Consider the following 72,089-nt stretch of genomic DNA (forward strand, 5'->3'; position numbering starts at 1 on the left):
TGTTTACACATGTTTACTTTGATATGTGGCAAGCTCTGAAATAGTTTGTGGCTAGACCATCAGAAATTTGTCTCATCAGAAACAGTTTCACACAGAAACAACAAAAAATTGATGTGTATTTATGCATCTCTGATGTTTCTCAAAAGTAGTTAGCGTTCTGATGTGTATTTATACATCTCTGATGTTTCTCAAAAGTAGTTAGGGTACTGGTGAGAATGATAAGGATGTAGCCCCACATTCTGGACTTAGAAATCCTTAAGCTTTGAGATGTCCCCAAAATCTTAGTAAAGTTTTAATCTTTAATAAGATATTGAGAATTATTAAATAAGCTTATTAAAACTTAAAACTTCACTAAGAATTTAGGGACTCCTTGTATATATAATGTGGCATAGTAAGTAAAGGTGAGGATGAAACAATAAAAACCCATAAGATTCATGAAAGAATCTAGGTGTGAATCTCTGTCACTTACTGGTGACTTAATTCACTTGATCTCTTTGGGTCTCAGTTTCTTCATTTGTAAAATGAGGGAACTAAATCATGTGACCTCTTATCTTATACTTTAAATCTATGATACCATGGAGGGAATTGACAGACCTACCTAGACCACAGAGTATGTCAAATCTGAAACCAAATGATCCAAAAGTCACAAATACCAAACAACTCATGCAGGTTATCACAACTACAATTAACTTTGAAAGTTATCAGAGTACACAGAGGTCATCACAAAAACAATTAACTGAGAAATAAAATACAATAAAAACAAAAATGTAAAGATAGGGCCAACAGTCATAAGCAAAAAGCTTTCTTTATTCCATCAAAAGAGGGAAACTAGCCACACATTCCAGGGCCTCCTTGAGGAGATCCACTTCAGTGTGGACAAATCTCCATACATATAGTAATGGTTAGGCAGTAAATTGTAGCCCTAACAATTTGATTCATAATAGGGCTTCATGACCAGAACATGGATCCTGCAAGTACTTATCTGAGTTCAGGGACCAACTGGTACTAGTGTGAAACAATTCTGGGATTTTGCTGCAATGAATTCATCCAGAGAGTGAGCTCAAAGGATTGTTGTTATGCCAAGCTCAGGGTGCAGCTTGCTTGCTGGACCTTAACTCTGGAAAACAGGGTGTCTTCTAATAATTAAAAAAGAGGTGGTCTTGGCATGGGGAGTCTGATGAGTACTTAAAAAAAAAAAATGAGTACATTTTTATACCTTGCCCCCTCCTTTGGGACTTTTCTGTACTGTCAAAAATTATGCAGTTTCTGAAAAACTTACTCATAATTTTGTCTTGAAATGTGTGATTTTCTGTTTGAGTTTTAAAATGTTTTGTTCTAATAAAAAGACTATGGGCTCTACAAAAGCAGTTTATTCCAAAAAAAACAAAGTTGTCTAATGCAGCAGCATTTGCTAAGGTACATGTTTCATTAATCAAATATGGTATTGGATAAACATTGAAATCATCTGATCTTGAACTTCAAAATAGAGCAAAAAAAAAAAATCAGAGAAAGTGAAGCTTTTAGGGAAGGAAATGATGATTCTTATAGGGTGAAAGACAAGTCAAAGGATCATTATGTTACAAGCATAGGTTGTAAACTTGTGCTCCAGATTGAAGAACAATAAACATTTTCTTGTGTGGGAATCTGAGTGTTCAAAGAGCAGGTCAAAGATGAAGGGGGGAGGGGGAACATTTAAGTGCTTTCCTGAGATGGAGAAGAAATAATAACAGATCAGATTTTCTACCCCAAACTGTAAATGATACAGTAGAAAAAAATATTGATAGAATTGCTGAGAAAAACCCAGAGTTTCAGCTAAATTTTGGGAAAATCTGAATTTCAAAAAGGTTTAAGTAAATTAGGTGATTGTGATATACATAGATTGGAGAATAAAAAAGAATTAGACCAATCTGAGACAAAGAATTGAATCTTACTGAGTAAGATACCTTATTGACCTTGAATATTCATAATTATTTTCAAAAATACAAATAGCATTAGAGCAGAACTTGACAATTTCTTTTTTCCCCCTCAACACTTCACCTTTCCAACTACATGAAAACACATTTTCTAACACCCATTCTTGCAAGATCCTTTGTGCCAAATTTTTCTCCTCTGTGCCTTTTGAGTAAGCTATCACAAACTAGAAAATTACTCCTAAGCAATGGGGAGAAAACTTTTATAAACTTATATCTAAGTGTTAGATACTTTACAAATATCTCATTTATTCTCATAAGAATCCCACAAGATAGTTTGATTTCTATTAGATATGATTAATTCAGTCAAAGTTCAGCAGTTACTTGCATTTAATTATGCTTTTACTATAATTCCAGAAACATAATATAGTACCACCAATAGGACCACTCTGTCTATTTTCACATCCATTTAGGATCCCCAGAGATAGAAAGCAATCTGATATAAATTATACACATACAATTTTTAAAAATTTTGTTTTGAATTATGTTATCATGCTAAGTTAATGTTACATTAATATTCATTCACTTTAGCATACATTTAGTTATTACCTGATAGGAAGTATGGAGGTAGCCTTTAATAAGGTAATAGAGGCATGAAACATGCTCAGATTTGTTTTTCTGGTAGGTTATGTAACTGGATTTTTTATGCCCAGGCCATCTATCATCCACATAGGGCACACTAGGGACTTGCTCTTAGGAGGCAGGAGAACTAACATATGCATGAACAGTGCATACTAGTCTATTACAGAGTTGGAAAGAGTCTTTTTTAACTGGCTGCATCTATAAAAACTACCCTACACTCCTTATTTATTTTCTAATCTAGGAAAGGATTCATTCATTCATGATCAGTGGTGTAATGCCGGAGAAACTGAGGCAGGAGAGAGATTAGAGAGTTTTCAATAGTTTATTAATTGGAGAGTATAATTGACTGGACAGGACTCTCGTCTCAAATTATCCAGTCAGACAGAGATAAAGATATACTGGGACCAAGGAATCCATGTTGGTCCCAGGGCTGTCATCTCAAAGAATGAAGCAGCCCCAAATAAGAGCGGCCTCTTCCTTTAAATAACCCTAGAGACAAAGACCTCCTCCCCCCAAAAGCGGGAAGGCTTCTGTCAGGTTGGGGGGAGACCATAACTCCTAAAAGCCCAGAGACAGGATGTCTGAATAACCAGAGATAAAGATATCAGTGAGGTATCTTGGAATATTTTAGAGGGGTATTGTAAATTCTTGAGGACAGAGGAGGGTCAGGAGTTCTGCTCTCTTGTCTATCTTGCTAGCAATATATAACCTTAGAGTAAACGGTCCCCAGTCTTAATGGACTAGAGTAGGTTTTTACGACTAAGGGGATTTAACAGAACAGCTAAGGAAACTGAGACAAAGGAAACTAGTTCAGGGGAAACCAAGTCAGAACAGTTAAAGAGAACTGTGGCATAACAGTGGCACCATGTAGTTGCTTTAGACCTTGTAGACTTGATAAGTAAATGTAGCATTTTAGTCTTATTTTGTTTATTATTTTCAATTCTAGGTTCAGAGAGGGAGAATTCCCAACTTGGGAACTTAAGTCATAGGGAATCTTAGAGCCTGAGGGGCTAGGCCTCTAGCTCAGCAGGCAAACCCCAGAAAGAGTGTTAGAATATCAGCCCAGAAAGCCTTTGGACTTGAAGTGGGATTAATGTTATATAGAAACTGAGTTAAATTATGATTCTAAATCTTCTTTTCTCTCTAAACAAAATCTGAGGATTTTGAGAATGTTTCAGTGTTTGAGTTTGGTTCTTTTGTTTTGTTTTGTTTTGTTTTTTGCTATACCTTTCAAATAAATATTCTTTTGTAAAATCTAATGTGTTGCTAAATTGTTAAATGGAACTGAAGTGCTAGCCCTAAGAGAGATCCTAAGAGAGAGGAACATAATCGTTGGAATTCAACTGATGGCAAGAGAACAGATTCCCAAACTCCTTAAGGTATTGGAGAACCCTGGGGGGAAGGGATAAAATGCAACATTCATGACCTTCAGAGAGTAAGGCTAGAATTTATATAAGTTATAGTTATGAATAGATATTCCCTCCTTGGGCTGTGTCCATCACATGAAACCATGATTGATTATTTCCAGTCATGTGAGAATGAGGAGTTATTACCATGAGATGGCAAAGAATTCTCTAATTAGCTGCCTAACCAGAAGGATGGATATTACAAGTGTTGAAGAGTCAGGACCTGCTAGAATCAAAGGGTTTATAAAAGGAGTATTGCTTTAGTCTCTTGCCCTTTTCCCTTTGTTGCAATAAGTTAGGACAACTTTGAGCTACCTCCTCAGAGTTGTGTGAGAAGAAGATGTATGTTCTGTCACCCATTCAGCCTTGGTGACTATGAGCACATGGCTATCTTTGTCTCTCTGTTTTTGTTCTTTTTCATATTAGACAACTCAAAAGACATTATCTAGAAAGTGACACTATAAGTTCAAAAGACTGGAGATAGCTGTAGCATTAGTAGCACTATCTATTGGAGCCAAACAAAGTATCCACCAAATTGGTAGTAGCTACCAGCAGTAGAAGCAGTAGAGTAAAGAGATATACCAATAGAATGATCTTTCCTAGGGGAATGATGTGCTAGCTAGGGACCTTAGAAAGGCACATACCCTCAGAACCCAGCAGAAAGCAACAATGAAGGTGAAATTTGTGAGGACTCCATGAAGGGACTTTCAGTATCAAGTTACTCCTTTGACACGCATGTTTTCTATATGCATGTCTCACTATCAGCATATTTAAATTCAATGTCACTTTTCTTATGAGTGGCATATATGTATATGTGTGGGGGAGAGAAGTACATTCCAGAATTTGGGGAGGAATGTTTTATTCCAATTGTTCTCTATCATCTTTTTTTTTTTTTGAACTTAGAACTTTATTTTTTCTTCTAATACAAAAAGGTATTTGTGTGAACCCTACAATTCCAGTTCCTCCTCTCTATATACATATATTTCTACTACTTCAACAGTTATGCCATCAGCAAACACCTTGTTAGTCTGCATTGCTGATTTCTAATTTTAAAAAGATACTCTTTGTTACTAGATTTTATTATTCTCATTAGCCTTAAAAATACATAGAAAACCACACATTTATTAAGTACCTATAATGTGCCAGGGGCTGTACTATGAATTTTGCAAATATTTCATTTGATCTTCACAAAAACTTGGGGAGTTGTAGGTGCTATTGTTGCTCTTTCATTTTTTTTTTTATTGACAGAACATATGTACTGTAATTTTTCAATATTGCCCCTTGCAATCACTTCTTTCTCACCTTTTCCCTTCCTTCCCTTCACCCTCTTCCCTAGATGGCAGGGAGTCTCATACATGGTTTTTTTTTTTTAATAATTATAACTTTTTATTGACAGAACCCATGACTGGGTAATTTTTTACAACATTATCCCTTGCACTCACTTCTGTTCCGACTTTTCCCCTCCCTCCCTCCACCCTCTCCCCCAGATGGCAAGCAGTCCTATACATGTTAAATATGTCGCAGTATATCCTAGATACAATATATGTGTGCAGAACCGAATAGTTCTCTTGTTGCACAGGAAGAATTGGATTCAGAAAGTAAAAATAACTCGGGAAGAAAAACAAAAATGAAAACAGTTTACATTCATTTCCCAGGGTTCTTTCTTTGGGTGTAGCTGCTTCTGTCCATCATTGATCAATTGGAAATGAATTAGATCTTCTCTTTGTTGAAGAAATCCACTTCCATCAGAATACATCCTCATACAGGATCGTTATTGAAGTATATAATGATCTCCTGATTCTGCTCATTTCACTTAGCATCAGTTTATGTAAGTCTCTCCAAGCCTCTCTGTATTCATCTTGCTGGTCATTTCTTACAGAACAATAACATCACATAACATTCATATACCACAATTTACCCAACCATTCTCCAATTGATGGGCATCCATTCATTTTCCAGTTTCTAGCCACTACAAACAGGGCTGCCACAAACATTTTGGCACATACAGGTCCCTTTCCCTTCTTCAGTATCTCTTTGGGGTATAAGCCCAGTAGTAGCACTGCTGGATCGAAGGGTATGCACAGTTTGATAACTTTTTGGGCATAATTCCAGATTGCTCTCCAGAATGGTTGGATTTGTTCACAACTCCACCAACAATGCATCAGTGCCTCAGTTTTCCCGCATCTCCTCCAACGTTCATCATTATTTTTTCCTGTCATCTTAGCCAATCTGACAGACATGTAGTGGTATCTCAGAGTTCTCTTTATTTGCATTTCTCTGATCAATAGTGATTTGGAACACTTTCATATGAGTGGAAATAGTTTCAATTTCTTCATCTGAAAATTGTCTGTTCGTATCCTTTGACCATTTATCAATTGGATAATGGCTTGATTTTTTATAAATTAGAGTCAATTCTCTATAGATTTTGAAAATGAGGCCTTATCAGAACTTTTAACTGTGAAAATGTTTTCCCAGTTTGTTGCTTTCCTTCTAATCTTGTTTGCATTAGTTTTGTTTGTACAAAGGCTTTTTAATTTGATATAATCAAAATTTTCTGTTTTGTGATCAATAATGATCTCTTTCATCTTTGGTCACAAATTCCTTTCTCCTCCACAAGTCTGAGAGATAAACTATCCTATGTTCCTCTAATTTATTTATAATCTCCTTCTTTATGCCTAAATCATGGACCCATTTTGATCTTATCTTGCTATACGGGGTTAAGTGTGGGTCCATGCTTAATTTCTGCCATACTAATTTCCAATTTTCCCAGCAGTTTTTGTCAAATAATGAAATTCTTATCCCAAAAGTTAGGATTTTTGAGTTTGTCAAACACTAGATTGCTATAGTTGACTATTTTGTCTTGTGAACCTAACCTATTCCACTGATCAATTAATCTGTTTCTTAGCCAATACCAAATGGTTTTGGTGACTGCTGCTTTATAATATAGTTTTAGATGAGGTACAGCTAGGCTACCTTCATTTGATTTTTTTTTTCATTAATGCCCTTGAGATTCTCGACCTTTTGTTCTTCCATATGAATTTTGTTGTTATTTTTTCTAGATCATTAAAATATTTTCTTGGGAGTCTGATTGATATAGCACGAAATAAGTAGATTAGTTTAGGGAGTATTGTCATCTTTATTATATTCGCTTGGCTTATACAAGAGCACTTAATATTTTTCCAATTATTTAAATCTGACTTTATTTGTGTGGAAAGTTTTTTGTAATTTTGCTCATGTAATTCCTGACTTTCCTTTGGTGGATAGATTCCCAAATATTTTATGCTATCAACAATTATTTTGAATGGAATTTCTCTTTTGGTGATGTATAAAAATGCTGAGGATTTATGGGGATTTATTTTGTATCCTGCAACTTTGCTAAAGTTATGAATTATTTCTAATAGCTTTTTAGTAGAATCTCTGGGGTTCTCTAAATATATCATCATATCATCTGCAAAGAGTGATAGTTTGGTTTCCTCATTACCTACTCTAATTCCTTTAATCTCTTTCTCAGCTCTTATTGCCAAGGCTAGAGTTTCTAATACAATATTGAATAATAATGGTGATAGTGGGCAACCTTGCTTCACTCCAGATCTTACTGGGAAAGGTTCCAGTTTTTCCCCATTGCATATGATGCTTACTAACTGTTTTAAATATATGCTACTGACTATTTTTAAAGAATGGTCCATTTATTCCTATTCTCTCAAGTGTTTTTATTAGGAATGGATGTTGGATTTTATCGAATGCTTTTTCTGCATCTATTGAGATGATCATATGGTTTTTGTTAATTTGGTTATTGATATAGTCAATTATGCTAATAATTTTCCTAATATTGAACCAGCCCTGCATTCCTGGTATAAATCCTACTTGGTCATAGTGTATTATCCTGGAGATGATTTTCTGTAATCTTTTTGCTAATATTTTATTAAGATTTTAACATCAATATTCATTAGGGAAATTGGTCTATAATTTTCTTTCTCTGTTTTCAACCTACCTTGTAATAGGTTGAAGCTCGAGTTGATGCACTGAGGTCCCAAGCACTTGAGGCTAAACAGTAATTGGACCATATTCTATTAATAAATGCTTGGAGAAAGAATGGCCCCCACCCACTCTTTGTGCAAGTTCTGATGTATTGTATAGGAAATGATGTAGGGACAACTTTGGAGAGGCAGAGAGAGAGGCAGAGAGACTGCTGGTTGGTTCGTGTTGTGGCTGCTCACATCTCTATCGCTATCCCCCTTCACCTCCACAAAGAATAAAGATCAAAGATTTTCCCTTAACCTGAATTCCTGACTCTGGATGATTTTAAAATATGCGGTCATCACGTGGGAACTAAGGACCCTACTTTGACTGAAGAAGTCTCTGGTGACCAGGAAGATCGGATTTAGAAAGGTAAAAAATAACCCGGGAAGAAAAACAAAAATGCAAGCAGTCCACATTCATTTCCCAGTGGTCTTTCGCTCTGTGTAGCTGGTTCTGTTCCTTACTGATCAATTGGAAATGAATTGAATCCTCTCATTGCTGAAGAGAGGCATTTTCATCAGAATTGATCCTCATACAGTATTGTTGCTGAAGCGTACAATGATCTCATGGTTCTGCTCATTTCACTCAGCATCAGTTCATGTAAGTCTCTCCAAGCCTCTCTGTATTCATCCTGCTGGTCATTTCTTATAGAACAATAACATTCCATAACATTCATATACCACAATTTACCCAGCCGTTCTCCAATTGATGGGCATCCATTCAACTTCCATTTTCTAGCCACTACGAAAAGGGCTGCCACAAACATTTTTGCACATGTGGATCTCTTTCCCTCCTTTAATATCTCTTTGGGATACAGGCCCAGTAGAAACACTGCTGGATCAGAGGGTATGCACAGTTTGATAACTTTTTGAACATAGTTCCAAATTGCTCTCCAAATTGGATCTTAGTCAATCTGACAGGTATGTAGTGGTATCTCAGAGTTGTCTTAATTTGCATTTCTCTGATTGACAGCTCTCTATCATCTTACTAAATGCCTTTGCTAAAAAAAAAAAAAAAAAAAACTGAGTATATTGGATGATTATGAATGGGGAACCCACTGATGGGGGGCTCAGTCACTACATTGATAGATGTATCATTCCTCAGGTTTATTTCTAAAACCCTGAAGGTAGTAGTTAATCTCTTTCTGGGGACCCTAAACTGGAAGTAAGAATAGACAGACTAGTCCTATGAGTGATGTTATATTATGTTTCTAGAATTATAATAAAAGCACAATTGAATGCAGGAAACTGCTGAATTTTGACTTAGCTTGTCATATCTAATAAAAGTGAAATTATCTTGTGAGTCCTTGTGAGGATAAACGAGATATTTATAAAGTATCTGATACATAGGCATTTTATAAATTTTTTTTCCCTATAGTTTAGAATAATTTTCTAGCTTGTGGTAGTTTACTCAAATGACAAGGAATATCTAAGTGGAAATCAATTGCCATATAGTGATATAGAAATTGCCATAATGGCCTCTCTAGTGTTCTATTGTTAATACAGGAACCAAGAATCATGCTTATTATGAAAGAACAGGTTATTCTGTGTTTACCCCTAACTCAAAGACGTAGTGTAGTGAGTGGTAAAAACTCAAGACTTGAAAGTAGGAGATCCAAGTTAAAATCCTGGTTCAAACATTTATCAGTTTTGTTCTTTCTTTTCTGTAAAATGGGCAAAATAATATATTCATTACACAATTCACAGGACTATTTTAAGGGAATCTCTTGGTGAAAAGATCAACTATTATTATCTCAATTTCTTGTGGCATGCCCTCAGTTTCTTGAACTGTAAAATAGGAATACTTGTATTCTCTATAGCCTACAGTCGTTATAAGGGTAAAATGACACAATGTATCTGAAAGTGCTTTGTGACTATAAACTCTCCTCTCTCTTCTCTGTGTGTGTTTCTCTGTCATTATGTATATATGTATACATTTATATGTATATATAATAAACCACTGACTTTATTTTTATTAATATGAATAAAACTATTGATTGTTTTGCAAGAGCCCTTCTTATTAACCTTAACCATTGCCTCAGTACAGTCTGCAATTTTTTTTTTGCTAAAGATGTGATTTCTTTTAAATTGTTCTGGTTTTTGATTCCAAGAAATTTCCAGACCCATATGCTGCTCTTTAGTAGTTTATACATATATAATTGTTTCAACTACAAGTTGTATCATCAGAAGATGCATCAGAGGAAAAGCTGTTATGAGAACCATATGTACTATTTCTTGTCTGGCTCCTGAGAAAGGGAAAAGAATCAGAAAAAAAAGCAAAAAGCACAGTGGAAGTTTGATCATTTCCTTGAGAAACCAGGGTTTCATTGACTTACCACCCCATTCATTCTAGAAGTAATTATAGCAAGCCACTCGATTAAAACCTTTTATGAGCATTAATAAAAATAATTCAGATAAAGAATGCCTTTATAGTTAGACTATTTTATAGTAATCAACAGACATTTATTAAGTACTCATGATTTAGAAACTGGGTTGTGTTGGTAATACAAATAAAAAGTAAAATCAGTCCATGTCTTGTAGGAGGATACATTCTAATGGGTGAGATGATAGATACACATATACACACATGTGTATATATACACACGCATCTGCACACACATATATAATGTCATGCTATGCTATGTGGACAAGTGATATTATATATGTGGCTCAGAGGGAAAGAATAGATATCCCTAGCATCTTCTCCCCTCTCCCTCTTCTCCAAGGGAGATGAGCATTCTTGTCAGGAGGGAAAGCAAAAGGCTGCACTCAGAAGCTAGCTATTTTGCTCTCCTCAGAGACAGGAGATTCTGGGCTATAATTATATTTATTCTTTCCTTTAAATATTATTAATCTTGAGAACATAATTTTGGGATTAAAGTTAAACTCCTGGTGACTATTAGCATAAAAAGGGGGTCTCCAAACTTTGTATCTAAGGCTTGGTTTTGTCAATTGGACCAGAATTGACTTCTTTTTTTTTTTTTTAACTTTTTATTTACAAGTTATATGCATAGGTAATTTTACAGCATTGACAATTGCCAAACCTTTTGTTCCAATTTTTCCCTTCCTTCCTCCCACCCCCTTCCCCAGATGGCAGATTGACCAATACATGTTAAATATATTAAAATATAAATTAAATACAATATAAGTATACGTGTCCAAACAGTTATTTTGCTGCAAAAAGAATCGGACTTTGAAATAGTGTACAATTAACCTGTGAAGGAAATAAAAAATGCAGGCAGACAAAAATGTAGGGATTGGGAATTCTGATTATTGGGAAAGCATATTATTTTCACTTTTTAAATATTTTTCTTTTTTCTTTTTCATGGTCTTTCCTTTTTATTCTTATTTGTCTTTCCCAACATGACTAATATGCAAATATGTTTAACATGATTGTACAAGTATAGTCTATATCAGATTGCTTGCTGTCTTGAGGAGGGTAGAGAGGTAAAGAAGGGATAGAGAAAAAATTTGGAACTCAAAATATTAAAAAAGAAATACTGAAAATTATATATGTTCATAGTCATCTCCCAGAGTTTTCCCTGGGTGTAGCTGGTTCAATTCATTACTGCTCTATTGGAACTGATTTGGTTCATCTCATTGCTGAAGATGGCCACGTCCATCAGAACTGATCATCATATAGTATTGTTGTTGAAATATATAATGATCTCCTGGTCCTGCTCATTTCGTTCAGCATCAGTTCATGTAAGTCTCTCCAGGCCTTTCTGAAATCATCCTGTTGGTCATTTCTTACCGAACAATAATATTCCACAATATTCATATACCACAATTTATTCAGCCATTCTCCAATTGATGGGCATCCACTCAGTTTCCAGTTTCTAGCCACTACAAAGAGGGCTGCCACAAACATTCTTGCACATGTGGGTCCCTTTCCCTTCTTTTTTTTTTCTCTTTCCTTTCTTTAAAATATCTTTGGGATATAAGCCCAGTAGTAACACTGCTGAATCAAAGGGTATGCACAGTTTGATAACTTTTTGAGCATAGTTCCAAATTGCTCTCCAGAATGGCTGGATGTATTCACAACAATGTATTAGTGTCCCTGTTTTCCCATATCCCCTCCAACATTCCACATTATCTTTCCCTGTCATTCTAGCCAATCTGATAGGTATGTAGTGATATCTCAGAGTTGTCTTTATTTGCATTTCTCTGATTAATAATGACTTGGAGCATCTTTTCATATGGCTAGAAATAGTTTCAATTTCTTCGTCTGAGAATTGTCTGTTCATATCCTTTGACCATTTTTCAATTGGAGAATGGCTTGATTTTTTATAAATTAGAGTTAATTCTCTATATATTTTGGAAATGAGGCCTTTATCAGAACCTTTGACTGTAAAAATCTTTTCCCAGTTTATTGTTTCCCTTTTAATCTTGTCTGCATTAGTTTTGTTTGTACAAAAGCTTTTCTTTTTTTTTTCTTTTTTTTTTTAATAGTTTCTTTCTTTTTTTTTTTTATTTAATAGCCTTTTATTTACAGGTTATATGCATGGGTAACTTTACAGCATTAACAATTGCCAAACCTCCTGTTCCAATTTTTCACCTCTTACCCCCCACCTCCTCCCCCAGATGGCAGGATGACCAGTAGATGTTAAATATATTAAAATATAAATTAGATACACAATAAGTATACATGACCAAACCGTTATTTTGCTTGTACAAAAGCTTTTCAATTTGATATAATCAAAATTTTCTATTTTGTGATCAATAATGATCTCTAGTTCTTCTTTGGTCACAAAATTCCTTCCTCCTTCACATGTCTGAGAGGTAAACTATTTTATATTCTTCTAATTTATTTATAATCTCATTTTTTATGTCTAGACATGAACCCATTTTGACTTTATCTTCGTGTACAGTGTTAAGTATAGGTCAATGCCTAGTTTCTGGCATACTAATTTCCAATTTTCCCAGCAGTTTTTGTCAAATGGTGAATTCTTATCCCCAAAGCTGGGGTCTTTGGGTTTGTCAAACACTAGATTGCTATAATTATTGACTATTTTGTCCTTTGAACCTAACCTATTCCACTGATTAACTAGTGTATTTCTTAGCCAGTACCAAATGGTTTTAGTAACCACTGCTTTATAAGTATAGTTTTAGACCTGGTACAGCTAGGCCACCTTCATTTGATTTTTTTTTAAATTAGTTCCCTTGAAAGTCTTGACCTTTCGTTCTTTCAGATGAACTTTGTTGTTATTTTTTCTAGGTCATTAAAATAGTTTTTTGGGAGTCTGATTGGTATAGCACTAAATAAATAGATTAGTTTAGGTAGTATTGTCATCTTTATTATATTTGCTCAATCTATCAAAGAGCACTTAATATTTTTCCAATTGTTTAGATCTGACTTTATTTGTGTGAAAAAAATCCTTTTGAAATTGGAGCAGTCATCTTCTAAATGATGGTTGTATAATTTTATCACATAGGTTTTCTCTTCCTTGTTTCTTAAATTTTTAGGTAAAGGCATGGTCTTGTTCTCTGTCCTTAATGCAACTTCCCTTTTCTCTATCCTGCTGTTAGCCTCTCCTAGACACCTCTCAAAAGATTTACCTTCTTATTCAGCAGAGGGCAGAAGAGTACACTTGTTTGCTGGGAAACCCTTGGCTGGAATATTTCTAACAGAGGTGATTGCAGAATAATTTAAAATAGTACTGAAGATTAGGTTCATCCTTTTTCTCCCCACCTCCAAATAAATAAAAGTAATCTCATTTTGAGAATGCTCATCTCCTGAAAACTAAGGCCACAATCCAGCTCCTCATAGGTCTCACTAAGTGGTTTTCTGATGTGCACTCATTCCTAATGCTCTCTGTAGCTTGATGTTCTTGAAGTTTTACTGCTTCTGTCCTGGCCTTGGTACCACCTGGAGGAAACTAGGTCTGGGGCCAGAGGTTAGACAGGAAGGAATGTTTTTCTATTCATCTTACCTTTTTTCCCTCTGGGTATTTTAAGAATTAACTTTTGTGAATCGTTGGAATATTAAAGAAGATAGTATGTTTTTCCCCAGTAGGATCCTTGGAATTTGATGCTGACACCTAATGCTGACATTTAACATATAACATCTATCAACTGGGACTCAATATCTTTACAACATTGAAAAACCTCAATATAGCATTGCTAATGATTAATTTAGACTTAAAATATTAAAGTGAAATCATATTCTTCAGAACATTCCATGAAATTACAAGAAGGAATTAGTACTATTTCGGATAATTGAAAAGTGTTCATAGGCAAATAATATCTCAGAGCCTTAGTTTCTTCATATGTAAAATGGGAATGATAATATTGATATTACCTTTCTCATAGGGTCATTGTAAGGAATGCTCTTTGCAAACTTTGCTATTTAATGTGTTATTAATAGTCTACAAATAGCATCTAGCCCTATTTTCCAATATCAATATTTAAAAAACGTTTTACTGGTTTTTACATGACAACTTATTTACTTAGATGTCTATTTAACCTTTCTCTTATTACATATCCCTTATTATATAACCCATATTCAAATTTGGGATGATTTCTCTCCTCCTCTGTTTAATAATGACCAGCTCATAACATGTATAGCTCCACCTTTCCTCTGAGTATAACTCTCCCTTCCCCTCCAATGATATCCTAACACACCTCTCATCTAGGGCCCTCCCTTTCTTTCTGTACTCCCAAACCTAAGAGGGTTTCCTCAAATTCATTTCTGGAAAACCAAGAAACACAAAGAACTTCTCAGACCCATGACCAGATGGATCTAGCATCAGCAAGAACTACAGCAAATAAAATAGGTGAGAAATAATCCTGACTTAGGAGGGTATGACAGGACTCAGAGAAAGGAGGAATGGAGTGGAAGAAGGGAGGAGGGTGGCATTGTAAAATGAGAAGGTTGTATATTATATACAGGGAAGTAATTAATGATCAAAACACATGGGAAGGGAAATAATACCTGAAAGAGGTTTTTGTGGCTCAGAGAAGAAGCAATCAATTGAAAGTTTGGAGAACTAGGTAACAATCCTGATTCTGGTATTAACTTGCTGTGTGATTCGAAGCAAAATTTGCTTAGAATCACACAGCAAGTTAATACCAGAATCCCCCCTCTCTTCTTTTATCTGCAAATATGAGGGAGTGGTAACTTTTTTTTTCTAGCTTTAAGCATTCCATGGAAAAAATGTTAAATAAGTATCCACACTCTGCCCAGAAAAATGCCAGACACTGTAAGAAAGTATGAAATTTATTCTTAAAGTCAGTCAGGGACATTTCAGTCTAACAAGATTGACATACAGGAGAGAATTATTCTTGTTGTTTGTTGTTCAGTAATTTTTGGCATGTCTAACTCTTTGTGTGGCCACTTGGGGGGTTTCTTGGCAAAAATACTATAAGTTATAGGTGGTTATAAGAGACTTGCCTCCCAAGGTCACACAGCTGCTAAGTATCCAAGGCTGGATTTGAACTCAGATCTTCTTGATTCCAGGGCCGGTTCCAATGAGTCTAAGCAAAGAAGGATTGTAAAAAAGAAAAAAGACTAATGTGGTCAGGAAAGATTCATGGATGAGGTGAGACATGACCTAGATCCTGAAGGATGGAAAGAATTCAAAATAACATTCAGGAGGGAGGGAAGACACTTTAGGTTTTAGAAAATCACAAGAAAAAGATAGAGTTAGAAAGTCTCTAGTTTTCCTCTGAGTTCTTCTTCCACTTGTTCTTCTCCCACAGGAGAGAAAGCAAAACGTGTGAATGGGATTTTCCCCCTGCTGCTGTTATTGGTGCTTGCTTTCCTTCTGATGCTGGGCCTGAGTAGAGATCTGAATGATGATCACTGGTTAATTGAAAAGACATTCGAGGAGGAACATATAGATTATCCTAAGTCTCAACATTTGTTCAGGTACTGTAATGCCATGATGCTGTTGAGAAAAATCCGGAATCCCATAAACACCTGCAAGCAGAAGCACACATTCATTCATGAGAAGATAGAAACCCTCGTTAGTATCTGCAAAAACTTCACTACCCTTACTACATGCAAGTATCCCTCAAGAATGGACTGCCACCAGAGCCAGGTGAAGTTCCAGCTGACAGTTTGTAAACTCATTGAAGGAACAAAGTTTCCAGGATGCAAGTACAACTCTCAGACCAAATTTAAGTCTATCCTCTTCAACTGTGATGAATTAGGGCCTGTATATTTACATGGGATTGTGGAGGATTTTTAGATCAGCTCCTTTGCTTGGGACTTCCTGTTTTCCATCTCCAGCTGTGAATCATCTTCACTGATTTCTAGAATGACCATGGTGAAAATGAGGGGAGGGATCTCTTGAGTATAGAAGCCGGGGACCAGTAATGTTCCTTGAAGCGTAAAAGGCTCGGCCTGCCTCTATTTGCTTTTTCTCCCTCAATAAAATAATTTACTTCCCTAATGATGAACTGTGATTGTTTTTGGAAATGCTGAAGACAAGCAGTTTTTATCTATAGATATACCAAATAGATACTTATATCTTATGAGTTGAGTGAGTATAATAGATAGTTACCTCTGTGCTATCATGTTATCAGGGATACCTGGGAAGGACTCCAATGCTCTTCAAGATGTTGTTTAAAATTCTATTATAACTTTATCCTTTTGGTTCATCTTTGCTTCTGTTAAATGAAAAAACCATTAGATAAAATAATTAATTTAATTTAATAATTATATTAATTAATAATGATAAATTAATTAAATCTCACTAATCATCTATCAGGAGTGAACTCATCAGATCTATGCTTAGATTGAGATTGGGTTGTCACAAAGAAGTGAGAGGGGAGTAGAGACATCATGAGGATGTTGGCACCTAAGCAGAAAACTGGAGATGGGGAATACACTTAGGGGGAAGAAAGAATGAAAAAAGACTTTTTCTCCCTTTCCAACCTTGTTCCTCACTTTCTCTGGACTTCAAATACTTGTCTTCTCTATTGCTGGCTCATCCTGGAACTTCCCTTAACATCTAGAACAAGTGGTCATTGTCCACCTCACCCCCCACTCACCATGAAACATCTCTTAGCAAGAAAAACACACATCCTTTCTCCCACTGGTGACTTATTCCAGAAATCTCTATTTTATAGAGGCCTGCTTTCCTTCTTCTCTTGACTTTCTTTATACTTTAAAACCATGCCCTATCTCACTTGCCTCCATTTCTGCTATCTTTATTCCTCTACATATACACCTTTTCTAGCTCCTTTTTTAGTTTGTCTCCCCCATTAGAAAATAGTTCTTTGAGCTCTTTTTTCTTGTAATATGTGTAACTAGTGCTTAGCATGATATTTGGCATATGGTAAGTACTTGATAAATGCTTATTTCCTTTCTTTTATATTAGTTTCCTTTGTTTACTTTCTTACAGTTTAACTACTTTTTGACTAACTGATCCTTATATGTGACATTACAACTCTGCTTCCACAACTTTATACAAGTAGGTTCCAATATCTAAAATGAACCCTCTCTTAACATCTGCCTGATAGACACTCTAGCTTCCTTCAAAATACAATTCATTTGCCATTTTCTATATAATGCCCTTCTCCCACACTCTCAATTATTAGTACTCTCTTCCTCTTGAAATCATGTTGCATGCATTTTGTATTTACTTGTGCACATATTTCCGTCCCCCTCCCCCATCCTTCCACCTCAAGCTTCCTGAGGCAGCTAGATGGTACAACTAACTTTTGTCCTGTGTAGTTTTATTTACAATTTCTAGAAATAGAGCTCTAGAAAAACAGGCTTTTGATAAAGCTTACTGGGATGCTTTAAATCTAAATCACTCTGGCTCTCACTGGTTGGCTAATAATAGATCTCAGTCCAAGCCTCATTTAGTCTGGGTTTGGCTTAAAGTGAGTATAAATAGCAACTGTTGTAGCCAGAAACCTTTAGAGTCTTCCCCTCTCAGTTTGATTTTTTTTTTTTTTGAGTAGGCAAACCAGGTCATTTTTTGCCTCATTTCTTAGATAATCTGAAATCACTGGATTGGTATTGCCTCTTAAAAACAGACCTGGGAATGACTTTAGCAAAAAGCATAAAAAGGCCAGGGTCTTCCACTGCATTTGGGGTCATTTTCTGTTGCCCTGATCTATATTTTGCCACTGGACTCAGATAATCTTGGAGAAGAGAGTGAGATTGTTGACCTTGAACAGTTCTACGCCATTTAAATTCAGAGTTAAGAAAACAGTTCCTGTCTCGGAAACTTTCTAACTATGTAACCCTAGGTAAGTCATTTGACTTTTCTTAGCCTCATTTTCTTCATAGGTAAAGGTCAAATCATTAAGCATTTATTAAGTATTTACTATGTGATGATAAATGCCACGGATACTAAGAAGGGCAAAAACATCCTGTTCTCAAGGAGATCACAATCTAATGGGTAAGAATATTTCAGAAGCAAAATTTAAAAAAAGGCAAAAACAGATTCTGCCCTCAAGGAGATCATAATCTTTTTTTATTATTATAGCTTTTTATTGGCAGAACATATGCATGGGTAATTTGTTACAACATTGTCCCTTGCACTCACTTCTGTTCTGACTTTTCCCTTCCCTCCCTACACCCCCTCCTCTAGATGGCAGGAAGTCTTATACATGTTAAATATATTAGAATATATCCTTGATAAAATATATGTGTGTAGAACCGTACAGTTCTCTTGTTGTACAAGAAGAATTGGATTTAGAAGGCAAAAATAACCTGGGAAGAAAAACAAAAACGCAAGTAGTCCACATTCATTTCCCAGGGTTCCTTCTCTCGGTGTAGCTGCTTCTGTCCATCATTGATCAATTGGAACTAAGTTAGATCTACTCTTTGTCAAAGAAATCCACTTCCATCAGAATACATCCTTATACAGTATTGTCGTTGAAGTGTATAATGATCAAGGAGATCATAACCTAATGATTACATTACCAAAACAAAATTTTAAAAAAGACACAACAACAGATTCTGCTCTCAAGGAGCTCACAATCTAATGGGGGAGGTAACATGCAACAGAATAAACAAGAGATAATCATAAAGGAAAAGTAGTACCATTAACTGGGATCAAGAAAGGTTTCTTGCAGAAGATGAGATTTCAGTTGAGATTTGAAAGAAGCCAAGAAAGCCAGGAGGAGGAAAAAAAGAATATCGAGCATGGGGGACAGCCAATGAAAATGAACTGAGTCAGGAGATTATATGAGCAACAGCAAGGATACCAGAGTCAGTAGATCCCGGAATATGTGGATTATTACCATAAAGTGTAAGAAATGTGATGATTAATTGGACTCATATTTTAATCCAATCAACATTAATCAGTCTGGTATGATTCCATAAGGAGAAGTGACTATACATTCTGTGTATTACGCCCTAGAACTGTGAACTGCAAATTGTATGTTCATTTGCTTCATCATAGGAAACTAACTTATTTTTCCTTATTAGGGTGACCCAGCCCAGCAAAATAGAGGCAACTCAATGACAGGGAAAGTCCCCCAGCTATTTTTGTTACCCCTCCATGTCTTGCCATTCCTCTATTGCCTAACATAGAGAGATGGTCATGAGCATTTAGCCAATGAGTGACGCTGGTTGCTGATCTATGAGCTGTCTTTTTATTTGTCTATTGGCTCATGTAGATATTTTGCCATACATAAGTTTGCTCATCAGGTCGGTACGACTTTCTGAAAGGTCAAGATAGGTCAGTCAAGGTCTGTTCATCAATTTATTTGTCAACCAATGGGAATCTTTATTTTGTGTAGACTTTTCTGGAAGGCCAAGGGCAAAGTCTGTCAATCAGTAAGATTTTGCTTCATCTGTATCAAGCACTATAAAACAAAGGCCCTGGAGGAAGGGAGTGTCTCAAATTGTGAGGAAGATTTTAGGTCCACTTCATTAGAAGGGGCCATATACCCTTTAATAAAGTGACATTAGCTCAGAGCTCTGCCTCAGTTTCTCTTACTGTAAATTGGAGATTTTGGACCCCATGGAAGACTAGAAAAATAGAAAGAGGCCAGATTATGAAGGGCTTTAAAAGTCAAATAGGATTTGATTTTTTATCCTGAAGTCATGGGGAGACACTGGAGTTTTTTTGAGAGATGCTATGAAGATAGAATTGACAAGACTTGGCAACAAATCGAATATAGGGAGTGAGAGAATAAGGAATAGAGAATGGCAAGTAGGTTTTCAAACCTGAGTAATTGGAGGATATTGGAACCTTCAATAGTAAAAGGGGAAATAGGAAGAGGGGAGCAATTGGGGGTCAGATACTGTTTCAGATATATTGAGATTAAAATGTCTACAAGAAATTTAGATTAAGATGTTCAATAGGCAGTTGGACATGCAAGACGAAATCTAGAGAGAAGTTGACTGTTTAAATAGATCAGAGAATCATCTGCCTAGAAATGATCATTGAGTCCACAAGAGCGGATATCATCAAATGAATAGTATATTATGTTCCACGTCAAAATCTTGGGGGACCTTCAGGATTAGCAGCATATCCAGATAAAAATTAAACAAATGAGACTGAGAGGGGTGATCAGAAAGGTAAGAAAAGGGTAATAGACAGTATCAAAGACTAAAGAGAGATTAAGGAGGAAAATAAAATGAAGATAATAACAGCACTTAATTCACAAAGTTCTTATAAGGATAAAAGAGAATAAAGATGTAAAGTAACCCATAAATCCTAGGCTGCTATATAAAATTTAGTTACTTTGTGACAGAAAGAGGGAGAAGGAAGGAGAAAGGAGAGGAAGATAGCCAAATCAGAAAAAATAATAATAAAAGTGGTGATGATGATCTCATCAGCTCCCATGGATTTAATTACCATCTTTATGCTGATGATTCTCAAATGTACCTTTCTTTCCTCAACCTCTTGGCTGACCTCAGATCTTGTATCTACAACTACCTTTCAACTATCTCAAACTGGATATCCAATAGATATCTTAATCTACAACTACCTTTCAACTATCTCAAACTGGATATCCAATAGATATCTTAAAATAAACATATCCAAAATAGAATTCATTGTTTTTTCTTCTAATTGCCACCTTTCTATTTTCTCTATTACTTTTGTCAAGTCTTGAAATAAATCAAAGTCATGAATTTAGGAATAAAGTGTTTTTAATTGAGAGAACAGGGTAGCAAATCTGCCACCTTGGGAAATGTCCCCTGAGTGCAGAACACAGTGGATTTCCCAACTAAGACACCCATGAAAAGGAGCTGTGGGGGAGAAGATATTATGAAGTAGTAAGGTTGTGAGGTTCTAGCCTCTCTTGACTATCTAAGCAAGGAAAACCACTTCATTCTGACTCTTTTGCCCTTCAAGCCATGAATCCTAACTGAAGAGGATATAGGTTAGATCAGGTTGGGTTTGTTAGGAGAGGTTCTAGGGTGGGGAACTTAAGGTGTGGCTCAGCTCAACCTAATTGATCCTGTCTTTAAGGGTAGGAATACTTGGACAATCCTGGAATTCTGACACTGCTAAATTAAGAGATAGTGGTGGTTAACATTACATTTAGTATTAACAATTTTCTGTGATTGTAGAGGACCTCATTATCCTCTCAGTCACTCAATATCCTCCATGTTTCATTTTCTCTCACCCCCTATATTTGAGCTATTGTCAAAGTCTATCAATTTCATTTCTTCAAACATCCCTCATATACACCTCCTTTTCTCCTCTGATTTTAGCACCAATCTAGTGCAGGCCCTCCTTACTCCATGACTGGACTATTGGGATAACCTCCTGATGGATATGCTTGCCTCAATTCTTTTCCTGCTCCAAAACATGTTCCTATCTAGCCACCAATGTGATTTTCCTAAAGCACAGACACAATTATATCAGTCTCCTATTCACTAAACTCCAGAGGCTCCCTATCATTTTTAGGATCAAATACAAAATGCTTTTGGGCATTCAAAGTCTTTCATAACCTAACCCTCTACTACCTTCTGAATCCTCTTCTACCTTGATCCCTTCCAGATACTGTTCCATTCTTTCTCATTGGCTTCCTGGCTGTTCTATTACTGAGACATACCCTCTCTCAGCTCTAGGCCATCTCTGGCTGTCCCTCCTGCTTGGAATTTCTCTCTTCTCAATTTTGCTTACCAATTTCCCTGGTTTCCTTTAAGTCCCAAGTAAAATTACAACTTTTATAAGAAGCCTTTCCCAACTCCTCTTAATTCTAGTGCCTTTCTTCTGTTAATAATTTTTTATTTATCATGTATATAACTTGCTTTGTATATATTTGTTTGCATGTTGTTTTTCCCATTAGAGTGTTATCTCCTTGAGGTCAAGGTAATTAAATTCGAACTATTAAAGGCAGTTTTTCTTTTTTCATATCTTCTAGGATGCCTAGCACAATGCCTTGCTCATAATAGATGCTCAATCTATTCAACATTATTGATTTCTTTTCCTTTGTTACTATTTTGTCACTGTTTTAAGTTAAGACAAACTAATATCTTATTAATGTACCAAGGTAATTTAAGATGACACTCAAATGAAGATGTAGTTCTTTGTCAGACTAACAAGACCATCTGAAATTTTCTCTTCCCCAAAATGATTGAGTTAGAATACTAATTTTTGGGACAAAAACTAATGTTCATACTGGGAATCTCATTCAAGGATCTCCCTTCTTAGTAGGCTTTAAATAAAAAGCCCAGGACTTCAGATTTTATCATAAAAGCAAAGGGAAATATTAAAACTTCTTAGACAGGAGAATGTCATGGTCAGACCTATGCTTGATGATTATCAATTTGGCAGCTCTGTAGAAGATTGAATGGAGAGAGGAGAGACTGAAAGTCGAGTCCAATAAGGAAGTTCTAGATGATGGAAGAACAGGTCTTGAAAAAGAGTAGCAAACATGTTAGGAATTATAAAATTCCAATAAAACAAATGTCAGCTATTATAATATGTGGAAATTGGCTCTTTCCTCTAGTTTCCCACTTAAAAATGATTCCTAGTTATTCTATCCCACCAGCACCTCATCAGATGCAAAAGACATGATAAATATTAAGTAAAGGGAAAATTGTATATACATACATATAAGAGGGTATGTGCTCATGTATATATATATGTATATGTATGAATATGTGCATACTTATGCATATGTATATCCAAACTGTTTATTGTAGCTGGATATTATTTGTCAAAGTGAGAAAAAAAAATTAATCCTTGGTAGCTGTTGAATAAGAACTACTTTTAGCAGTGTAGAAATAAAACTATTAATTAGAAAGTTGAGACCTCCAGAGGGAGGATATTTTGATATGTTGATGCATCTGTGATTTCATCCCTGTGTGTATTCCTTTCTCTTATACAAATTCAGCCCCTTCCAAATCTTCTAATTTTTTTTGTTTGGTTGTTTTTCTTGTCCATGCCTTTGCATAAATCCTCCAGAGATACATTTCCTAAGCCCTGGAATATCATAGGATCCTAGAAGGACAGATGAAACATCCGAGATCATCTGGTTCAATTTCCTTATTTTATATTAGAGAAAACTGAGATCCTTGGAGTATGGTAAGTAATTTATGTAAGGTCACACAGATAAGTGGTAGAATCTGAACCCAGATCCAGAGTCCATTTTCCTTCTCTGCTTTCCTTTGTTGTTGTTCATTTGTTTTAAAGTATTGCAGCAAGATTTAAATGAATCACTAACTGTTTATCTATTGTCTCCTTCTTGCCACATGAATGGACTGTTTTTTTCTAGCAATTATTATAATAGTCATATGTAATGGTGAAGGACCTTTATATTTTATACTTTGCTTAATCCCCCTCCACATTACTCATTTCTTACATTTTTTTCAACTCTTTTGCTGTAAATCAAAGAAGATTGAACATATATAGAGACAGAATCACCTCAAACTATCTCTGGCTGAAGATGAAATTTAATAGAGATGGGTATAAGACTGCACTTAAACTAGAGAAAAAAAAAACTGAATACTTATAAGATGAAAGAGACCTACACAGAGATTTAGAAGTTTTCAGAAATTTTGCTGTTGTTCAGTCTTGTCCAATTCTTTGTAATCCCATTTTCTTGGTAAAGATACTAGAAATAGTTTGCCATTTCTTTCTTTTAAATAATTTTATAGATGAGGAAACCAAGGCAAACAGAGTTAGGTGACTTGTCCAGGGTCACACAGCTAGGAAGTGTCTAAGGCCAGATTTGAACTCAAGTATTGAAAGGTTACTGTTCTGATCATTACTGCCTTATTATATAGCTTAAGATCTGGTACTGCTAAGCCTCCTTCCTTTACATTTTTTTTCCTATGATTTCTTTTGATATTCTTGACTTTTTGTTCTTCCAAATGATTTTTGTTAATATCTTTTCTTTACCTCCTTTCATATGTTATCTATAACAACCAAGTTCCAAAAATCATAAAGAAAAATAATTAGCGGAAGTCTATTCAAGGGGAAACAACAGTTAGTAGTAAAAAGAGTTTTGGATTAGAATTTTGAAAGCCTATCTAATTCTCAGCATGGTATTAAGTGGCAATATGACTTTAAACAATTTGCATAAATCTTTGGGCCCCTGATTTTTCTGCTCTCATGTAGAGAGGTACCTACCTTTCAGAGCTATCTTAAAGATCAGTAAGATCATATGTATAAATTTTTGAAAAGTACAATTTGTTATATTAATGAAAAGGATTAAGGAATATAAACTCAGACCTCTTGGTTAAATCATCAGGACTCAGATTTTTAAGATGGAGCTCTTTGAGATTAATGAAGTTGATTTGATAAGTTTTGTATGTACGTAATGTTCTCCTGCCTTCCCAAATATTATCATAGAAATGGCCCTTTTGCTGTTGGTCCACTATGAACCCTAGGCATATCTTGTAAGCAGATCTGAGAAGAGGTCAAAAGGAAGAATTGTAAGGTTAGGAGAATGTGGGGACACTAAGGACATTTTGAGATTTTATCTATTAGTTCCTTTCCCAGAGAGCTCAAGCTGTACTAACAGGTCATTAATTTGGAACATGTACTAATCTCTTTCACCCACTCATCCAAGACATTTGAGCATTACTCATTTCAAAATATTTAGTTAGAATTATGGGATTTGTTAAGTTAAATTCTTTTTCTGAGAATAGAGGATAAAATATACTTAACTATCTTAATTCCTCTTAGCCTCTCTAACATACTTTTTCCTACTAATTCCTCTTTGTTCCTTCTGTCTCTGAATTTTCCTTCCCATGTCCTTTCCCTGCATTGTTGTTTCCTTATATCATCCTTTTCCAGACTCCCCTAAAATCTGTGGTAGGTATGGGTGATTTTTACTTCTCAGAATCCTCTTTATAAGTGTTATGAACCCATGATTAGATGTGGAATCAGATAAATCAAACAGGATCCTAATAGTTTCTAAAATTCAATCCCCTACCCAGTTTCAGAATCTTTTCAAAGACATTCCTGAGAAGTCATTTTTTTTTTCTGGTCTTGAAGATGTTCCTTTATTCACTATACAGTATCTGAACAAGACAATTGAGAACCAAAGAAGTTAATGAGATCATTTTTTCTAGAAAGAAGGGATAGTTCTTTTTTTTTTTTTATAATAATTTTTTATTGACAGAACCCATGCCAGGATAATTTTTTACCACATTATCCCTTGCACTCACTTCTGTTCCAATTTTTCCCCTCTCTCCCTCCACCCCCTCCCCTAGATGGTAAGCAGTCCTATATATGTTAAATATGTCGCAGTATATCCTAGATACAATAAATGTGTGCAGAACTGAACAGTTCTCTTGTTGCACAGGGAGAATTGGATTCAGAAGGTAGAAATAACCCAGGAAGAAAAACAAAAATGCAAACTGTTTACATTCATTTCCCAGTGTTCTTTCTTTGGGTGTAGCTGCTTCTGTCCATCATTGATCAATTGAAACTGAGTTAGATCTTCTCTTTGTCAAAGAAATCCACTTCCATCAGAATACATCCTCATACAGTATCATTGTTGAAGTATAGAATGATCTCCTGGTTCTGCTCATTTCACTTAGCCTGATAAGTCATTTGTCATCCACTCCCTATTTGAATACTTTCAGTAAAAAGACATTCATTATTTCACAAAAACTGTTTTGAATTCTTTGTTAGGAAGGTTATTTCTTAAATTCAATCTCAAGTTGCTATCATGGTTTTACAGAGCAATCTCAGAGGTCACCAGAATCACTCATCCCAAAGCAAAAATCTTGAACACTATATATCTTACAAATGGTCATCCAACCTTCATCTGAGGATCTCCAATAACAAGGAACTCTGTAGAGGGCTGAAACTCTTAGAGTCATTGCACTGAGGTCAGTTCAAGCACTTAGGGCTAATTACTAATTGGACAATACTCTATGGCCATATGCTTGGAAAATGGTCCTTCCCACTATCCTGTGCTGGCTCAATGATTGGTGTATACAGAGGCTTGTAGGAGGGACTAGAGGGGTGGAGTAAAATGAGCCAGAGACATATTTTGGCGGTAGATGAGGGAGAAGGCAGTCACAGACATTCTGTTTCCATCCTGTTCAATCCTGCCTCTAAAGACCAAAAATAAAGACTAAAGACTTTTGCTTATCCTGACTCCGGCTGATTCTGGGGTATCCTGGGTGCTAATTCCATTTTTGGACAGTTCAAATCAGGTACTGAAGGGTACAAGTACAAAAAAAGAAACTTTTACTACTCTTGATGAGATTACATTCTAAATGGGAGGAGACAAAAATATGTACACACATACATATATAAATGCACATTATTGATATAAATTTAATTATATATATATATATATATATATATATACACACACACACATATAGATCGATATATACAAAGTCATTATTATAAATACCTTTCAGATATCTTAAATTAGATACTCAATGCATCCAAAACTGAATCCATTATCTTTTCTCCTATAACTTTCCTTCTTCCAAACCTGGAAGGAAAGAAGGAAAGAAACAAGCATTTATTAAGCATCTACTATGTGTCAGGCCCTGTGCTAAGAGCTTTAGAAATATTATTTCATTTGATCCTCACAACAATCTGGAAGGTAGATGATATTATTCCCAGTTTACAGTTAAAAAAACTGAGGCAAACCTAGAACTATATAGTTAGTAAATACCTTAAGCTGGATTTGAGTTCAGGCTTTCCTGACATCAGGACTAATGCTCTATGTATTGTGCCACCTAGATCAGCTCAACTTCTCTATTATTGTCAATTTTTCTATATCCTTCAGATTCTCAACTCCATATCCAGTCTGCTGCCAAAGCTTGTCAACTTCAGCTTTGCAACATCTCTCAGAAATGCCTTTTTATCTCCAGGGATATTGTGGCAGCCACCCTTGTGAAGACTCTCATCTCATTTCTAGACTACTGCCTGTTGGTCTGCCTGCCAAAAGTCTCTCCTCACTCCGGTCCATTCGCCATTCATCTACCAAGCTGATTTTTCTTTTCTTTTTTATTTATAAAACATATGCATGGGTAATTTTTCAACACTGACTCTTGCAAAATTTTCTGTTCCAAATTTACCCCTTCTTCCCCCCACTCCCTCTCCTAGATGGTAGGCAGTCCAATACATGTTAAATATGTTAAAATACATGTTAGATCCAATATATATATACATATCTATACAGTTATCTGCACAAGAAAAATCAAATCTAGAAAGAAAAAAAAAACCTTGAGAAGAAAAACAAAATGCAAGCAAACATCAACAGAAAGCGTGAAAATACTATGTTATGGTCCACACAGTTCCCATGGTCCTTTCTGGGTGTAGACAGCTCTCTTCATCACTGAACAATTGGAACTAGTTTGAATCATCTCATTGTTGAAGAGAGCCACGTCCATCAGAATTGATCATTGTATGATCTTACTGTTGCTGGTGTACAATGATCTCCAGGTCTCTCTGAAATCACAAACTGATTTTTCTTAAACACAGATCTGACCATGTCACCTCCCCCTGCAACACACACACTCAATAAACCTCATTGAATCTGTTGTTTTTGGGATCAAAACTTGATTACTATGTTGACATCCAAAGCCCTCCCTAACCTAACAATTCCCCATTCTTCCAGGATTCTTCTGCCCTTTGTTCCTATATTCTTTGATTTAGTAATACTCTTTTTTTTTTGATGTTCCCCAAACAATATGCTCCATTTCTCTTCTCTAGGCTGTCCTTCAAGCCTGGAATGTTCTCCTTCCTCATCTTCATCTTCTGGCTTCCACAGATTTCTTCAAATCCCAGCTAAAACCCCATCTTTTACAGGAGACCTTTTCTAATTCCTCTTAATTTTAGTGTCTTCCCTCTATGAATTATTTCCTATTTCTCCCATATATGCCTTGTTTGTACATAATCATTTGCATGTTGTCTTATCCATTATATTATAAGTTCCTTGAGAGCAGAGATTGTCTTTTGTCCTTTTTTGTATCCCTATTTCCTAACTCAGTGGCTGGCATATAGTTGGTATCTAATAAGTGACTAAGTGACTGCTTCACAATTGGCTCCTACTCTATAAAACTTATTTCCAACCATTGTGTTCCCTCATATGGAACCTCTGCTCTACTCAAATGAGTCTATTCAATTCCTTGAACATTCCATATTATTTCATAGACTGATATAATAAAAAAACAGACCTGAAAGCAGAAGAAAGGGGAAGGGAAAAAGTACTTATGAAATGTCTATTATATGTTAAATACTATACTAAGTAATACAAATATTGTCTCATAGAAACTAAACTAAAATGGGTCATATGAGGTTTTGTTCCAGGACACCAATATTCAGGATGGGGTTCTTCCTCCCCATAGTAAACTATGTCCCTATGCACTTCCAACCCTTCTTCATCCCCAATCCAGGACCCATTGTCATGTGACCCTCCATTTTCCTCCACTTTTCTCTTACCCTCTTCATCAACCTTGAGTAAAGATTCCTCTCACTACATGACTGAACCACTTTACTCTTTTTCTCCCAGCTAAGAAAAAAAAACATACTGTAGTTATAGCTCTAACTAAAAAAGTCACTTAGAGGTCATTTAGCCTAGAAATTTGATTTTATAGATGACAAAGTCATCTCTTCATCTTTCCTCTTGCTGATTCCTAATCTAGAATGCCCTCCTCTCTGCCTAGCCAAATACTACTTATCCTTTCCCACGTCAATACTCGGCAATTCCATGGAGTTTCCCCTGAAGGTCCTATCCCACAAGAATTTTTCTCTCTTCTGTAGACCTAGAATCTTACTGTCTACACAAAAAGGCAGCTAAATAGGACAATGAATTAAAGTTTGAACCTTTGCTTGGACTCTTACTGTCTGTGTGTCTTTGGGCAAATTTCTTAATCTCTCTCAGTATCAATTTCTTCAAGTGTAGAATAAAGCATGATAATAACTAAATTTTAAAGAGTATCTTACAGGATTGTTATAAGGATTAAATGCAATAACATGTAAAATGCTTCATATACCATAAAACACTATATAAATGCTTGCTAATATTTTTATAATTATTATTAAATTCATTTGACATTTTCTGTGTGGCATATTTTGTACTTATAATTTGTATTATTTTGTTCTTGCCTTGTTAACTAACTTTTTATGTGTTTGTAACAGAGACTCATGGAAGCTGGAAAGGACTTTAGACATAATCTAGTTCAATGACCTTTTTTACAAAAGAAGAAATTCAGAACTAGAGAAGTAGAACCAAAGTCTCGTTTCCCTAAGTATATTGTAAAGTCAGTCAATCAATCTATTATGTAAGAGAAAAAACTGCTTTAAGTGTCTGCTGAGTTTTGAGTCCAAAAATAAAATAATCTCTGATCTCCAGAATCTTATATTCTATGGAAGTAGAGCATGTACATGCATGATCTATATTTATATAATTACATGTGAAATAAATAGAATGTAATGGGGGTGGAGAGAATTAGAAAAGGCCACCTGTAAAAAGTGGAAATGTGTTGAGCTTTAAATGAAACTACAGATTCTAAGAAGTGATTGTGAAGAAGGACTGTGTTTTAAGTATGGAAATTAATTTATGCAAGGATAAGAAGAAAGGAAGAGATGGGATGCTCAAGAAGAAGAGCAAGAAGTCTAATTTGACTGGAAAATAGAAGAGATGAAGTATAGTGATATATAGTGCTGGGAATGTAGATCTAAGCTATATTGTGAAGGGCTTTAAATGTTGAACATTTAATATTTCTTGTTTTTTTTTTCCATAGGGGCAATCTAGAACCACTGAAGTTTATTGAGCAGAAGAGTGACAAGAGAGACCTATGCTTAAAGAATAACATTTTTGGCAGAGATTTGGATAATGCATTAAAAAAGGAAAAAGCTTGAGGCTGAAAGACAAATTAGGAAATTAATATAAGAGATCAGGAGAGAGATAATAAAGGCCTAAAATAGAATAGTGGACATGTGAATAGAAAGAAGGAATATGTGAGAGATATTGTAGGTGGGATAATAGCAATGATTGTTAACTAATTGTATATACAGGGAAAGGAAGAGCAGGGAGTTGAGCTTGATACTAAAATTGTAAACCTACTTAGCTAGAAGAACAATGGTTCTCTTGAAAGTTCAGAAGAAGCTTGGGTTTTGATAGAATAACTACTTCATTTTTTGGACAAAATGAATTTAAGAAGCTTACAGAATATCCTGTTAAAAATATCCAATAGGCTATTGAAATGGGGACTGAAGTATAGGAGACTCAAGTTGGATATACATAGAATTGAGAGTCATCAGCATAGTGATTATAATAAAACTCATTGGGAGCTAAAGAAGTTCCTGAGAGAGGAGAAAAGGTGTAGAGTGTAGAAAAAGAGCAGAACAGGACTCAGGACAGGATCTTGGGAAGCATTTACAGATGTATCAAATGTTGTAGAAATGTTGAAAAGTAGCAAGATTAAGAAAAGTCAAACAGATCATTTACCTAATATAACACAGACCCATGGAAATTTATGAATAATACTTTTGATAGATGCCTGTATATAAAATATTCACAATCTCTAAGCTATGTGAAATAAAAATAATAAAAAATATAAAGAACTATCAGAAAAAACAAAAATCCTATGTGAATCCTATGGAAATAGGATGAGATACATATTATCTCCATCATCCTGTCTGTTACTAGAATTGTTCTGAAGATGTTTTCAGGGAGCCTATAGAAGATGAGTTTACATCCTAATATTTTTCTTCAACTACAAAATGCAGGATTTAAAAAAAAATCCATTTCTATCATCGTGCATAGAACATTAAATATAGAAGAAAATAGCAGGATATTGACTTATCTTAGGACTATTTCTATCTGAATAATTGATTCATGTTATTGAACAACATGAGAACGAGATAGCATTAGTTAGTATAGTATTATAGTAATCCTAAAATGAACTAGAATACAGAGTAACTGTGATATCAGAAAAGAGATGAGAAAGTACTTCAACTCTTCAGTAGAGAAATGGTCTATATGTATGGAATGTTGTAGATACCATCAGACAAATTTGCTGTATTAATTTTGCTTATTATTTTTTTCCTTAGGTACAAGGAAAAATACAATGGAGAGTGGAGAGCATACATCTAGAAGTAAGAGATATAAAAATAGAAGGCATCAATAAAGAGTTCCAAGGCAAAAAAAAAAAAAGAGAGATAACTTATAGTGATCATAATAAACTTTTGCATAGCAAAAAATCCCAATGTATTCCAGAAAAAGAAGGAAACAGAAAAATCTTCCCATCAATATTCCTAATAGAATAGTGTGTGCATGTGTGTGTGTGTGTGTGTGTGTGTGTGTGTGTATGAGTGCGCGTGCGTGCTTTTCCCTTTCATGGCAAATCCTTCCATCCTAAAAGAGTCTCTAGGGGAAAATATAAACTCACTAAGAAGTGAGAATGTTTTCTTGACTATGGTCTTAGTGCTTAGGCCTTGGTGTTTTGAATTTGTAGTCAGGATAAATAAAACCAATCCACTCTTCAAAACGTTATCCTGAGTACTTGCTTGGGAATTGAGAACCACTGAAACCTGCTTTGTAGAGAGATAATAGATTATCTATATTATGATGTTATATGTGGGGCGAAAATTATATAAATTCAGATATTCCTAGAGGAAAGCTTAGGTTTGGGTACAAGACAAAGAAAATTATTTTTGTAATGTTCCCAAAATTGAATTTGGTCTGTGGAAACCCAGAGCTAGTTTTAAGTTATAGTTCTGGGATATGTATTATTTGAAAATTGTATGTACTTTATTTTTTTAAATTGGTAAATAATAAAAATTGTTAGTTTTGTATATAATAATTTCTTTTCCTTGGATTTGTTGAATCTATGCTTAGAATATAATATTTTTTAGGGAGAAAAAAGTTGTTTTCCTTTAGCCTCCCTCAGTTTGAGCTCATTTCTTTCATCTTGCTTCTCAATGCTCAGCTCCTCCCCCTCCCACTGGATTAATGTTAATAGATCCCATTGCTTCTCTCTGACACAGGACAGGATACTGTCATTTTTCTGCAGACACCACAGCACTCAGACTGTAAGGTAAGATGTCACTGGGGCAGAGGCAAAGATAGAATTTATTCTTCTGTAACTGGGTATCCATTTAACTCTTCCTAGAAGGAAAATCTCAGAAAATTAAAGAGAGAAACTAAGATTAAAGATATGGTAGTAGTAAAAAGGCAAAATGGGAAAAAAATAGCAGGGAAGGGAAATAAAAGTACAAAATCTACAAAGTAATTGAGCTTATCTGATTTCAGGCCATCAAACACAGATTCTAGGGTAGTAGATAAATAGTGGCCAGTTTCATACAGCAAAACCATACATCAAACAATGTTGCTCTTAAAACTATAGGATATTGTGCCCTACAGAGAGTTCTTGCATTGCCTACATTGTGTGACTCATTATTTGAGCAAATCTGTATGATTCAGACAAACCTTTTGGAGTTTTGCCTTCTAAAAGCATCCCTGGGTTTATATCAATGTCACCATGTAGCCATGTTACAGAGACTAATGAGTTAATGACAGTAGAATTGGACAAATTTCAATTGAGACAGCTCTGTGTGTGTGTGTGTGTGTGTGTGTAAGCTTTTAGCTTATTAGCTATATATTCTAACCATGTGAGATTTTAATGTATCCTTCAACTTGATTCTAAGCTTTTGTAAGAAAGCACATTAAAATGTCCTCACCTGTGTACATGTGTACATAAATTCTTTCAGATACGAATAAATGTTAATTCTGGGCTTGAATTGACTATACAGTCAGGTCCATAAGGTAGAGGATAGGACAAGGTTTACAGGAGAAAAAGATGAAAGTGCTAAAGATCACAAATTGAAGAAGTTATTCTTTGGAAGGGAAATCTCTCTCATTTAGGTTATTCGTTCTATTTTAGTCTGTTTTAAGAAGTTCAAGTATTAAATATTAGTTGCATACTTAAGCTGGCGTGGACCCTAAGTGATCGTGAAGTAGCTAGGTTGGAACATTGGCTTGAGAGTCAGGAAGGCCTGAATTTGAATCCTGGGTCAGATACTTACCCCATAACTGCCTCTGCGCAAATCACTTAAGCTTTCTCATTCACAATTTCTTCCTCTGTAAAATGGGGATAATAACAGCACCTACTTTCTAGAGTTATTGTGAGTAAGGATTAAATGAGGTAATGTATTGTAATCATATGTAAAGCATTAAATAATCATATAAATATTAGCTGCTGTTACTAGTGGGTTAGCTAGCTTCAGGAATGCACTCCTATCATGAGATCACCAATGAGCAGACATGTCCCTCTATGTCTTTTCTCTCTTCTAACAGGAGACATGATCCTGATTCTTCTGGGAATCCACTCCCTGTTGCTGCTATTGTTCCACCAGGGACTAGCAGGAGATCCCCCCTTTGTGGCTAAGCGGCAACTAGCTGAGCAGCCTGGACAGCCTGTCAACAATAGAATGTCAATGTCTGACAATTGGTCCTACAAAAAAAGGAGATTCTTAGAAAAGTATGTTGATGAAGTAGAGATCCCTCTGCCTCCAGATGTGTACTGTAATATCTTGGTTAGGAACAGAAACATCATGGTTTCTTCGAGCCCATGCAAGAAAGAACACTATTTCATTCATGACTCCTGGAATAATATACTAAAGTTGTGTGAAAATAACAACATCCCATGCAAGAATTCCACAAATAGTTGTCATCAGAGCACAAAAACTATGGCTATGACAACTTGTCGGCTACTCAATGGTGATCAGTTCCCTTATTGTGAATACATATCCATTAAAAAAAAGAAAAAGGTAGTCCTTTCCTGCAAACAGCTGAAAGGTTATCCTTCTCTTTTCCCTGATTCTGTGGAAAAAATTGTTGAGTAAGCCAAAGGGATGAACTGTCCAGTTCAGTAGGCTGAAAGCACTGGGTTCTACTTTTGCCTCATCCAACTTCATAGGCTATCTTCAGAAGTAAGAAGGATGGATAGAGTATCAAAGGCATGAATTCTATCCATGGTGTTGTTTTGTGAAGAAAACTGAAATTACAAGTTCCACTGCATCTATTTCCATCATTCTGTAAGTAGCAGGAGCTAGTCTTAGGTTGGAAAAAACTCTCTAACCTGGTTGCTGATTGGAGAGAGTATTTGATTGTGGGTGGACATAGTAGGTGACAGTGAGAGGAAGGAGGGACTTTCTTAATTTGCATGTCAGTGCTTTGCTGATCTGAGTCATTTATATAAAAACAATAAAGTGCATTGTTCTAGATAAATTTTTTTGTGTATCTTTTTTTAAAATAAAAATTCTCATTTCCAAAACCCCTACCATATGGGTCAGACACTTTACAAATACCATTTCATTAGATCCTTGCTATCACATGAAAGGTAGGTGCCATTTTTCTAGATGAGGAAACTGAGGCAAAAGGAAGTTCAATGAGTTGTCCAAGTTCGCACAGCTAGAAAATGTCAGGAGTTAGATTTGAACTCAGATCTTCCTGCCTTCAGGTCTAGTTTACTATTTACTGTATTACCTATCTGCCTTTCTTTGGGGCCCAAGATTTGGGGTATGAAAGTTGAATCTCAATTTTTTGGTTCTCTTTCTATATGCTTGACAAAATAATCCCTAAGAAATAAATTTCCCTGCAGCCATTTGCTTGGTTTAATTTTCTAATATCACTACTTGAACACTGCAAAAGGGAGAGATTTTTCATCAAAAGTCTATTCCTCTGGATTCATGGTCTTTATATTTTCTCTTTTTTTCTTAAATATAAAGATTTCTCACTTCTTTCCTTATAGGCCAGCATGTATAGTCAATTCCAGTCCACCATTAATATTTATTAATTTACAGGTATATGTACATAGCAAAAATAAGTCATAAAAAATGCCTTTCATTATTCAACTTGGCATGAATTATTAAAAAGTTTCTTTCCAGTCAGTCCCATTACCATTTTCCTAGTTTCACTAAAAATGTACAACTCTCTTTAGAATTGCTCCTGTCACTAGCCCACTTAATACAAGCCCTCCTTCTAGAATCCAAAGCTCAGACGGTCATAACTATTGGATTCACACACAGCAGCTACTACTGAGTAAAGAGCCAAAAAGGGAAATAGAGAAGATTGCTGAAATTACTTCAACCTAAAAAGGCTTCTCTCAGCCTTACCAGAGTTAGTTGAAGTATGTTTTGGCACTGTAACCCAGGATCTTTCTCCTCCAGTTTCCCTGATTTAGTGCTCTTTTCATTTCATCATACTGTGATAGATAGCACTGATATTAACATTCTGGTGAGGATTGAACTCACTGTTGATGATTAGTCTCTGCAATCATTCTGAGGAGGGAGACACAGCAAGCCACTAAAGACTGGAATAATGTAATTTCCAAATTCTCTGTGGTATTGGGAATATTAAGTGATAGACCCAGCACACTCTGACCATTCATTGGGACTACCAATAAATTGTCTTTCAATCAGACTATTTTCAATAGAATTTCTAGTTGGAGGTGGTTGACTAAGAAGAGATGAGTAATTATGTAGACATGACCCGGAATTCCTCTACTTATTGAGATGGTACAATGAATCCACTACCAAAACATGTTTAGTGCTGTGAAAGTAACAATGACAGAGGGTATGGGTGATGAGTGCATATCAAATGTTGTCAAAGATATGTTCACCACCTCACCTCATTCTCATGCTTTTAATGATCTGTAGAGAACAGCACCTGACTCAATATTAATGAATTAATTAAGTAATCAGTCACTAAGGGGAATAACATAATTTTGGCCACAAGATGGTGCTATCTTTCTGGTCACCCACCCTGCCTTGGGCTAGGTCATTTAATGACAGATGCATAGTTTGCATAACTTTCTCAATAACTTAGTCTCTTTCACTCTGACTCTACTGTGATCTATTTTCCACTCCTTAAAACTTGCCTTCTCCAAAGCCATTCATTATCTAAGGGTATGGTTTGGAATTTGTTCACAATTAACAATAATGGATATCCCTGTCATCTCTACTTTAAGCCCCCATTTCCCAAGTTGGGGAAACTTACTTTGATCATTCCCTCATTTGTATAATCCATCAATTTACACCATTACCCCCTTAATAGTAATATAATTTGTTGAATCAGTAAGGTAACTTTAAAAAATATATAGCAAGGTAAAGGTGTAAAGATGTAAAGAGCTTTTGAATAGCAAGTGGAGGGTATGTTGCATCAGTATTGAGTCCCTTTCTCATTCCTCTGCTAGAAGGTAGAATCCAGAAACTAATAAAGAGAAGTAAGTTTGGCAAATTTTGGTACCTGCCAAAACTTTATTATCAAGTACTCTAAGGACCCAAGAGAAGGGGGACAAATTGTAGATGGTCTTTTTGAATATCACCAAAATTGATTCACAAAGTGCTCCTTTAACCAGTCTTGAATCTAGTCTGAAAGGGGAAAAGGGAAAAGGGAAAGAAGTGAGAAATGCATTCAGGTTAAATCAAAGGCTATCAATCTCTGTCCTCTTGGAAAGAAAGAAATCTGTAGAGGAGTGATTGAGGAGGTAGAGGAAATGATTGAAAAGGACAAAAAAGGAAAGAGGTTTTATTTTAGAGGTGGGGAAAGGGGTTTCACTGATAATGCTCCTATGAATAAAGGGATATGAAGACCTTTCACTGAATGAGGTCTGGTGCCTAAAAAATCTACTTGTCCAGGAATTGGGGGGAATTGGAACTTTTGGGGGCTACTGGAAATTGGGGGAGTGGACAGAACATGGAAAGAGGGAGGACATTTCTGGACAAATACATATAGAGAAAAAAAATAGAGAGAGAGAATAATATAGATGTAGAGGGAGGAGAGAAAAAAGAGAGAAAGATGGAGAAAGGAAGAGAGAGAAAGAAAGTTTAAGAGAGATTATAAGAGGGAGGAGATTTCTAGGCAAATACATATATATATATATATATATATATATATATATATATAGAGAGAGAGAGAGAGAGAGAGAGGGGGGGGGGGGGGAATAGAATGGGTATAAATTAGTGTTTAATGGGGAAGGATGTGCCATACCATGATGTATATGAAGAATATAGAGAAAAGAGACTAATTTTCTATACTTATCTATACTTATACCAGATAAGTATAGGAGTCATGAATGTGAGACTAAACAGAAAAAGATGGATACTGAAGAGAGTAAAAGAAATCCTTTTTTGAGAAGGGATGCAATAAAACAAAATTTAAAAAAAACTAATGCCAAAGAGCAATCAAACTGTATATATCCTTTGATTCAGCATTACCATATTTGTACTAGGTTTATATCCCAAAGAAATCATAAAAAAGAGAAAAAGACTTACATGTGCAGAAATATTTATAGCAGCTCTTTTTGTGTGTGTGGTGGCAAAGAATTGGAAATTGAGGAGATGCCCATCAATTGGGGAATGGCTGAACAAGCTGTGGCATATGAATTTAATGGAATACTATTGAGTAATAAGAAATGAACTAGCAAATTACAGAAAAACCTGGGAAGACATATGAATTGTTGAAAAGTAAAATGAGCATAACTGGGAAAATATTGTACACAGTATTAGCAACATTGTGTTATTTAGATCAACTATAAATGACTTAGCTCTTCCTTGCAAAACAGTTATTGAGGACAAGTACAAAGGACTCACAAAGAAAAATGCTATTCACAATCCAAATAAAAAACTTATGAACTTTGAATTCTGATCAAAGAATATTTTTTTCACTACTTTGTTCTTGTTCATTGTTTTTTTCTTTTGATCTGTTTCTTTTTTTCACAACTGTGACTAATATGGAAATATGTTTTACGTAATAGCATAGGTATAATCTATATCAACTTGCCTAATATTTTCAAAAAAGTGAACAAGAGAGAGGAAGAGAGAAAAATTTCGAATTCCACTATTTGACAAAAACTGCTGGGAAAATTGGAAACTAGTATGGTAGAAACTAGGCAGAGACCTGCACCTAACACCATATACCAAGATAAGGTTGAAATGGGTTCATGAATACAGAGAGGATTAGTGAGACTTAACATGAACTGATTCTGAGTGAAATGAGCAGAACCAGGAGATCATTATATACTTCAACAATGATACTGTATGAGGATGTATTCTGATGGAAGTGGATTTCTTCAACAAAGAGATCTAACTTAGTTTCAATTGATCAAGGATGGACAGAAGCAGCTACACCCAAAGAAAGAACACTAGGAAATGAATGTAAACTGCTTGCATTTTTGTTCTTCTTCCCGGGTTATTTATACCTTCTAAATTTTATTCTCCCTGAGCAACAAGAGAACTGTTTGGTTCTGCACACATATATTGTATCTACTGTATCTACTGTGCCAAGATCTACTGTAACCTATTTAACATGTATAGGACTGCTTGCCATCTGGGGGAGAGGGTGGAGGGAGGGAGGGGAAAAATCGGAACAGAAGTGAGTGCAAAGGATAATGTTATAAAAAATTACCCTGGGCATGGGTTCTGTCAATAAAAAGTTATTAAAAAAAAAGTAATAAAAAATGTTTCAGAAAACTCACAGAATTATTGAAGTTTATAGTTTTAAAAGAAATATTGGAAATTACTCTTCTAGCTGAGTAAGTAAGACACAAAATTTTCTCCTATGTGGAAGGCTACATGATAAAGCTGTCTGTCCTTCATTCTCAAAGAGGACCATGACATCAGGGAGGGGATGCCATGACATGTAAGTGAATTAGATTTAAGTGAAGGAGGGCTGTGCAAGGTCACCTGCCTCACTTTCCCTTCCAGAGCCATCTGGGTCCAATGGCAAGATACAAATCAAGACGACTGGAGATGAACCTGTATGAAATAGGAGACCATACCCTTTTTAAGCTAAGACCTTCAATAGGAACCAGTTTGACTGAGACCACACTCATTCAGTGATTAAGGTTAGGTAGCAATTGAGGCAAAGAATCTTCTCTTTCACAAAATCCAAAAAAAATCTAAATAAATGAATCTGGGAGGGGAAGGCCCTCAGGGTCTCTGGTCAAAGCAGAAATAACTGATATTTACATTCAAGCTGAGTCAATCAGGACCCAAATAATGAGCAAAAGGGACTTGGCCTAGGAATTATGAGGCCAATTAAAATCAAATTGATTTTGGTTTAAACAAACTTTAAATCCTTAAAAAAGGATCCTTCAGGTCCTTAAGAAAGAAATCTAATCTGTAAATCTCAAGATATCTTGGGAGGATTCAGAGGTGCAAAAGAGGAAAAAAAAAGTTTTTAAAAGTATCTGTAGATAAGGGTATGATAAATACCCTATGTGGACAAAGGGAGAGAAGGCGGGAAAGAGGAAACAAAGGGGGAAGAGAGGGAAGAAGGAAAGAAGGAAGGATAAAAAATCAATATATCCATTCTTTAATAAGACCTTCCTCCCACTCTCAAGCAAAACTTTTAATTTATTTGCCCCCATTTTACTCAGCTTCTGATCTACCTTTCTGCTCAGTGCCTAGCTCCTCCCACTTCCTGGAGGAGGTGATATTAGCACAGCCTAAATCCTCCCTCTAGTCACAGGAAAATACCTTGATTCTCTGCAAGATTCACAGCACCTAGTTTAAGCCAGGTGAGATCATCCAGGGTAAGCATAAAGCTAGAACTTGTTACTTAGTCCCATGATGGCCACCTAGAGCTTCCCAGGACAGAAACTTCATTAGAGAAAAAGAGAAAGTGAGATAAGGAATGAAAGTAGAATATAGTGAGGCAGAATAAAGCTCGTTGGGATGTAGAAGTAAGAAAAGGGGAAAGGAAACTTCTTTTTTCCTGGTTCTATGACACCTCTAGTTCTGCTCCAGGTCACATCTCCAACTTCAGTTTTCTTATTTAGTGAGCTCTAGCTGCCTCTACTGAACCTCTAACTGCCTCTAATAAAGTAGTCAGTTAACAAATTTTCAGTAAGCACCTACTAAACTCAGGCTCTGTACTAAGCACTGAGAATACAAAGAAAGGCAAAGAATAGTTCTTTATGTCAAGAAATTTGTAGTCTAATGGGAGAGACAACATATAAGCAATTATGGATGAACACGATATATTCAAGACAAATTATAAAATAACAACAAAGGCTGAGCATTAGAATTAAGAGAAATCATGGAAAGCTTTTTGTAGAAGGTAGGATTTTAGTTAGGGCTTAAAGGAAGTCAGATATGAGAGCTGAGGAGAGAGAGAATTCCAGGAATAGAGGGCAACCAGTCAAAATGCAGTCAGAGGAGTATCTTATTCAAAGAAAGCAAAGAGATCAGTGTTACTAAATTGAAAAGTGCATGGGGGTAAGAAAGGTATAAAAACAATGGAAAGGTGTGTGTATGTATGGGAGGTTCAATTTATGAAGAGCTTTGAATACCAGATAGATTTTGTATTTGGTCCTACAGAGGATAAGGAGCAACTAGAGTTTATCAGATGGGGAGGGAGGAATGCAATGATGAAATTCACTCTTTAGAAATTCCTACTTGTACTAAGTACAAAACACTTCTCAAATGAGAAGAATTCACAATCAAATGGGTAAGTCAACTACATGTTACTATATACAATGGAAATATGAAGTTAACAAAATATATGGAAAATAGTTAAATGCTAGATAGTTTTGGAAGGAGAGAACTAATAGTTGGGAAAATCAGGAAAGATGTAGAAAATGGCTTGAGCTGCATCTTAAAGGTATAGACTTTTTGAGTATGATGTAAGAATGGAGTGATTTCAGGCATGTAGGATGGCCAGTGTGAAAACTCAAAATGGGAGAGTTGAAATGAAGTGTGTGAGGAAGAGAAAGATGATCCTGTCTGGGTGGATTGCAGGATACAGGAAGGATAGTAATATCAATGAAGCCAGAAAGAAAGGTGGGAGGTAGACTGACTAGGTTTTTAGGAGACACCATAACTCTTTTAATTCTAGTTTCTATAGTAATGTGTTCAGTTCTATATTTTTCTTCTTGTTTATCTTTCTGTTAAATTTATCCAAAACTGGGAAGAGGGACTTTGAAATCTCCTATCTGTTGTGCTATTATCTATGTTTATTTGCAGTCCAGTTAATGTTTCCTTGATAAATTTAGGTGCTATAAAGCACTTAGAACATACAAAATTTAATATTGTTATTGGTTCATCATCTATGGCTCTTTTCAGCATAATGTATTGTCCTTGTTTATCCCTTAGTGTTTAATAACCAATCACAACTTCATAGGATTCATAATGAAATATGATATCCACATCCTGATAGAATCACTGAAAGACTCAGGACTCAGTGCAGAATGAGTCTTTTGGGAGGCAGTTGGAACATGGCTAATGCAAAAATTTGTTTTGCTTGACTGTGCATGTTTTTAATTGGGGGATTGATTGTTTTTTTCCTTTCTCAACCGAGGGGAGGAATTAGGAGGAAAAGGAGGTAGATTTTTTGCTAATGAGAAAAAATTTATGTTAAAAATAGTTAATATTCTTTTTTTTTTTTTTTTTTTAAGTGAAAGCATTTGTTATAGACAATATTCTCAAGGAGTTTAGCCGTCAAAGAGAGGAGAGAGTGAGGATAATTACTGAAGAGAGATGGAGGTTGAGAAAGACATGGGTGTGGTTGTAGGCAATAGAGAAGCAGTCAGTAGACAGGGAGACAATGAAGATTAGTTAGAGAATGAAGACAGGTGAGGCAATCTATTGGAAAAGATAGGATAGAATGGGATCATGTGTGAATATAGATGAATTATTATGGCAAGGAGAAAAACTACCTCTTTATGTAAGACAGTAGTGAAGTAAATAGTTGGGGAAGAAATGTGAGTAATGTGAAATGAATATGAAAGGAGACAACTCTCTGGAAATGGCCTCATTTTTTAAGTAAAAGATGAGATGCAGTTCTTAGATGAATAGGTGGGTAGAGAGGAAACCATGGAAGGTGTGAGGAGTAATGAAAAAATCTAGAAGGGCTGTTGTACTGAGTGGGATAGTTAATCAACAGATTCCTGTAGATTGCAGTCTATCCATACTTACTCTCATTCTGTGCTAGTCTTGTCTATGGTGTCCAGTAGATACTCTACAAAGTATCCAAAGTCTGAGAAATCTTTTTCAATCCTTTTATTTTTCTCATTCTTCCTATGATTGATGCACTACAATCCTTCCAGTGACCCAGTTTTTCAACCAATGGATCCTTGATTCTTCCTCCATTTTCTCTCCTACATCCAAATAATTGCCAAATCTTGTCCTTTTTACCTCCACAATAATTTCACCTTTTTCTTCTCTCCTCTAATATAGTTACTACCCAAATTCAGGTCTTTATCACCTATGCTTGAATGAATACAAGAGCTTAGAATATTTAAAATGCTTACTTCCCTTCTTTTTCCTCTTTGTTACTCAAGCAGAATCCTTCTTCCTCTCCTTCACTTTGTTTTTTTCATTATTTTTTAAAAAACAGCTTGGGCCTCCTGACTGTCAATTTCTCCCTTCAATCCACTCTCCACACAAGCCACTTAACCTTCCTTTCTAATCTTCTTTTTCCTATCTTCCTCCTCCTTTCCCTTCTTCCCAGCCTTTCTCCTTCATTCCCATTTTCCTCCTTCCATCCATCCTTCTTTTTCCCCCCTTTCTTTCTCATATTCCATATATGTGGAATTTTCCCCAAGAAATAAATTTGACTATGCCAATCGCCTGAGGAAGATACTTCAGTGACTTCCTATTGTTCTTAAGAAAAGGATCAATCACTTAAGTCTGGCAGTGTAATCCCTTCATATTCAGGTCCCAGCCTACCTTTTAAGCTTATTATTTTCTACTTTTCTTTATGACATTTTCCTTTTAGTCACATTGGCCTCTTTGTACCTCAGATGTACATTCTACCTCCTTCCTTCATGCCTTTAATTAGGCTTTACCCTCATACCAGTTATGCACTCCCTTCTCACTTCTATGTCTTAGAATGTTTAGCTTCCTTCAGTAAACTCCTTAAAGTCAGGCACTATTGTGTGTGTATGAGGGCACATGCAGACACTCATCCATGTGTGTTTTATCTTTTTAGCCCCAGTGCCCTGTACATATTAAGTCCTTAATAAACCCTTTTAGATTTGCTTGGGTTTCATGTATACCAATATAATGCTTAAGATGTCCGTATTTACTCTTGCCTCAATTAGAGTTCTCCCAAATTGGAATGGTCTGCTTCTAGATCTGGCATTCATTTAATAAATATTTGTGGAAATTGAATTGAATTAGTGAGTTTCACCTTATTGGAGGTCTTCAAACAAAGGCTTAGTGGGATTTTGTAGAGATGGTACCAAGACTTTTTTTTTTTAACTTTTTTTTTCCTTTTAATTTTTTTCATTCTAGAGATTCTATGGTTCTATGCATTTCCCTTTCATTCATACCTCTCTCTCAATCCCTTTGTTATATTTATCTTTTTCCATCTTATTCTTACTCTTTTTCATTGAGATATGTCCTATGAAATCTTAAACCTGCTTGGTATTGTCTCAATTAAGATCCATTGATGTATATAAGCAATAGTATAAGTCTTTGATAATGTTTATGGGAGTTGGTGAAAAATGAAGGCTTATATTTCAAACTTTCCTTCCCTCTATTTCTTTTATGCTTAAAATGATATCTGGAAGATAGTCATGCCTCAGCCTAAGCCAAATTAAACAGAACATTTGCCTTCCATTTTCATTTCTTTCCTTCCTTCCTTCCTTCCTTCTTTTCTTCCTTCCTTCCTTCCTTTCTTTATGTCTTTCTTTCTTTTTTCCTTTCTTTCTTTCCTTTTTCCTTTCTTTCTTTCTTTACTCCCTTCCTTCCTTCTTTCTTGCCTTTTTTTCTTTTTCCCCTATTTCTTCTCTACTTTGTCTCTTGGATTTAAAGATAAAACTTGCAATCATGCAACATTTTAACTGCTTACTAGATATTATTTGATCTTTCAAATTTTAAAATTTTAAAAATATTTCTACACTGAAGAAGTGAGATGTCTCCCCCAGGAAAAAATCAAGGGACCTCTATAGAATAGATACAGTAATACAAAACTCCCTTATACATATTAAAACTGATAATTTTCTTAAATGTCTTCTCTCCCTTTCTGAACCCTACCCTGCAACAGGAAAGATGATCCAAACTTTGATACAACCCCATGCCCTAATGCTGCTGCTGCTGTTTCAGGGGCTGATGAGGAGTTCTTTCTCTTTGATGGAGGTTCCTGAGATGAAATTTGAAGAAATAGAACCAATGCCTGAAACATTGAATTACCTAGAAAGAAGATTCAAAGTCTATTTTGGTGACTACCCCATCAAAAACATTACGGCCATGGAGTACTGTAACCAAATGGTGAGAAGTAGACATGTCATGGATCCTATAAACATATGTAAGTCACACCATTACTTCTTTCACCAACCATGGTTCATACTCGAAAGCCTTTGTGAGTATGAGCAATATCCATGCTCAAAGCTAGAAGGCAACTGCCATCTGACCAAAAAAATTGAGATTACACATTGTGAGTTAACTGCAGGAATAACTTATCCTAATTGTGTCTACTCATCTAAGAAGAAAAATAAACCACTGGTAATCCGCTGTGTTGAAGCAATGGGTACAAATATCCATGTTCCTCTGGAGGTGGACAAAATTTTTGAATAATCCAGGGGCAGATGAGGCCAAGCAGACATGCAAAGGGTCCTGAGTCCCATATCTCCCCTCCAATTCCAGTGAAATCTCTTCAGATATGTAGGACAAAAAGATATAATACAAAGTCAGTCTTCCCCATAGTGTTCCTTGATGATGGAAACCAAACCTATTGAATTCTGCTCCTAAGGCTCCATTCATTTCCAGCTCCCAATGGACTAAGTCCATAGCAACTCTAGAAGATGATGAGAACTGCAGCCACAATAGTTCCAGGTGAAGAGGATGCACCTGAAATATACTTTTGACTAACTGTGGAATAGTCAGTACAGCAAACTGAAATTCTTCTTTAGTTTAAAACCCTGATTCTCACCTGATATTATGAATTTCAACTGGAGAATGCTACTGGACTTCATTATACTTCTTCAGAAATTTCAAGCAACTAGCTCATCCAAGTTTCAAATTATCATCCCTAGTCTCCAACTTTTTTACTTATATTATGATGCTTTTATTAAAATGTCTTGGAATGAAATTCCCCTCCCCACCTTTTTTTTTCAAAAAAGAAAGATTTAACTAGCACAATGGGAACCAAGGAATTTGGAGTTCCAAAACCAGCTCCATCAAAGCTTCACTTCTACCTTTTCATTGGCATCCATAGGTGGGTCAAAAGATAAGATTGTGAGGCAAAAATTCAGGGGTTTCCTAGTCTAAATACCTGACAATGGAGGATAAAAGCAAATGGAAGGGGAAATAACTTTCAGAATTGGATTCTGAGTTCTTTGTTGAACTGAATGATTTAGTTAAGATTAAAAAATTGCACTTCCTTAATTGTGTGTGTGTGTGTGACTGCGATTCCGGAATTTGGGCATGTGGGTTGAATTCTTCCTTTCTTTTTCTGTTTATTTCTTTTCCTGAAATCAAAATAAGATAACCACTTGACCAAGACCTCACTCAGAAACAAGGGCTGGGTTTTTACCAGTACTTTCCTGGCCTAATTTAAATATCTCTTTGAGAAACCATTCTTTGAAGTTCATGGCTTTTGGCTCATTTTTCTTCTTCTCTGCCATAAACTTTTTTTCTGTCCTGTCTACTATAGTCTAGCACCCACAGCCAATTCAGATGCATAATTAATCATTACAAGAGTATGAGGGATGCAAGGACAAAAAATTCAAGTTAATTGCAGACTGGACCTCACATTATTTTATTAAAATCACTCCCCTATCAATCCTCCCTTCATGTCTTAAAACTTTTCCTTTAATTTTAATGTCATTCTTACTTTTTATGGGATTGTAAGTTCTTTGATAGCAGGAATAATCAGCTTTCATTTTTGTATTTTTAGCACATAGTGCCTTGAACATTCTTGGTTCCAACATAACCAACCAATATAACACAACCAATATATTTGTCACAATGATAATAATTCACTTACAGAATGCTTTAAAGTTTACAAAACACCACAAATATATTATTTTGCAACAATCTCATGGATTAAGTGGCTATTACAATTATAATTATGCTCATTTACAGTTAGGGAAACTGAGGCTCCTAAATGGCAAATGGTTTATCTGTGGTAACAGAACTCAAGTTTTCCTGATTTCAAGTTCAATCTCTATTTTGTGACCTTTCCTGTCTTTGTAAACTCTGCCTCTCTCTCCCTACCCCCATCTGTTTTTCTTTCTCCTTCCCCCCCCCCCTTTCCAGCTCCAAAATAAAGTTTCTTTATAAAAAACATCTTTTTTTTTTTTACCCCTAGGCCTATGTCACTATTTCTTTATACTGTCCTCCTTTCCTCTGTCCTACCTACTACTAGAGAGCATATTATAAATTAGTTTAAGGAGTCTAGCCAAATTTAGATTTCGATACTGAACTTGGGAGGACAAGCAGAAGGGGAAAAGGACAACTTAGGAAAAAAAGAAAAATTTAAAGCAATCTTATTTTTTAGAAAAACAAATACAGAAAAAGAAAATTTTATGCTATTTTGTTCTTATTTTCAGCAAGGGCTTGGGAGATTTATAAATAATTAATGCTTATTCCACTCCATGCTCTATCCTCTCTCTAAATAAGGGCATTTTAGGTGAAGAAACACTGATCAATAGGATATTTAATTCATTTGGTTCAGCACCCATGAAGTGGAGTTAGCATATCACCTACATTGAGGGAATAATAAAGAATTCCCCTCTCCTAGTGGAGAAATAGAGGTAAGTCTAGGGGGATCTAAAACTAATCCTCAATAGGTAAAAAGCCCCACTACTACAGAAAGTGGACTTCTGCTGACTGTGAGGAAGGATCATCCACTGATTCCAGGGAGAGGGTAAAGACATCCTCGTTCAGCAACATACGTAATGTTGGGGTGGGGAGGAGCTGAAAGCAGAGACAAAAGAAAATGAGGAAAAGGGGTTCAATTTGACAGGCAATTTGGGGAGAGAGATACAATCACAGTCATATTAGCACTGAGGCTGAGGAAGGAAACACTCTGTAAATAGGCAAGGAAGGAAGGAGAAGGATTCCCCAGGGAGAGAGTTTTTTGTTTTTGTTTTTGAAGGGAAAAAAAAAGAAATCCATATATAGAAGTCCTCTGTTTAGATATGGCTAGTGAGAAGTATGTCCTTCTGCCAGTTTCCCAAAACAAAAAGTTTTCGGAAAATTGGAAAGTAGTCTGACAGAAATTAGTTTTAGATTACTTTGAAAAATAGTATTTTATTTTTTCCAAATACATGCAGAAACAGTTTTCAACATTCACTTTTGCAAAACCTTGTTTTCTAAATTTTTCTCCCTCTCCACTTCCCCATTCCCCAAAACAAATAATTCGCTATAGGTGCAATTCTTCTAAAAATTAGATCAACTTCTTAGAACAAATACTGCAATAACCACCAGATGGATATATAACCTAGAAAAAGATCATAATATGAACAAACTACAGGAAAAAATAAAGGAGAATTTTTGGATCAGGGAGAGTTCTTGATAAAGTTAAGGGGTTAAAATCATCATAAAAGACAATATAGACAATTTTGATTACATAAATTTGACAAGCTTTTGCACCAATAAAATTACTAAAATTAGAAAGAGTTAACTGGAGAAAATTTTTGTTATGAATTTCTATGATTAAGGTCCAATATCCAAGATATATAAGGATTTTGTATAAATGTGTATCAGGGATTTTAAAACCAACCATCCTTCCATGTAGCCTACATCATGTGGTAATTCTTCATACTGCTCCCTCATTCACTGATATATTCATCCTTATCCTCCTCAATTCTAAGGTAACACAATTCATATCAATTCAATAAACAATTCTCATATGCCTACTATGTGCCAGGTACTGTACTAAATGCTGGGGACACAAAAGAGACAAAAATAGTATCTATCTATATTCAAGGAGTTTATAATCTAAACTCATGGGGTATGTTTTGATGTTTTAAATATGTTTGAAACTTCTTTCTCATTTTTAATCATTTACTCTAAGCTTCTATTTTTAGCCTAGTAAGAATTTTTTTAATAAATTGGAAAAATATATTTTCCCAAAAACAATTGCTCCTTTCTCTAAATATCCACAAAATTTCTAATCTCATGTATAAATAAATATCAAAGTAATGAACTATATAATTTGTTAATGGGGTAACCAATAATAGCATAAAGGCTGAAATTATAATTACAGTAATATAACTGTGTAAGTAATCACAATTAGTTATTTTTAAGCATCATATGAGATAATATATAGGTATATATTATATTATTATTATGGCAGTTAGATGGCATAATAGAGAGTGCTGAATCTGAATTCAGGAAAACTTTTTTTCATGAGTTCAAATTCAGCCTCACCTACTTACTAGTGTGACCCTGAGCAAGGCGCCTCACTCTGTTTGCCTCAGTTCAATGACCTGAAGAAAAAAAAGAGCAAATCACTCCAGTATTTTTGTCAAGAAAACCCAAATTAGGTCACAAGATGCTGGACATAACTGAAAAATAGCTCAAAAACTATTTATTACTGTTATTTTACTTTTTATTTTTCCTTACTTCTGAAACAGAGCCCCACCCTTTAGCTTCTCTGAATAGCAGCTAAAATCTCTCAATATTCCTTATTTTATTTATTCACCACATAAGGTTTAGTCTTAGTTCTTATAAGAAATAAATTCTTTCTCTATTCTTATACAACTTCTCCAACCAGAATAAGAAAACAAACCTTTTAGAGATGACAAGTAAAACTCCACTTTATTTCAAATGATTAAAAAACAATATTCTTTTCAATTAACACTTAAGAGTCAGTCTTCTTTCAGACTACTGCTATATCAAAGTTAAAATCCATACCATCCCAACCAAATCCCAGAAGTTAATACCACATTTGTTTAAGATCGTAAAACATCTTAGAGACACAGCAACATTTCTATATTTTGTTTAGGACAAGGTCTTGATACTATTGTCATAAATATATTTGTGAGTAAAAGTCAATGCCCAATAGTAAAGAATATAATAATAAGTTCCCAAAGAAAGACATGTAAAGTATTAACAACTATACAAAAGTTGCTCTAATTTATTAATATTAATTCAAGGACCTCAAGTTGAGAACTATTTTTTTAAAGTCAGTTTGCCCAATTACAAACTTGAGGCCATCCTCACAGAATCCCAGAATTTAAGAGTTGCAAGAGACTAGTGGTCACCCTAATTCCCATTTCCAGGAATATGCTTTTTTTAATTCTAGGAAATGGGAGTTGGGAGTGACCATTTGTTGGGGATCCTATAATAGAGATTGCTTTCATGTATGGGTTGAGCTAGATGGCAGCTAAGTTCCCTTCCATCTCTCAAATTCTGGGATTCTGTAGGGAAAGCCTATAAAAATGGAGAATGAACAAAAACCAGAGAATTGCAAGTTAAAATAATTTTGAGGTTCCATCTTAGACTCATGTAATTGACAAAAATGACCAAAAAGAAAAATGACAATTTCTTACTACTGGAAGAATTGTCAGCTGTTCCAATTACTCTGGAAAACAATTTGGAACCACGTTGCTAAATAATGTTTGTTTATCTTTTAACTCAACAATGTCACAAAAAGGGAAGAGACAGAGGAAAAGATACTATGTGTACAAAAATATTTATAGTGGCATTTTCTATCGTAACAAAGACTTGGAAACAAAATGGGTATCCTTCAATTGTGGAATGACTGAAAAATTATAGCATATGAATATAATGGAACATTGTTGTTACAATAATAAATTACTAAAGGGACAAATTTGGAGAAATATGGAAGATTTTTATTAATCAAAGCAGAGTCATGTGAATAGAAACAGGAAAATAATTATCTTACATGTCCAGTCAGTTGTCAAGTACTGTCAATTTTATGTTCACAACTTCTTTCATACAAGCCCTCTTCTCTCCTCTGATGCTGGAACCACTCCTGGGCTATTACAACAACCTTCTGTTTGACCTCTCTATTGCAAGTGTCTGACTAATCTCCACTCAGTTGTCAAATTGATATTCCTAAAGTCCAGGTCTGACCACATGACAACCCTTCCCTATTTAATAAACTCAAAGAGTTCCTTTGTACTTCCAGGATCAAATGTAAAATCCTTTGGTTGCTTGGCAAAGAATTCAGGGGCTCTTGGACTCTTAGCATGGATGGTAATTCACTCTGGTTCTGATAAAGTGCTGAACTTAGAGACAGGAAGATCTGAGTTCAAATCTTGCCTAAAATACTTATTAGTTGTGTGATCCTGAACAAGTCTTCTTACCTCAGTTTTCTCATTTGGAAAATAAGGATAATAATAATTTCTCCCTTACAGCATTGTTATGAGGATTAAATGAAATTATATCTGTAAAGTGCTCTGCAAACATTAAAGCACGATATAAATGCTAGCTATTATTATAACAGTCAAAGTTTGGTAATCTATGCACATTTATTTTTTCCCATTCTCCTTCCATATCACCATTACAAGAAATGCTTAGGGATTTCTGGATTCCACAGTGATAACACTAACTAGTAGTTCTTTTGATGACTTCCAAGATGTATCATTATGAATAGAGAAATCCCCTACAACTGCTCTCTAAAAAATTGGAAACTATTAGCCTATATTTTCTCCTTGGACATATACAACATCCCACTTATGAAATAGATATCATACGTAATCTAAAACACCTATGACTGACTATCCACATAGAGAGTTTACACAATGCTAATCAATTATTGACTGCTAGCACTTTCTAAACTTTCAGTCAAGATCTTCCTTGCAGTGAAATGGTACCCCTTGGGTCAGCATATAAAGAGGTTGCCTAATCTGACTAAGGACAAACTGTCCCAAGTTAAGCCCACCACCCTCCCTGTCCTATAATAAATGATGAACAAGGGGTACAAATCTGGGAGAAAACTGACTTTGGTTGTCAAGTAGCAAGCCAATACCCCACTTTTAACTAAAACATGACATTTATGAAGTAGGGATGGTTTGTCCATAACTGATCATACAAGTGGGGTGAGGGAAAGGGAATAAACATTTATTGTGTCCACTATGTGACAGACACTATTCTAAGTGCTTACAAATATTATCTCATTTGATTTAATCCTATGAGGAAGATATTATTATCTTCATTATACAGTTGAGCAAACTGAGCCAAATATGTTAAGTGATTTGCCCATAGTTACACGGCTAGTGTCTGAGGCCAGATTGCAGATAGAGATCTGTGAGCTACCAAATGGTCTATCACATATATTGAAGGCCTCTCTCTGTATTGGAGTAACTGAGGACATTAGCGCTGGCCAGCCCATAAGCTCAAGAAGCACATTTCCCTTCTCACTGCCACCTCATGGAGTTACTCTCTTTCTCTAAAAGATAGATCACGTACTGCTTTCTGCTTTTCCTATTCCCCCAAGAGCTAGTGCTTTCTCAAGCAATTTCATATTTAACAAATTATATTTATATTCATTATATGTATTCTCTCTGTTGTTATATATGCTTGTTATCTACATACTTGCCCCATATGACTATAAATTGAGAGAAATCAATATTGTACTATCATATTAATAACAAATTATTGATTTGTGACCCATCCTTTTCCTCCTATTTTTGTTAAGACCCAATTCCTAAAAAGGACAGACAGGTTTTGAAGGGTATAAACCAATAGGTAATCTTCTCCTAGACCCTCAAACACATGCTCATTAACTAAGGAGTGTAGGACTTTACCTATTGGGACTCTGCAAGGGGGCAGTGAGGAGGGAATGTGCTTCTTGAGCATGTGAACTGGCCAGTGCTAAGATCCTGAGTTGCTAGAATACAGAGAGAGAGGTTTTCATTGTACTAGTGATAGGCAGCTTGATAGCTCAGTGGGTAGAGACCTAGACTTGGAGTTAAGGTGACCTGCAAATCTGGCCTCAGACACTGTGTAACCATAGGTAAACCACTTACCATGTTTGATTCAGTTTGCTCAACTGTAAAGCAGAGCTAATAATTTCTTCCTCATAGGGTTATGGTAAAGATCAAATGAGATAATATGTGTAATTCCCTAATTTCTGTTTAGTGGAAATCTAATTTCTGTTTAGAATACCTTTATCTCTTTCACGTTGTGAATAGGGATGCAATACCCCCATTATCTAGAAAATCTGTGCAAAATCTGCAGGTTCTCCCTATATAACAGAGAAGTCTAAAGTATTATGATGTTAAATGATAAAAAAAATACTAGATATTATGTAATACTATACATATATTTCATTCATTTCTAGGTTTCTAAACTTTTCTGTGTTATTGTTGGATTTTGTGTGTCATCTGTGGCTTTTGTAAAACTCCCCCCAAATTCCCACTTCATTTCTCATGCCAACCCATGATAAATGGAATCCATGATGGGGAAAGTTGTGATGTAGAAAGGATAACTGTATAAACAGAATATATCATGGCAAGACTTTACTCTAAGGGGAGGAACCTCTGTCCTTGATCCCTTCCATTAGAGTTTAGGGCCATCTAACTCATGGAGAAAACTAGACTGAAAGATCCAGATGCAGATGCCTTGAGGCTGCTGAGCTTCATGATCAAGTCAAGTTCTTAGCCCAAGAAGCTAATGACTTTTAGCCTAAAAGTTGCAAGATATAAAATAAATCCACACAAATCATCAGCATTTCTATATATCATTGACAAATTCCAGCAGTAAGAGAAAGAGAAATTCCATTTAAAATAACTATAGACAATATTTCCATATTTGCATGTTTACTTGCCAAGACACACCCAGGAACTATATGAACACAATAACAAAACACTTCTCACACAAATAAAGTCAGATATTGGAAAAATATCATTTGCTCATGGGTAGGCTGAAGTAATATTAAAAAATGATCATTCTACCTAAATTGGTCTATGTGTTTAGTGTCATACCGATCAAACTGCCAAAAAAATTATTTTATGGAGCGAGAAAAAAAATAACAAAATTCATCTGAAAGAATAGAAGGACAACAATATCAAAGGAATTAATAAAAAAATACAAAGGGTGGTAGCCTCACAGTATCAGATCTAAAACTCTATTATAAAGCATCAGTTATCAAAATCATTTGATACTGGCTAAGAAATAGAATAATGCATCAGTGAAATAGGTTAGATACACATGACACAATAATCAATGACTATAGTAATCTAGTATTTAATGAACTGCCAAACTCTAGCTTTTAAGATAAGGACTCACTATTTCACAAAAATGGATGGGAAAACAGGAAAATAATATGTCAGAAATTTGGCACATACCTACATCTCACACCCTGTACTAAAATAATGTTGAAATAGGTACATGATCTGGGCTTAAAGGGTAATACCATAAACAAATTAAGAGAACAAAGGATAGTTTACCTATCATATCTTTGGAGAAGGAAGAAATTTATGACCAAATGTGAAATGCAATATGGAAAACTTTGATTACACTCAATTAAAAAGGTTTTGTGCAAACAAAACCAACACAAACAAGATTAAAAGGGAAATACAAAGCTGAGAAAAATTTTTACAGCCAGTGTTTCTGATAAAGACCTCATTTCTAAAATATATAAAGAATGGTATCACATTTATAAGAATACAAGTCATTGCCCAAATTATAAATAGCCAAAGGATATGAACAGACAATTTTCAGATGATGAAATTAAAGTCATCTATAATCGTATGAAAAAATGCTCCAAGTCACTATTGATTAGAAAAATTCAAATTAAAACAACTCTGAGGTATCACCTCACACTTCTCAGATTTGCTAAGATGACAGGAAAATGATGTTGGAAGGAATGTGGGAAAACTGAGGCACTAATGCATGTTGGTGGAGTTGTGAAATGATCCAACTATTCTGGAGAGTAGTTTGGAACTATGCTCAAAAGGTTATAAATCTATGCATATCCTTTGAGCAAGTAGTGTCACTACTAGATTTATATCCCAAGGAAATCTTCTTGGATATATGATGGGATCATTTCTTCTTCCTTTCATCTCCTCAGAGGAGAACTTGAAAAGCATTCTTTCATTGATCTGTTATTTCTGTCTTCTGATTTAATTTATAACATGAATATTAATATACCTATAAATTAGTAAAAATGTAAGGTCCTTGAGAGCAGATACTGTTTTGTTTTTGACTTTGTCTAACCACCTAAACCAGTGCCTTGAGCACAGAAGGTGCTGAGTAAATACTGATTAACAGGTCATTTGAATTCATTCATTTATTAAAATCCTTCAGCTATAATATGAGTTTGTTAGTTGTGTAAAGATCATGCATTAGGGTAACAAATATTATCATACATATTTTACAGATGAGGAAATGGGAACTAATAAACAATTAAGTGACTTATCTATAGACTCACTATTCTTGAGTGTCAGAGTTGAGATTTATTTAAGGTTTTTCAATTCTAGTTTTAGCCAGCACTCAGATAGAATATGCCTATCAACTGTGCCCAATATGCTTCCTCTCCCACATCAACAAGACAAGGGAGTCCAGGCTGGGCAATATTAACCTTTGGACTATGAAGATTCAGTTCTGTATATATCACAAGGTGTGTGACCCTAAATAATCCAAATGACTCAGTGTATCTCCAAGGTCTTCTCTGTGAAAAGGCAATTAATTTTTTCCTCTCCCTATTTTCATGATGTCACAAAGACAAATGAAGATCTTAATTCTTATTCAGTCCTCTCAGCTGTGTGCACAGCTTATCTCAGCTTTCTGTCTTTAAATTTACTCCTGTCTTAGCCTGATGTCATCTTATTCAACTCAATTCTTTTTCACTAACTCCTAAAGACATTGAGCTCTATTGGATCTTCTATGCCAGTGTGAAATAACAGAAAGAAATTGGTTTGGAATCCAGAAAATCTGGATCTTAGTCTTGGTTCTCTCATTGGTTAGCTGTGTCTTGGGCAAGTTACCTCTTAACCTCATTTTGCTCATCTATAAAATGAAACTAAATGAGAATCTAATTTTCTATTCTTCTAAAAAGGTAGTCTATTATTTCAATGCCCAGATAAGAAATGATGACTCTGACTTTATATAGCTGGTCTATAGGTACCTGCAGTGTTCTTCATCAGATGAGAACATACCAATAATTCCTTGTTCTCCTTAATGGAAAATCTTTATTTTTTACCTTGCCACCTTGATGGTGGATCACCACTACCATCGCCACCATGGACACCTGGTTCCCAAATCTTTTATTATCCTAGAATCTTCAGGAAAAAGAGGTTTTCAAGATTTTGGCTAATGATGTTTCTAGAGGCAAAGATTAACCATTCACCTTTCATATGTTCTCCTTCCTAAATTTTTTTTTCTATTTTCCTGCCATTTTATCCCTTCCTTGTTAATCTCAACCTATCTCATAGAGCAATAATTAAATAAAAGTAAAGTTGGTTGTTGCTTCAGTAACCACATTCAGAGTTTTGCAACAAGAAAAACTTTATATTATTTTTTATAATGACGGAAGAGACCCTTTGGTCTTGCTTAATGCCCTTCCCAGTTTGGCTCCAGGCTCACATAGGAGGAAAGGAGATGATAATGTCAGAGAGAAGAAGAGCAGATTCCTTCCTTCCATCCAGGTGATATAAGTAATGAGACTAATGTACCACTTATTAAGTTTTTATCATATCTCCAGTTAAACTGGGATTCTTCATGCAAGAGCAATTGGAACTACTTCCAGCCTTGTGTGTAAACTTAATATACTGTCCTTAAGTGACCTCAGTGGGACAGATTCAAGAATAAAGATCTGTTTCTGCCTCATTAAAAACAAGACACAGTCCTCCATTTTTTCTTTTCCCTCACATGACTGACTGATGAGCAATCATCCCCATTTATTCTTACTACTATGCTCCAGTTTCACGGGTTAATGAGTAACTTTAAGGATGAAGTTAAATAGATAGAATAGCTAGTTGTTAATGCTAAAGATATTTTACTAAAAAGACAAAGATTTACATTTTTGTGTAACATAAAAATAGGTTTGTGACACACTACATTGAATATCTTAAGACTAGTATACCAGATATTATAACTAAATAATGACTAGAAACATCATGAATTTTGGAGATTGGGGTAATATACACCATTTCTTTGTTCACTTTCACAGGTTAAATAACCATAAGGACTATGATTCCCCAAATTCCAGTAAAAAATATACCCTGGGCAAAAAAATATACCCTGGGTAAAAATGTTACCAGAACAATGGAAATATAAAGAAGAAAACTTGTAAATTCATTGGAAAAATTCTTCTCCCCTGATTGCTTCTTCATGGCAACTATTTGGGAAAAAATGTGTAATCCTTATATCTCTCCAAATGGCAATATTCATTCTATTCCTGTAGAAGTGAAACACACTCCTTTCTTTATTCCATAACTAAGAAAAACAGATGTTGATTGTATAGGCAAAGGGCAATGGATTCTCCTTTGTTCTCTCCCATTTGAAAGGAACAATCAGATGAAAGGTGAATAAACTGAAATTTTGAGTGCTTCCATGGGTTTCTTCTTGGAATTTCTGAAAGGATAGAGCATAATTTCCCTTTTCTTTCTGTTCTATCTCTGTCTTTTTCATACTCTCTAGGTTTGAAGAAGGAATTGAGATTGGTGAGCTCAGTAGCTGCTCATTTGCAAAATGTATCCTTAGCAGACACAAGGAATGAGATTAGTTGTCCTCTCATATTTGTTTACCTCAGGTGTTTTTCCTTCATTTTTGAAGAGGACCAGTGATATCACGAATGATGTCTTGGTTTGAATATATTGGCTTTAAGTGAGGAAGAGATGCAGAAAGTCATCAGCTTCCTCCTCTCTTTCTGAATCATCAAAGTTCAATGTCAAGACAAAAATCAATATGACTAGCAATGGCCTGGAATGCAGTGGGTGACCTTTGCATCTTCAGTACCTGACTAAGCTAATCACCTTAATGGCCATTGGAACAAATTGTTCTGATTTGCCCATTATGCTGGAGACACTCTTCACTTGCTTGGGGTAGACATCTCCCTAACTCATTGATAGGTTTAAGGTTTGTTGGTTACCCTCAATCTGGTTTAGCCCATCTGCTGAGATGGTTTGCAGGGATATAGCCACTTAGTATGCTATAGCTGCTTGAAGCTTGGAGAATTGAGTGAATCTGATGGACACCAAAAGTGGATGAGCAGCAATGAAAAAGGAGCAGCAAACCCTTCCACCAGAGGTACTTTCTTCCTAAATACACCATATGCTCCTTTTACCTCAGTATGAGTGTGATGAATGGATTGATGGCTGAAATGTATATCAACTATTTGTTGAATTGAGTGTCTAATTTAACTGTAAATATAATATATTTTTATGTAATTGCTTATTACTTTTTTGTTTGTATTGAAAGGTGATATTCTCTTCTCGGCTAAATTGGTGTGTGTGTGTGTGTGTGTGTGTGTGTGTGCGTGTGCGTGTGTGTGTTTCTGTGAGCCTGAGTTTAGGCTTTAGGGGTTGATCTCCCTTTTTTTTAATCTCAGTCTCTTCATATCTGGATATATCACATATTAGAATTTTTAAAATTATGAAGTTAACTTATCTTTCCTTTTAAAATTTTTTAAAATTATTTTTATAACTTTAAATATTTCCAATTGTATGTAAAAAAAGTTTAACAATCTTATAAAAAGTTTTTTTAAATAATAACTTTTTCTTTTTCAAAATACATCCAAAATTGTTTTCAACATTCACCACTGCAAAACTGTGTATTCCAAATTTTTCTTCCTCCCTCTCCACCTTCCCCCTCCCTTAGAAAGTAATTCATCCAATACAGTAAACCTAACTTTCAATCTCTGTGTCTCTTTGTGTTTCTGTCCTCATATTCTCTCATTCTTTTTTCTTTTTTTCTTTCTCTTTTAAAATTTCTTTTTTCTTCTCGTTGGATTTTTTCTTTCCCCATTAAAATGTATTCCTTGAAAGTAGGCATTATTTTTATTTCTACTTATATTTGTATCCCCTGTGCTTAGCACAATTCCTGGAACATATTAAGTTCTTAATAAATGGTTGGTGATTTGAAAGACTTGACTAACATAATGACCAGCCACAATTCCAGACAAATCAAGATGAAATGAAAAGTGATGGGCTCAGAGTAGAGATTGAGACTTTTTTTTTTAAAACATAAGCAACACAGAAATTTATTCTGCTTGACTATACTTATTTATAACAGGATTTTGTATTTCTTAACCAAAAGATGTAGGAAGAAGACAACACAATTCTAAAAAAAAAAAATAAAATTTAATTTAAAAAATAAGTCCATGTTGAATTTACTTTGAACATCTTTTTCCTTCTTTCTTCCCCTCCTCTCTCCTCTACATTTTCTTTTCTCTTCCATCTGTCTTCTCTATTTCCCTCTCTCCCTCCCTCCTTTCCTTTCTCTCCAATTCTATTTAACTTTCTGCTTCACTTTTTCTTTCTTTTCTCTTTTCCTTACTACCCAGCCCCATTTCCCTAGTGATATCCATTACAGATTCTCTCAGATTTCTTCAGTTTCTACTGAAAGAGCATGGCAATTTCTTCCCCATACATTACATCATGAAAATGAGTAGTCTTGTAATGGGGCTAGCAAGGACAAAAGTTTCTAATTTCACTTGCTATACCCACCAGAAACAGACTTATTGAACATAAATCTTCTCAGTGCTAGCCTAAAGCTAATGATGAATTACCTACCTGGGATTTCAGTTCCAATGAACCAGACCACAAGACTGAAATATTTCATCATAAAGAGGAATTGGAATTCACCTGATTTGTGTATGTAGTGAGTGTAACCAACAATAGCCTGAATATTATCTGTATACAAGGTATGAACATCTCCTAGAAATGAAGGTTCTTTGACTTCAGTTCAATTTCTCACTTCCCCCGGAGACCTTTACAGCCTTTCAGATTTATAGTGTTTTCTTAAGGTTTAAGGATATCATCCACTGGGAATTTTACACTGGTATTGTTAGATTTCAGTCACTGGGGCACAGCCAGAAGCAACATATTGAGGGAAGGGAGAGAGAAATGCAGCTCCTTAGGTATAACCAAGAGAATCTGAAAGATTATAATGCAAGTAAGTACCCTGGGATGATGATGCCATTGTGCACAGGAAACTGGCATTTTCCACACAGGTCCAAGAGCCCTATACATATATGTGATGCACACTTCACATACTAGTCTATGTTCTTCCCCTATGAAAAAAAATGCCATGGCTTGCAATGGATATAACAAAAGGTGAAGAGTACCTTTTAGATGTAGAGGAAATGATATTCTATTTTTTTTATAGCTTTTTATTGACAAAACATATTCATTGGTCATTTTTCAACATTGACCCTTGCAAAAACTTCTGTTTTAACTTTTCCTCTCCTTCCCCCTCCTCTCCCTAAATGGCAGGTAGTCCCATACATGTTAAATATGTTAAAGTATATGTTAAATACAATATATGTATGCATATTTATACAGTTGTCTTGCTACACTCCCCCCCAAAAAAAAACGGATTTAGAAAGAAAGTAAAAATAAGCTGGGAAGAAAAACAAAAATGTAAGCAAACAATAACAGAAAGAGTGTAAATGCTATGTTGTGGTCCACACTCATTTTCCAGTGTTCTTTTCCTGACTGTAACTGTTTCTGTTCATTACTGATCGATTGGAACTGATTTAGATCCTCTCATTGTTGAAAATAGTCACTTTCATCAGAATTGATCCTCATAGAGTATTGTTGTTGGAGTGTATAATGATCTCCTGGTTCTGTTCATTTCACTTAGCAATGATACCCTATTTTAAAATATAAAAACACTTTATCAATGGTACTGAAATACTTAACCTCTTTGAATCATCCTCTATAAAGCCGGAGAAACTGAGCAAGACAGAGATTAGAGACCAATTCAATAGTTTATTAAATGGAGAGATACTGGGACCAAATGAATCTTAACTAAATAATAATAATAATCGTAACTAAATAGGACAATGGGGAAACTAGGTCAGGACATCCTAGGTCAGGACATCAAAAGGGAACTGTGGCACAACACCTCCAACTTACTATTATCCATTAGGTATCAATATAATTCTACAGACTTATGTTGCTGTCCTATAACCTGGGTTCCCACTTTAAAGAGAATTTTGATTTTGAGATTGCTAGAGTCAATCCCTTTCCCACTAGACCTGCACAAATTTATATTGTGGAGTGTAGAGGGCTGAAACTATTGAATTTGAGGCACTGAGGTCCGGACTGCTGAGTGCTTGAGGCTAACTACTGATTGGACAATACTCTATGGGCATATACTTGGAAAATGGTCCTTTCCACTATCCATACTGGCTCACTGATTGGTGTATAAAGTATTGTAGGAGGGACTAGGGGGTGGAGTAAAGCTAGCCAGGGACACACTCTCTAGGGTAGATGAGGAGAAGGTGGTCATGAAGAATCTGCTTCCATCCTGTTCAATCCTGCTTCTGGGGACCAAGAATAAAGATTGAGGATTTTTGCTTATCCTGACTCTGGCTGATTCTGAGGTGTCCTGGGTGCTAGTGCGTCATTACAGTGGAGATATATATGTTGTGCCAAAGTTCCCTTTTAATGTCGTGACCCAGTTTCTCCAATTGTCCTATTTAATTATTCTGCCTCAGGTTATAACTTTTCCCTCTTAATGTTTGATGAGACCTTTAGATCTATCCCAGTTGCTCTGCCCCAAAATCCAGGCTATAATCATTCCCTCTTAAATTGTTGATGAGATAAAGGTTTTTTATCTTTAGGTTATAGACATTCTTTCTTAATGTTTGACAGGATCAAGGTTTATCCATTTTAGATGTCATTATAATATCAGTAACCTCCCTCCATTGTGTCATCCTAGGAGCCTCCCTCCATTAGCCTCCCCACCCAGGTACCTCCCCCATTATGTCATTGTTCTTGTTATGCTATAAAAGGCTTGCCCTGGGACCAAACATAGATCCACTGGTCCCAGTATTTCTCTCCATTCAATAAACTATTGAATTGGTCTCTAATCCCTGTCTTGCTCAGTTTCTCCGGCATTACATACATACATACATATATATATATATATATATATATATATATATTTAACTCCTCCAACAACATGGCTCTGTCTCTAGATGTTTCTCCCTCAGATAGGACCATATCATTGCTCTTCTTCTGTCCAAGAACATTATTCCAGAACATATTCTCCTGTTGGAGACTTGGTCTAAGAGTTCCTAATGTTCTGCATTTGCAGACAACTACTTCAAGTTCTGGGGCCTCATCCCCTAGACCCATAAATCTATTCTTCTCCAGGAACATCTTGGACACCCTTCAATCAATTCTTTTTGGCTGCCATCTCTAGAATTGAAAGACTGATTCTATCATTGCCTCCTTAAAAACTGCTATCTGTGGTCCTGAAGATTTACTTGGGGATGGGAGTAGGAAGGGACTACATAAATGCGTAAACTTTACCCCTCCTCTTCCTCGGGGATCCAAATCTGCTTTCTAATGTATTATTTCCCTCTCAGCTCCAGTTATCTAATCTGTCAATACCATCTAAGTATACAGCTTAGATCAATAAATAGCTATGGCTTGAACATTTTCAATTAGATATCAGTGGCTCAACAAGTACCCAGAGCAAGAATTTTCTCTATACCCCAGGAAAGCTACATCCTTAGTCATACCAATGTGGTATCAATAAGGAGACCTCTACCTTCCACAAAAAGGTGTTTTCAAATGCAAAACAAAGATGTCATGCTTTAATCTCATCAAATAGACCAGATTACTAGTCCTATCAAAGAAACATCATTGGTCACCTCAGTTAAGGTTGATTGTATTAATATAGGCAGACTTCTAACTACTCTTAGTCACTCTCTACATGTGTTTCTATTTCCCACAACTGGTCTTTTTGAGAGCATGGGAGTGTAATGCAGGAGAAAGTGAGCAAGATAGAGATTAGAGAGCAATTTAATAATTTATTAAATGGGAGAGATTTACCAGGACCAATGGTTAGTCCCATGTCTGAATGAGACTATCATCTCAAAGAATCCAGCCCTGGATGTCTGATACAAGATTCTTTAATAGGGTTACAAGACTGATAACATAATGGGGGAGGTATCTGGATGGGGATGACCTAAGTGGGGAGGAACCTAGGATGAAGATGACATAATGGAGGGAGGTACTGGAGAGGCTCCTGATATGCTAATTATGTCTAAAATGAATAAAGACCTTTATCCCATTAAACATTAAGAGGGAATGAGTATAGCCTGAGGTCTAAGATATAAGCTCTTTATCCTATGAAACATTAAGAGGGAATGGTTATAACCTGAGGCAGAGTAAATAGGACAATTAGGGAAACTGGGTCAAGACTGGAAACTTGGAATTAGGAATTGGATACCATTTGTCGCTGACAGATCTGGACTAGCAGACATTGAGACCCAATCATGCATAGTAATGAGATGTTCCTTTTCTGCAGAGCATAAGACTGTGATCCTAAATTGATTTCAGTCATTGGGGCAATTTCTATGGTGGAGTGGGGAAGTCAGCTCTCTAGGAACATCCAAGAGATTTTGTTGTTCAGTCATGCCTGACTATTCATTACCCCATTTGGGGGTCTCTTGGCAAAGAAACTGGAGTGATTTGCATTTCCTTCTCCAGCTCATTTTACAGATATGATATTTTAATGATGCCATGTTCTTTGAGGCTTCTATTCAGTTTCAACTGCAGAATTTAAAAGTTCACACCTCAGTTTTGAAATGATTCAACTATTCTAGAGATTAATTTGGAATTTTCACCAAAAGGCTATAAAACTATGCATACCCTTTGACCCAGAAGTTTCACTACTGGATCTATATCCCACGGAAATCATAAAGTAGGGAAAAGGACCCACATGTGTAAAAATGTTTGTAGCAGCTCTTTTGTGCAAAAAAAAAATTGGAAAATGAGTAAATACCCATCAATACAGCAATGGCTGAATAAGTTATGGTATATGAAAGTAATGGAATAGTATTGTTATATAAAAATGATAAATAAGCTGATTTTAGAAAGTCCTGGAAAGATTTACATGAACTAATGCTGAATAAAACAAGCAGAACCAGAAATACACAGTAACAGCAAGATTGTGTGATAATCAACTATGAAAGACTTGGTTCTTCTCAGCGGTTCAGTGATCCAAAGCAATTCCAATAAACTTTGGATAGAAAATGCTATCTGCATCCAGAAAGAGAACTATGGAGATTGAATGTAAATCAACACATGCTATGTTTGCTTTTTTTTTTTCCTGTTTATTTTTTCTCTCATGGTTTTTTCCTTTTTTTCTCATTTTTGTCTCCCAACATGATTCATAAAGAAATGTATATTTAAAAAGTTAATATACATGTAAGAAAAAAACCACCTCAACTGAGTGAATTTTTTTTAAGTTTTTAAGTAAATGGAATTTAAGTTTAATTCAATTAACATTTATTATACACTTAAAAATAAAAGAGGTCGCCCATCTCTCTAACTAGACAAACCTTTTACCCAGGTGATTCTATTCCATTCTATCTTTTACAGCAGACTGCTTTTATTCTTATCTCCAGTCTCTTATTTTCCATTTCTTCTTATGTACTAGCTGCTTTGCTACTGCCTACAAACATGCCCATGTCTTACCACATCCTCAAAAAAAAAAAAAAAAAAAAAAAAACCCAACTTTATCTGATCCATTCATCCAGCTAACTATTGTCCTACATCCATTCTCCCTTTTATGACTAATTATTCCTAACATAATTATTCAAATAAAATTGTTCTCTCTAAAATGATCAGTGATTCAGTAACAAGATTATGTGATGATTGACTGTGATGGACTTGAGGCTTCTCATAATGCAGTGACTCAAGGCAATTTTAATAGAATTGGGATGGAAAATGCCAGTTGCATTTTGAGAGAGAACTATGGAAACTGAATGTGGATTCAAAGCAAAGTATTTTCACCATTTTGTTTTTTTGCTTGCTTTTTCTTTCTCATGTTTTTTTCTCTTTTGGTCTAATTTTTGTGAACAACACAACAATATGGAAATATGTTTAAAAGGACTGTACATATTTAACCTATGTCAGGTAAGTGAGGGAGAAAAATTTAGAATTCAAAGTTTTACAAAAATAAACATTAAAAACTGACTTTACATGTATTTGGAAAAAATAAAATTCTATTCAAGAAAAAAATAACAGTGATCTCTTAATTGCCAAATTCAATGGCCTTCATCATTCTTGACTTTTTTGTAGCCTTTGTCACTGTAGTTACTCTCTTCTCCTTGATATTCTCCTAAGTTTTTTCATGATACTATTCTTTTTTTTATTAATTTTTTTATTATAGCTTTTTATATACAAAGCATTTGTGTAGATAATTTTTCAACATTGACCCTTGCAAAAAACTTCTGTTTCAACTTTTCCCCTCCTTCCCTCCATCCCCTCCCCTAGATGGCAGGTAGTCCCATTCATGTTAAATATGTTAGAGTATATGTTAAATACAATATATGTATACATATTTATACAGTTACATGATATTATTCTTTTCTGCTTCTCATTTTACCTGTCAGATCATTCCCTCTCAGTCTCTTTTCTGGATCTTCAGTGAATAGTGGGAGGAGGAAATGTAGGTGTTATAAAAATAAATGGTATCAATAGCTTATGTCTTTAGACTCACAAACCTGTTCAAGTCTCTATCGTATACAAGGCACTATGGTAAGCACGGTAAAATGCAGTTTTCTCTGTCAAAGAGGTTACAATCTAGAGGAAGTGGTGAATATATTAATTAGTAGTAGCAGGCAAAATTATGTGAAGCAGGACAAAAGTGATACAGAGAATGTAAGGGATATATCTCACTAGTGGGATAAAGCAAGTTTTCATAAATGATATGATGCTTAAGATTGGCTCCTGCCTCAAAAGCATCTGGATGGATCTGGTTCTGACTGCTACCCTGGATAGGAGACGATGACTTTGGACTTCATTCTGGCTTCTTTGCCTGATCCCAGTGGAAGGCTTAGAGCAAGGACATATCATTCTTTCCCATAGTGGTTCAGAGAGCATATTCCCTATGTCTCATACCAAACAACCTTCTAAAAGCACCTTCCTCTAATATAGTTGAAGAAAGAGTTAGGTTCCAGAAGAGGGATGTCATGGTGATAAGAATATCAAGACAACAGTCTAAGCTCAGGAGAGGGAATAGGGATCAGGATCTCAAAGGGGATGGCAGAAAAAAGGGCTTCCTCTTCTCAGACTAAATCTGTAGTCGGAATGTTCTCTTCTCTATAACACCACCATATACACCTCCTCACACTACTTTTGCCTCATTTAGAAAAAACTCACACATATCCAGTTATAGTTCTGAAAGAAGGATCAAAGAATAGAACTAACAGAAAGGCCTGGCATGTCCCAAAATGGGAGCCAGAATTGGAAAAAGGAGAGAGAAACATTGTGAACTTCATTGTTGAGAGAAATATTGTGAACTTCATTTTTGAGAGAAACAATGTTCTGCTTCTGCCCCGTTCTTCTCATCCTTAAAGGCTCAACATGTACCTGAAGGGCTCATTTGTCTGAAATGAACTATTACTGTGCCATCTACTTCCACTGCTACCCCCGTTCTTGTGATCTGAAGCCAAAATCTTTCATTTGCCTCAAAATCCTTGGTAATTAATGGAAATCGGGAGCCAGTTATGATGAATGAGTTTCTGTCAGCACGTAAACAACAATCTCAGATCCTTGTTCTATTATCATGGAGGAGGCAGTTAGGAAACAGGAATAAGAACTCCTCCTTCTCCCCATATGATGTGGGAGGTGGGGAAGGACACTGCAGAGGTTCGGAAATAGGACCTCAAGGAGGAGAATGGTAGACAAACATTGCAGATTTTTCAATTTTAGTGTTCCCCAGCCCTTTTTATATTTTTCATCTAGACAGAAATAATTAAAAGCTTCAAGCAAGATATCCATCTGTTCATGATTTTCTACCAGTGTAACAACCTGGAGCCAGAACATAATGGCCCTGCATGTCTCTGGGTTAAGTGCTATCTTTAAAGAATGTGACATCAAAGGTATTGACATGCTCCACTTCTCATTGAATTCCACTATTAGAGATTCTTTGCTTTGCTTTATGACTTTGCCCTGTTTTGAATGTAGTTTTCCCCAACAGGGGTTTGCTGGAACGGGCTCACAGGAGCTTTTGAGAGCCAATTGCTAAAAAATTTCAGACTGAGCACTTATGCCTCAAAAGCCAGCAATAATACAAATCTGACCTTGGTTTATTATTGCTGGTTGTCTAGACTGAAGAAAATGATGGATGAAATGTTAGTAATGCATATTAAACTTAAAAGTGTGTCCTGTCATGGCTCTTTTCAAGAATAAGGTGATTTAGGTCAATTCAGTAGAGCCATGTGTGGGAACTGAATGTGGATCACAACATAGTATTTTCATATTTTTGTTGTTGTTTGCTTGCTTTTTTTTCTTTCTCATTTTTTTTCCTTTTTGATCTGATTTTTCTTGTGCAATATGATAAATGTGGAAATATGTATGGAACTGCATACATTTAACATAGCTATCCAGGGGAAGAGGTGAGGGGAAAGAATTTGAAACACAAGATTTTGTAAGAGTGAATGTTGAAAACTATCTTTGCATATATTTTGAAAAATAAAAAGTTACTTTTAAAAAGTGTGAATGTGTATATTTTCTTTGAGGAACAGTTGTTAAACATTTACTAGCACCACCTCTGCCTTTTTTTCGACTCATTTACATTTAATATATTTTAGATTCTTTTTTCTGAAAGTAGATTTTGATAGGCAAGAGAATAGAGAAAAGAGGATGTTGTGAACCTAATGTGAAAAATTAAGATTGGGATTTAAAAGAAGACCACTAAGGGAGCAAGAAAATCCCCTAAAAGAAGTCAAAGTGCTTATACCTCATTTTTGCTTGAGCCTTTCCCTTCCTGAGACAATCATGTCACACAAATGCAATCGTAGGTTCTTTAGGGTTCCTAGGAGGGGTGGGTATTTATTCACATCAATATTTTAAGTTAATCTTTTTACAAAATGACCCCAAGAAAAGATCGCATTCCTTTTCTTTTGTTTTGATCAGTCTCCTTTCCAATGGATTAAATGTTCTCTAAAGTCTACCAATTCTAAATCCTATGATACTATGATTTTCACAATTTTACAATATCTATGTTGTATTGTATTTTTATTTATTTTGATAAATATTTCCCAATTATATTTTAATCTGGTTTAAGCTTGCCCTAGGGAAAACTGGAGGTGTAAAGGAAAAAACACTGGATTTTATATCTATAGATCTGGGTACAGTATATCATATGACTATACTTTTTTACTAATTCTATGACTGTGTTCAAGCTACTTAACTTCATCAAGCCTCAATTTTTTCATCTCTCAAATGGGGAAAATAATACTTCCCCTCCTCATCTCATAGGGATATTTTGAAGAAATCACTTTATGAATTATAAAATATTTCATAAAGATGACCTATTATTATATTGCTTCACCAAATTTCTACTCTGGTAAATTATCATAGTGTAGAAGTGACCCTTCTTGAAAATTATGCCAGAAGGGCCACTAGGTGGCAAAATGAATAGAATATCAGCTCTGGAGTCAAGAGGACCTCATTCAAATCTGGTCTCAGACACTTATTATTAGTTGTGAGCAAGTTTGGGCTCTGGGCCAATCACTTAACTATGATTGCATAAAAAAAAAAAAAAAAAAAGCCAATGAAAGACAAGATCCAAAAGGTCCTGTCAAGCTGGAAAGAAAAACTTCAAGTACAGAACTTCTAATGAAATCTATGTTTTAGAGGAGCATCCTGATAAAGTTTATTGATGCTCATCATCAGAGGATTATCTACAAACTGTTAAAGAGTTTTAGCCACCACAAGTTATTGAAACATCACCTAATACTTTGCTCTTTTCAACAATTCAGTGATTCAAGACAACTACAATATACTTGGAATGGAAAATGCCATCTGTATCCAGAGAGAAAATCATGGAGACTAAATGTGGATTGAAGCACAATATTTCCACTTTTTTTTTTCTTGCTTTTCCTTTCTTGTGTTTTTTTCCCCCTTCCCCTTTTGGTCTAATTTTTCTTGAACAAATGACAAATATGGAATTTTGAAAGGATTGCACATATTATAATGCCAAAGAAACTGAGGCAAGACAGAGATTAGGTTTTTATTATTTTATTAATAGAGAATTTAGACTAGCCCAAACTAGCCGGCTGAATGGGACTCTTGTCTCAAAGCAGCCAGCAGCCAGCAATTAATTCCAGAGACTTTTATAGGGCTCCAGCTATTAGGGAAACAAAGGCAAAGGGGGGAGCAGCGAACTGAATGAGTGGATGAGACATAATTTTAGGAAAGGATCATAATTCAGTTCTGACAGGTTGGGAGTCAAGAAGGAAGTATAGGAGACAAAGAGTTTAGGGGGAGGAGATAGTGAGCAATACCTAGACATTTGAGATAAGCCATCTGGAGTTTTATGACTCTTTGGAATCTGAGAGTGGTCAGGCTTAATGGGGTAAGGAAAAGAGGGGTGACTATAATATTTTAATTCAGAGTATAGCATAAAAATTCAAGGAAACTAAGTACTTACAATATTTAACCTATATCAGATTGCTTGCTATTTTGGGAAGTGGGGATGTAATGGAGGAAGGGAGAAAAATTTAGAATGCAAAGTCTTACAAAAATGAGTTTGGAAAACTATCTTTTCAAGTATTTGGAAAAACAAAATTCTTTTTGGGGAAAAAAGATTTAAAAAAAAAGCACTTAAGGCAATTAAGACAAAAAAAAGATTCAAATCAGTAGCAGTAGAGGGAATACTCACTGTTAAGGACCATACCTAAGTGTGAAACCCAGAAAGTCTGGAAAAGGTTAAAGGGAATTGTTGCTTGTGAATTGGGAATGAAATAAATCAGAGGCAAGAGGGAAGAGGAAAGTGGTCAGAGAATGCTACTGCTTCTTCGTCTCCTTGTATTGCTATCATCCTCTCACATAAAGGGATCTATTCTGCTGGTCAGAATTAGATACCCAGCAGCCACTAGCAGGTTGCTCCCATAACAACTCACAGATGAAATCATAAATCCTTGAAGTATAAAATATTGCATTAGATCTATGAGATGGAATTGTTCTTTTGCCCCAATCTCTTTCCCTCTATTCAATGATGAGCTGGTAGTGAGACTGTTAAGGTACCCATAATCAGGATAGCTTTAAGTGACTTTTAAAGGGCAAGTATGGAATTGCAGTACAGTCAGAAATGTGGATCTATATCTCTCCTTTTCCCTGAAGAGGACGTGATACCAGCCGTGATAGGAAAGCATTCCTTTTCATTATTGATACTACTATTTCAAGGGCTAGCAAAGGATTCCTTCTCTGTATAAGATGAGAATCCAGATAAAAACCAAATAAAAATTATTTTGAAAGAGGAAAAAAATTCTAATCTGTTAAATAGAAATGATGTCAAAGAATATTGATTCTTAGTGAGTCACACTCAGGCATTACCCCTTTATATCTTTTCTTCCAATACTGCATTGGTACTGGATACAAGGGAAGCAAGTGATTGTAATTCTGGAGGTGAGGGAGATGTGGTGGGGCAGGAGTAGACTATAGCAAAGCTTCTTAAACTGTGGTTCTCGACTCCACATGGAGTTACTAAACATGAAGGGCATGGAAAATTTGGCAACAGTAAAAGGCATTAAATATTCAGCCCAGATTTAATTCCTTGTAATTAATTGGTATGGAAATTTGCTTTCATCTTTAATAAATGGTAAAATTATATGTATACCAAAGAAATATTTTAAAATAAACCTATCGGTAAATTTTTTTTATCAGTAAATGTTTGATTTGTATGCCTATTTTATATATTTATATGCCTAGGATCGTGTAAAAATTTCTCAGATGAAAAGGGGTCATAAGTGGAAAAAGTTTAAGAAGCCCTAAAATTTCACTCCTTTTTTGAGCCACAGTTCCTTTCAGCCTCCGCATTTGTCTGTGCTCTCTTTCACTTTTCATCATTCCTAAACAGCCACTCACTATAACAACTCTCACAGTAAACTACTCTCCACTCCCTGATAGGATGCAAATCCACAACCAGAACATATACTCATAACAACAATTGACTCTTTGAGATTCATATGTGCACAGAACCCAGATCACCCTCCAAGTTCTCAAGCAACACACTTTAATCCTAAGCCTATAACCTACAACATTTTGGTCTTGAAATCTATTACCCACACCATCAACTTGTTCCTAAAGGAGAGTTTACCTGAGGTAAACTAGCACCTCTCCCTACCCCACCTTCCACCACCACCCCAATCTCTTTCCAAAACAGAAATCAAGAAGAGAGCCATCTGCATCCAGAGAGAGGACTATGGGAACTGAGAATGGACCACAACATAGCATTGTCACTCTTTCTCTTGTTATTTGCTTGTATTTTGTTTCCTTTCTCAATTTTTTTTCCTTCTTGATCCAATTTTTCTTGTGCATCAAGATAACTATAAATATGTATACATATGTTGGATTTAACATATATTTTAACATATTTAACATGTGTTATATTACCTGCCATCCAGGATAGGGGGTGAGGGGAAGGAAGGGAAAATTTGAAACACAAAGTTTTGCAAGAGTCAATGTTGAAAAATTACCTATGCATATGTTTTGTAAATAAAAAGCTTTAATAAATAATTTTTTAAAAAACCAGAAATCAAGAGGTCTTCAGATCTCAGTCACAACTGTAGGCTGTACTAGAAAGAATCTGATCTTGGAATTTCTTCCACATTGCTGATTCCATCCAGCCATAAGTTATGTAAGAGATATTAATAACTAGGTGACAACCCTATTCCAGCAGCACACTTATCCTCATGTCACTCTCTTGAGTCAAGAGTTCCCTTTAGCCCTGACATTTGACTGCCCTTATTTTATTCTTTAACACTCCTAAACAGTCACTCATAACAACCACTCTTATTCCAAACTACTCTCTAATCTTTAATATGCCAAAAATTCACCACCAAAACTCTTTCTTAGCAACTATGGTATAGGAATGCTGTATCAAATTAAGGCACCAAATAACACTAGATACTTGTACACAGACACTGGATACCAGATAATTTCTTGAAGTATTCATGAAATAACTGTGCATACCCTTTGATCCAGCAGTGTTACTACTGGGCTTATATCCCAAAGAGATTATAAAAAAGGGAAAGGGACCTGTATGTGCACGAATGTTTGTGGCAGCCCTTTTTGTAGTGGCTAGAAACTGGAAACTGAATGGATGTCCATCAGTTGGAGAATGGCTGAATAAATTGTGGTATATGAAAATTATGGAATATTACTGTTCTGTAAGAAATGACCAACAGGATGATTTCAGAAAGGCCTGGAGAGACTTACACGAACTGATGCTGAGTGAAATGAGCAGGACCAGGAGATCATTATATACTTCAACAACAATACTAGATGATGACCAGTTCTGATGGATCAGGCCATCCTCAGCAACGAGATCAACCAAATCATTTCTAATGGAGCAGTAATGAACTGAACTAGCTATGCCCAGAAAAAGAACTCTGGGAGATGACTAAAAACCATTACATTGAATTCCCAATCCCTATATTTATGCCCACCTGCATTTTTGATTTCCTTCACAAGCTAATTGTACAATATTTCAGAGTCTGATTCTTTTTGTATAGCAAAATAACAGTTTGGTCATGTATACTTATTGTGTATCTAATTTATATTTTACTATATTTAACATCTACTGGTCATCCTGCCATCTGGGGGAGAGGGTGGGGGGGTAAGAGGTGAAAAATTGGAACAAGAGGTTTGGCAATTGTTAATGCTGTAAAGTTACCCATGCATATAACCT

General features: G+C 35.4%; 1 protein-coding gene and 1 long non-coding RNA gene across 2 annotated transcripts; both read left to right on the plus strand.

Annotated features, from left to right (window-relative positions):
- Window positions 1–14,513: 14,513 nt before the first annotated feature.
- RNASE12 (ribonuclease A family member 12 (inactive)) lies at window positions 14,514–16,465 on the plus strand. Its single transcript, XM_003759207.3, has 2 exons — window positions 14,514–14,753; window positions 15,679–16,465. Exons 1-2 carry the CDS (start codon window positions 14,714–14,716, stop codon window positions 16,167–16,169), a joined length of 531 nt encoding a protein of 176 aa, XP_003759255.2. The 5' UTR covers window positions 14,514–14,713; the 3' UTR covers window positions 16,170–16,465.
- A 1,353-nt stretch (window positions 16,466–17,818) lies between these two features.
- Window positions 17,819–34,563, plus strand: LOC116421538. The gene is made up of 5 exons (XR_004231938.1): window positions 17,819–18,183; window positions 23,313–23,432; window positions 31,386–31,430; window positions 32,322–32,371; window positions 33,631–34,563. It is a non-coding gene; the product is annotated as an uncharacterized LOC116421538 (long non-coding RNA).
- Window positions 34,564–72,089: the final 37,526 nt, after the last annotated feature.

The sequence above is a fragment of the Sarcophilus harrisii genome, chromosome 2, assembly GCF_902635505.1.
Source record: "Sarcophilus harrisii chromosome 2, mSarHar1.11, whole genome shotgun sequence".
NCBI lineage: Eukaryota > Metazoa > Chordata > Mammalia > Dasyuromorphia > Dasyuridae > Sarcophilus > Sarcophilus harrisii.

Excerpts from the sequence above, each read along its gene's own strand:
- RNASE12 (XM_003759207.3), top strand. The coding sequence starts at position 14,714 with ATGGATCTAGCATCAGCAAGAACTACAGCAAATAAAATAG. Across the intron at positions 14,754-15,678 it reads AACTACAGCAAATAAAATAG|GAGAGAAAGCAAAACGTGTG; the intron begins GTGAGAAATAAT and ends CTTCTCCCACAG.